At 40.0% G+C, this 72089-nt stretch overlaps 1 long non-coding RNA gene across 1 annotated transcript; it reads left to right on the forward strand.

Moving 5' to 3' along the window:
* Positions 1-7694: 7694 nt before the first annotated feature.
* On the forward strand, positions 7695-47357 carry LOC140702342 (uncharacterized). Its single transcript, XR_012081474.2, has 3 exons — positions 7695-7782; positions 45728-45804; positions 47270-47357. It is a non-coding gene; the product is annotated as an uncharacterized LOC140702342 (long non-coding RNA).
* The last annotated feature ends 24732 nt before the right edge of the window (positions 47358-72089 follow it).

The raw sequence follows: 72089 nt of genomic DNA on the forward strand, positions 1-72089 counted from the left end.
GATCATATCACCAGGATAATTTATCCCTCTCTTTTATTGAGGATCTGATTCTGGATTCGTTTCAAAGTTGTATTTGAGATCAAGGTTTTAAACTGCTCTTGTGCAACTCTAAAATGGAAATTATATTACAATGGAATCTCCTTCCACCCTCAGAAAATCCAGGACAGCCAGCTTCCTGTTGGATGATGGCCAAATACATGCTCAGTTAAGCTATAGGAATAGCTGCATTTCAGTGTGCCTTCTACTTGTTTGTGCTTCAAAATGGAATTTTATGGGTGGATGCCAAATGTAGGGTTCCTAATCTTTCTCAACCCCTGTGTCCACACAGGTGCACTGTTGCCTCCTCATAGCCACAATAAAAATTGCAAATTCAGCACACGGAGTTGTGGAAACTAAGATAATGAAGGGCCAAACTAGAGAATTCTGTTGATAAATAATTAAAAGCACATCCTCATTAAGAAACAGAAAGCCTGCTATGTCCTAAACAGGCTGAATGAGGCAGGCAAATTTTCATAATGTCCAGGTTCCATTTTTTCTTCACCTAGTGTTAAATATACTGTGAATTTGTACGTATACAGCAGTTCAATCATAGGATAAAATGGTATTCTCCCTTTTGTGTGCCAGTAGTTGAAGTAATGTTCACATGGTCATGATAAAATGTTAATAACATTTACTTACATATATATAGAATAAATGAACAGTGCTTGAAACAATGGTTGTTGTAAGTTTTTTGGTTTGTTTGTGTTCTGAAGGTTTTTCTTCCTAATGTTTCACCAGTCTCTGTGGCCAGCATCTTCAGAGGACAGAAGCTAGAATTCTGTCTGTGTCCTGGTGTAGTGTGTGGGATAGTTGAGTATTTATAGCTATGGCATCAGCTTTTTGTCCTCTTCAGGAGATTAGGTGATTATGGCGATCAGGGTGTTTTTTTTCTTATGAATATATTGTTGTGATAAGGAGGGAGATGATCTATCACTGTGATTGATGGGTGTCATTAGCTGGTCTTTTGTGTGCTGTGATCACCAGTCCTTGTAGCTGTGTTAAGTTTGTTGACCTTTTGCAGGCTGTATTTTTCAGTGCTGGGAGTCAAGCTTTGTTGAGTTTTAGACTTTATTCTTTTTTGTTTAAGCTCTGCTGGTGTTTGTGGATTTCAGTGGCTTCCCTGGTTGCTGGTGTTGTTCAGTACTTCTGTGTTTCAAAATAGAATTTCATGTGCAGTTTGTTTCAGGGCATGTTAAAACAGCCAGAAAAACCTACAACAACCATTCGATCCCGGCTGTGAAAGCCTTCAAGAATACAGTGCTTGAAACATTTGGACTTGTGTTTGATAGACTAATAATAGTTTCATATATTCTTAACAGACAAGAAGACTCCTGACATACAGCACCTAACAGACTTTCTAACAGAACAATAACTATCACTTCTGTTACCCACGGGGTTAATGTTCTTTATATCCTGGGGAAAGCAACCAGGAGAGGAGAGAGACCCTAGCCAGATTACTGACAAGAAGACCATACACCAAATTTTTACATTAAACACTATTCATGTATGTAACATTTGTTGTTTGCATTCATAAGACAACAAAAGACAAAGGTATCAAGAGGCCTTTTAAATTATAATTCACACAAAACTCTTCTCCGATAGTTGATCAGTCTTTCCATAAGAGCGATGGGAGGAATACTGTGTTGCTGTTCGAAGCCCACCATCTTTTCCTGGGTCATCCATCTTGTAGGCATCTTCCTTGTGGGCTGTGCCTATGGGCTGAACCTGGGTGGGCATAGGCAAGCTGGGGGGCAGACCGTGATTTCCTGGGCAGGTACAGTCTGTGGTTGCCATGCAGGAATGCTCTTTACCACAAATCTCAGCTGTAACCAGCCTGCTTCCCCTTTCTTGTCGGGGCGACTGGTTACATTCAGTCTTCTTGTTTTCCTTTCTAAACAACGAAGTTAACAAACCCACATTTAAAACTTCCTCCCACATCTGCGGTTTCTTTGCTGACATAGAAATTTTATTTAATGCAAAGTTATCAAGAGGCCTTTGCATTAAATATACCTTTACCTTACATTTACCTTATTTATTTATTTATTTACAGTATTTTTTTAGCCTCACCATTACCAGTGGCTTCCCTGTGTAGTCTAACATAACTTCCCTTGCAACTCTCCATCTTCTTTTCAGGCCTGGGGTGGTGGTCTGGAACCCACACACACTGTCATTCCTAACACTTTTTTTTCTATCTGGCAGTTAACCTTCTTAACACCCATTGGCTAACACCAGACAGAATCTTATTGGTTACATAAATGCTAATATGTAAATTGAACAACTTTAACATTCTTGTATACATATACATACATGCTGGGATCCAACACCTAAGATCCTCTGAGGGCCACACAGAGTGCCAATAATGGAGGAAAAAGATGCCTGCCAAAAGACAATCAGCAGTAGCTACAATAACTACTAAAATTGTCTGTTTGGGATATTGCTCAGTGCAAGGTGAGTGGCTACTCCTAGAGCCTTCCAGGAACGTACTTTTTTTTCCCTTGGGAAACATGGGGTTGGGAGTGGAAAACAAAACCATAAGAACTGTATATGACCCAAATTTTGGGTTTTTACCAACCTAGTTTAACTCTGCGTTAGAAAATAAGACAAGCCGAGTCAATTGAAAATGATTTTAGTTGACATTTTGAAAAATACAGTGCTAAAATCATTAGGAAGCTATTCACCAGGTACATATTTCTGTATGTGTTACACCACTAATTCTAGGGAGAGCAGACCATCTTGCAGTTTTAGAGTGAGGAACTTGCCCTACCTACTCCACAATCTCCCTGCAGAGTTGCACATTTAATTGATAACACAACAGTAGCTTTAGGTTCACTTGTTTCTCATTGGAAAAGACAGAAATACAGTGGTGCCTCGCATAGCGATAGCTTCGTTTAACGAAGAAATCACTTTGCGACGATGCTTTTGCGATCACAAAAGTGATCGCTTTGCGATGTTCCCTATGGAGAAAATTCATTTTGCGATGATAGCAGGGAAGCGATCATCGCAAAGCCCCCATTTTCGCACAGCTGATCAGCGGTTCCAAAATGGCCACCAGGTAAACAAAATGGCCACCCACTGTGTTGCCTCGCTTTAGAGACACTGAATATGGCCACCCCTATGGAGGATTTTCGCTTAAGGTTAATTTTTAAGCCCATAGGAACGCATTAATGGCGTTTTAATGCATTTCTATGGGATTTTAAATATCGCTTAGCGATGAAATCACTTAGCAGCGATTTTTGCTGCACGGATTAACATTGCTAAGCGAGGCACCACTGTAGTGGGAAAAGCTGAAAAAAGCAGAAAAAAAAGGAAGTCCCAGCATGAGACAGATAGATTTAGTAATGGAAGCCTGTAGGACCTGTGTAGGGCTGTTTACAACAAGACCTTTGGAGGTTGCCAATTCATAGCACTGTTGTAAGCTTGACTTGATGACATATAACAACAATAGGACCCAGTCCACTACACAGAGCATCAAGTTCAAAGGCACTCATTGCACATTTGGTCATGACCAAGCAGATGCAGGAGGCCAGCAGAGGCAAGAGCAGGAGCCAAGACAGGAACAGATGCAGGAACTTTGGAGTCCAAACACAGAGATACAGGAGGCAAGAACAGGGGTCAAGGCAGGAGCAGGAATAGGAATAGGAATAGGAATAGGAATAGGAATAGGGATAGGGATAGGAATAGGAATAGGAATAGGAATAGGAATAGGAATAGGAATAGGAATAGGAATAGGAATAGGAATAGGAATAGGAATAGGAATAGGAATACTGGAACACAGCAGTTCAGATCCAGCAAGATAGTCAGCACAGTTAATGACCTTTGTTTCTGAGGCAAGTTCTGGGAGGAGAACCACTCCTTAAATAGGCCTTCCCTCCAGGTTTGCAGGTGAACCTCATGAGTGGCCCAGCTGGTGGTACACAGGCCAGGGCCTGAGCCTGCAAACACCAGGCCATTCCTAGGTCACACTGGTCCCAATCCTGCAGCTGCCATGGCGGTGTGGGCCAGATCCTGACACATTCTTCCAAGGCTGCTAAATTGTGTACCCAGCTTGCCGGGGGGGGGGGGCAATGTGTAGCCTGCATAATTAAATTGTAAACCACCCAGCGAGTGCTTTAAGTGCTATGGGGCAGTATATAAGCAGCATGCTTTACTTTTATTTTATTTTATTTGCTTTCAAAGCAGTTTTTTTTAAAAAAGTGTTATATTGTGTATGTTACCCAAAAGGACTACAAACGTGTGTTCCATAGATACGATCTGCAAATACTGACTGCAAATACCTCACTGGCAAGAAATCTTAATCGGAATTAATGGGATGAATTCCAACAGAACTATCTAAAAATCTTAAACACTTCCTTTGTTTAATCACATAAACTGCTAACAAATGGATGCCAATCTCTAAGTTGTCTCTCATTCATACCCATTCAATCAAGCTATATTTTGTGCCAAATTTTGTCAAAATGACCACTGGTAATCAATCTAGCTGTACAAATTGCAAATATTTCCACTCCTTGGTATCTACTGATCGAGCAACAACTTGCAAAAGCATTTTGTATAGCTTTTTTGCACTTGTAACTCTAGAGCACTTGAATTTGTTCCAAGAATCTGCTTTGGCTTCATTCTGAAGCTTTTTACTGTTTAAGTGGAAAAACAATCTTGCTTTTGGTGGTTTTCAGATTACATGTTGAAAAACTGCTTATCTGAATCCCTAGCAATGAACAATATATTACTCCAGTCTATATTGCTCTTTGAAGTGAAACATAAATTGATAATTTAATTTCAAGACTGATATTTGTTTTGTGGGAATGCAGGGTAATCTGAGGCATGTTTATATGAAACTAAGACAGACTCTGTTTATTAGATTGTACTTCCAAGTGGATTGAAACAGAGAGATCATAGCCCTTTTCTATATTATACAGTACTTTGAATTTTTCATACGAACCTAATCAAAAACAGTTTTCAGGGGCATATGCATATGCTGCCTTAGTGTGTGAGTGTGCACCCCCAAGAATTGTGGTGAGGACTTTTTACTTGCCCATTAACAATGGATTGAATGTTACAGATTTTCTGACATCAAACAACAAGGTTTTTGCTCTTAGTTTCAAGCATTGGGCTATCTTAGAAATCTCGTAACATCCTGATTTAGGCATATCTATACATCTGCACACAAAACACATACGTCATGGAGGAACATTCAGTCATACTCTACCCCACCTTGATTCCAGTGAGCAATAGATTTCATAAAATGTGTTTCCAAGTACATGTTGCTAGAGCTGGATACGTAATTATCCATCAGAACATCTGGCGCCGGCACAATTTGGACTATAGTAAAGTATATCTTTGGATGCTAATCGACCAAATGATGTGGTATTTATTTAGCCACATCTATTAAAACACATTGAAGTGGTCGGAGGACTGGCCCTGCCCAGTGATACATTGAAGCCACTAACCCCAGGTGACACCACAGGAGAAAATGAAGGGATATGAAGGCTAGAATCAGGTTCTCTAAGACTGAAGCAGCAAAAGTGAAGGCCCACAGTGGCGGAGGGCACTCACACTTGGCTGAGGACATGTAGCCTGGACTGGCACTGGCAATGGTGCGGCTAAAAATTTTGTAAATAAATAAAATAAAATAAAAATAATCATTATTATTTCTTTCATGTACTTGATTTTTTGCATTAAGAATTCAACTGGTGAAGTTACGTAATGTTCTCTGTCTGCTGCAAGATCTATGCTTACGAAAGAAAACTGTTTAGCCCAAGGGAATTTGGAGTTAAGTACTTTACCATTTTCCCCTTGTGTGCAGTCTTCTATTTAAATGTTCTGTAATAATAGGTGGGTGGAGAAAATGCTCTTAAAGACTGTTTTCTCTAAATTTGGGGGTTTGCAAACATAGGCACTCAGCTAATACCAATGTACCATCATTTTGACTTTGAATATCCTTGCCCTGCTGCCATCCATCTTTGCAAAATACCTTTATTCCCAACTGCACCTCTTGCAAAATGTATGGCACTGGACGTACATCAGATGGGTTTCACTAATCATTAAAGCCAGCATGTTGTACTACAGAAGTGTTAGGAGGTAGAGGAGCCATGGCCCAAACTCTCTCCTGCCTGAGGTATGAAGAGAGATGAAATCCCCACCCCTTTCCCTTGCTGCTTCCACCTCCAATTCTTCTTTCTTTTCTTACGCTTCTTTCCCTCATCCACTTCCTTGGCACATCTTCCTCTTCTCCTTTGGGGTTCTCTGCCTCTCCTTCCTCCCGACACCCATACTCCTGTTCCTTTTCCCCCCATGACATCTCTGCTTCTTCTTCCCCACCTCTGATCTTTCCATTGATTCTTTCTTCCCCTCCTGCAGCACCTCTGCCTCTTCCTTTAGTACCTTCACATCTCCACCATGTGTCCCCCCACCTCTTTCAGCACTTCTCAACCCAAACCTTCACTACTCCCCCTACACACACTCACCCTACAACAGTGGACCCCAACCTTGGGCCTCCAGAGGTTCTTGGACTACAACTCCCAGAAGCCTTCACCAGCACCTCTGCTGGCCAGGATTTCTGGGAGTTGAAGTCCAAGAACATCTGGAGGCCCAAGGTTGGGGACCACTGCCGTACAAGGTCCTCTGCCTCTTCTTGTCCCCCAGATCATCCCAGCTAGATGCTAAAGCCACAATATATGTAGTTAAATAAAGTTTCATAATGGGAGAACTGAAAGTGAAGAATCATCTTCTGTTAGGATGATAATGGAGACTGGTCCATTAGGGCAAAGAGGGCACTGCCCAACAACAGGCTTTATTAAAGCATACAGTTCCTGTGTGGAAGGTTGCTCTATTGTAAAATAAATAGTGATCGTAAATGATATCCAGCTCTTAGGAAATAAAGAGCAAGATCTTGTCTCTTCACCATGCCTTCTCTCTCCTTGTTTTGCCCACAGTGAGCCTGGAAAACTCCCCCACCTCATAATGACATCTTCCACTTGAGATAGGATGTCTCTCTGAAATGGGAATGAAAGTGTGGCCGTGTCACTCCTTTTAAGGTGTCCTCAATTTGAAAGACTATCAGAGAAAGGTCTTCCTACTGAAGGAGTCCTCCATTTGAAGGGCTGTCCAGTTGAAATCTGATCTAAAGACAAAGAATTGTGAGGAGGGAGGTTGAAGGTGCCAATTTGCTTCAAGCTCCTGGGCAGCAGACTCAGTAACATTTCCTTGAAAGAAATTTGAAATCCCACACTAACATGTCCTCTCCCTTCCTCTTCTAACTCCCTGCTTCTCCCCCCTCCCCAATTTTCCATGCATTGGATGGGCTATGTAAGAGAGTTTTGCCTTTTATGGACAATGGGAGGGAGGAATTCCTTCAGAACTCAAAAAGAAGGAAATGAAGGTACAAAAAACAAAACCCCCAAGAAAGATGGCCTAATTATACAGTATATGAAGCAGAGGTCAAGAGGCAGCTGTGCTGGGGAGGTTTCCCATTTAACAATGTCTTGTAATTCTCTAATGAAATAGACTATCTTTTCAGGTCACAGGTGGGGGTTCTTGCCTTTCTTCTTTGCTCCTTTCTGGAGAGAACACACCCACAACTGACATCACAGCTGATCTCAAGGGAGTTCTAATTGTACATAGCTACATATGAACAGGAATAGATGAGGCTGACACAGTTAAAGCAAACTGAGATGCCACCCCTCCCTCCAATTTCTCAAGAGAGGCAAAATAATCTGGAAGCAGAAGGGAAGAATAAAAAGCAGAATGGTACAGTATCAGTAATATGAAACAATAAGGTTTTTAACTGGGGCAGTGCAAGATACTATTTCTCCACTTGCCAAGTACAGGATATACATTAGGTTCATTGTGATTAGCATTGCAGCAGCTGAAGCTGATTCATAGAAGCAAGATGTTGGTTTGGTTGAAATGAGGAGAATTTGCAGTTTTAAACAGCTGGTGACCAGCATTGGAGGACTTCTGCAGGAGTTAATCCAGATCAAGAAAGGATTATCATTCAAATTAAAAATAGGCTTCTTGCCTGTGTGGAAGACAAGGTTGGAGTGGGGGCTGCAATTCTGCATGCATTTACCTAGGAGTAAGCTCCTCTAAACTCAACAGGATATACTGTACTTACTTCCAAGTAGAAATACATAGAATTGGGTGGTAGTGAATACTTATAAACAAGGCAGATAGCTGAGTTATAATGAGAGAGGCTAATTTTACATATGCAAAGACACCTGCTGGCTGACATTCAAATCTGGATTTGTAAAACTTAATCAAGATTTTATTTCATTTATGAGTAGCTCAGTCAGCTGGTTGGTTTGTTGAAGGAATATCATCACATCTCTTTACACTGGCAGAAGATTAAGTGGCAGAACAATCAGATCTAGTAATTAGGCCACTTGCTTTTTGTTTGCAGTGCTCTGGGGCCCAAAACTGAAAAATTAGTTGCCTTTTTGTTAAAAGGTTTCATGTTATTTCTCTGTTTTTAAGCAGTTCACTAAAATTAAATTATATATTTACAGTATGTTTTTCCCCTATTGTACTGTTTTTTTAAACCATTTCATATTATTTTATTTATTTATTTATTTAATTTATTTATTCAATTTATATGCCGCCCACACTACCCAGAGGTATCTGGGCAGCTTACAGTAATTAAAATTCAATACAGTAAAAGATAAAATAATTAAAATACAATTAAAATTGCCATTAGACCCACAGCTAATATTATTTCAATTAAAAGCCTTCTGGAACAGAAGGCTTTTAATTGAAGGCTTAGACTCAATAAAGATGGTTCAGTGTGAAATTGCTTTCTTAGAAGCCAGTGCTCTAGATCTGCTCTTTGGAAATAATTTATTCCTACAAAACGTATTCATATTTATAGCCAGCGCTGGACAAAAGAAGGGTCTGATCTAGGAACATAAGGAAAACACGCTGGATCAGACCAGAACATTTTATTTACATTAGAGAATATGCACACATTGGTACAGGACAATATTGATTTGTGGATACAAGCCCTTGGAATGATTACCTGAGCACTCTTCCTCCTTTATAAAGGGATCATGTCTACCCTTCTTTCTAAGAAAATAGGAAAGAGAACGATGGGAAGCTGCATCCTTCTTGGAGGGACAAGGTCTGAGTGGGAAGGAAGTGACATCAACAACCTTAAGAATAGCAATCTAAGATGAAAGAAAGGTCAGCACAGGTAAGAGGAGGTGAAGGACAGTCTAGGAAACCTTCCTCTCCATTCATCTCCATGCAAAGACATACCTCTTCTTGAGTGTAAGCTAAGTTGCACCCAGTCACTCACAATTGTTAGCACAACAGACAGCCCGATGCCATGGAGGAGCCTAAGACAAATGGCATTTAAACTCATATGGCTTTTGAAACCGGAGGTAATATATAGCTAGCCACTGTGACTAGTAGCTTTTGATCCTCCTTCTTGGACATACAGTTTTTATAGGTTCTCTTCCAGTTGATTGGTGTGAAAGAATTCCTCCAGGTAACAGGAAAAGATTTAAATGGCTTTGCCCTTAATTAGAAGACTCTGTGCACAGGTATATCGTTTATGGCATGTTGAACCCATGTCTATCAAATGCAGACATGGGTTTAACATGCACTAAATTATATACCGGTCCACCAAGGCTTCCTACTGGACCACACAACTGCTTTCAGACCTGATGTGTATAATAGCCAGGTGAGTGAACTGTATGTCAGGACATCACCAATTCAGATCTCATCCTTTACTATCAATATATGCATCACTTGTCTTGGGAGTATTTGGCATAGACAAAAGCAGAATATTGTGGCCTGAGGGTATGGAACTGTGTACTATTGAAGAGCAGTAACCACTCTTTAGATGGGCAATAAGGCAAGAAAGGAAATTCTATTGTTAAAAGAAATGCATTTGTGATACCTCAGAACGAAAGTGTACTTAACTGTATTTACAGAAACTGCTAGAGCTTTACAACTCTATTGCTACAAACAGGAATGGGCTTGTATGCGCACAGTGCTTTGAACATGTCATCAAATTTCAGAAGGTTGCAGAAACACTTATATATTCCAAGGCTTTTGTGCAGCCTGAGGAAAATAAAGGGAAACCTATCTCAAGGGGGAAATGTAGTGGTTTGCAGGCCTTGTGTGGCATTTCCTTGTACACAGCCAAGAGCTGTTGAGGGACAATTTCAAAAACAGGAGCAGAAGCACCCTTCTGCTTGGGCCGTAGCTCATTATGTTACCAATTGTACAACCATCTCTTTGTGGGTTGATTCATGAGTAGTAATACTCTTTTATTGTTTTGTTGTCTGTGTTGGCAGGTTTATTCTTGACCGGAGTCACTATGGTAGAAAGCTGGGCAGATACACTAGTGTATAAATACCTTTGATTGAGGTAGCATAAACAAGTCTTTTACAGTAGCAGCAGGGCTAATCAGCCTGATTGACCTCATAGATTCCTGGCTATGTGGTGCTGTGCATATCATTTGTTGTGAAGTCAGGAGACATTATGTAGGTATGACCATCCTTGTAAGGTTGCAAAATGGAGGAACTGTCTTGCTGTATCAGAGCACGGTCTGTCAGTTCTACTATTACTGTAAAGCAATGGTCAGCCAAATGGTTTTGGAGACTCACAAGAAGGATGTGTAGGGGGGGGGGTATCCCTGCTGCTGATGTTAGAGAAAATAACAGTTTGCATGTAACATAACGCTGGATTTAAGTGGGAGGAGGGAGCTTCAAAAAACTATGAGGACTGTCTTCTGACACGAAGCAATTAGCAAACCTCTTTTCCCCACCTCTGCTTGCCTCTCCTCTCTTCCCGTTTGCTTACTTTACTTCCCTTGTTTTGTTTGCTCCCTCTATTCTTTTCTGACCTCTGATCAAAGAGCAGGATATTTGCTTCTGACCCCCAACCATGAAACTGTGTGGTGGATTCAGTCTCCCACATGGCTGAGATTGCAATTTCTTCTTTCCCACCTCTCTTTTATACTTCTGACTGTAACTGAAGATTGCAACTGTATGTTTTCTACTTAAAGTGCTTTAGAGTGGTTTTTATTTATTTATTTATTTATTTATTTATTTATTTATTTATTTATTTATTTATTTATTTATTCCATTTATACCCCGCCTATCTGGTCATTGCAACCACTCTAGGTGGCTAAGTGCTAGAAAGGGGTGGATGCTGGGAACTTGGGCTACTTCTCTCTCACACACACACACACACATTTTTTCTGCTGCTGTTGCTGCTTTTGCTTTGTTTTACTTTGCTAACTAAAATGGAAGGTCACCAAATTCTGGCTTTACCATCAAATAAAGGTTGAATTGCCATCTGCCATGGATGTTTTGACTGTAGATTTCCTATTGCATCATAGGGTTGCACAATCCTCAAGGTCCTTTCCAGCCCTACAATTCTAATTCTTATAATACACCATTATAAAATAATAGTATTAAATGTATTATAAATAGTATATCTAAATGTATACATATTATGAGATAATTTATTTTATGTAACAATTCTATTCAATTTTCATATGCAACATATAATGTTATATAAGTTATCAGGAAACTGGCTTTTTAATTTTCCATTCTGATCAGTGACTTAAGTTTTTAGGGGGGTTTTTCTGCTGTGATCTTATGTGTTGTAGGCTGTTGCTGATGATTTTAAACTGTGGTTTTGCTATCTGCTTTTAAATTACATTGGTTTCTCTGGTATATGTTAGCCAGAATATGGAATATTACAAAAAGAAAAGACAAAAAAATTAAGAAACAAAGAAACCACTTCTTGCAATGTTTGAATTTTCTTGTGTACACCAAAATTTAAAGGCAAAATCCAGCATTGCATGACTTAGCTTCTTACATGTCACTTCTTTTCATGCAGTGGGACTCCAGCTTCCAGATCCAGCCCTCACTGTGTACTAAAGGCCATAACTAGAACAGGGCAACTGAGGATTTGAACCAGGCCACTGAAATTTAGAAGGTGCAATTAACGTGAGCATGAACTTACATGTTGGTATCTGCTGCTGGAACAGCAAAAACCCACTGTGCATATACCACCTCCAGCCAGTGTTTCCCAAGGCAGAAGGAAACACGGGTGGGCTCAATGCAGAACCAGTATGGTTGTCACATGTTAAGATGTAGATGTTCCTCCCCATTCCTCTGTCCTCTCTCTTTGTATGATAATCTTTCATGACTGAAGCAGAACTGTTTTTTATCTATGAGTTTGAATATTACATTTGTTTAGTTCTTTTAAAAGACTGTAATAATTTATTGTTTTTAGCTTTTTTACTTATTTATTTTCTTACTTGATTAACTGATTGATCTCTTAATATGGTTTGTTTTTAACACTGTAAGCCACCTTGATTCTTCTTGAGGACGAAGGTGGAGTATCAAGCAAGCAAGCAAGCAAGCAAGCAAGCAGTGAAACCCTTAAGCACCAAAACTGTTCATGATAGCTTTGAGTGGAGAGCATTCTCCAAATGGCATCCATTTGGACTTGCCTTTGAGGGGAGCTTCTCCCATGTTTCTGAATTGGCAGTAGCAGAAATTCCAGTGCAGATGCATACTTAATGATCATCTGCTCATTAAATGATGAGTGTACTGTATTGGTAGAATAGTATTCCTTAATACCAGTAGTGAAATCACAGTTTTCAAGTTAAATGCAAGCAGATACATGGACGGGAATCATCAAGTATACCCCCTCAGAACACAGGTGGTAGGGACAAAAATACAGGTATCAAAAAGAAAATAAATAGATGTTGATTACACCTACAGTTACATTTTTTCATCGTAATTACTTTGTACTGTTTAATCTTTTAAACACTTTAAAGTGGTTTTGATTAAGAATGTAACAGTAGATTCTTTCTGGGAATGGGCACAGAAAAGATGATGACAGATGTGATCATCATTAAAATGGAAATCCTTCACCACATTAAGAAATGATCTTAGAAGACAGAGTGGTTCCTTTTCAATCTTGCAAAATGAGTGAATAAACAAATCATTCACAACTGAAGCTGAAATCCCTGACATCAGAGAACAGAGAATGATAAAGTATATTTTAGTGAAATAGGGAAAACATCAGAACTAGAAAATCATCCTAAAATAAACATTCTAACAATAAAGAGAAAACGCCCTCTGACAGAATGCAAAAGATGTTTTTATTTCTGATTTGAAAATTACAGAAGTTAGGCATTTAGAAGAAGAAGAAAAGAAGAAGAATCTGGAAGTAATCTCAGCAATATATTGAATTCAGAAAATGGCCATGGAATGTTGCAAGACTTGTTTCTCTAATAAAGATAGTCCATTCTGGAGCTTGTTCTTACAGACTCCTTTTCACGAAGATTGTAAACAGTGAATGAAACTTTTTTTAAAAGTTTGGATTTTTAAAAATAATTAAGATGGCTTACTTTCAGTTTTTTACTTGACATGTTCAAATACAAGCCGAGGAACATCTTAACAATATAACAATTTAAATAATTCTGTGTGGGTGGCCAGTAGTGAAGATCCAAGAATCCTACAAGCACAGAAAGATTGGCATTTAGCTGGAAACCATGAGAGAAAATTCAGTAGAAATTATATCATTATCGTAACTGTTGATAGAAGTTCTTTTGAGGGGGAAAAACCCCAGTATGGTTCTTTAAGCAGGCTGCAGCAGCTTAGTGACTTTTCAGTCATCTGCTGCCAGAACTTTAGCTCTGACCATATGTCTCCTCTTCTTGAATGTAAGATCAAAACACATTCATTCTTATTATTCTTGCTATTGTTATACACACACTCAACATCTATGTTAAGGTTTCAGTGGCTAGAATCTTCTTCACTTCAGAGGAATAGCATTTGCACAAGAATTCTCCACCAACAGGTTCTCCCTTGTATGAGGAGACACACACCAGTTGTGAAGGCAGGCACACAAGCAACTACACAAAGAGCAGCCTACCACAAAGGAAAATGTGCTGTGTGAATGCTCTTGGACAAATGTTCTTTTGTCAACAGCATTTTGGGCTTTGTAGTTTTGTGCCATAAAGCCCAAATCATCTACTGTCTCAATTTTGTATGTAGTCACTGTATCCCCCAACCCATCCCTGAAGTTTTCACTGGGTACTTCCTGTTTATGAATATTGCTTACTTTTTTTCGAACATCCTTCCCACTTCTTTCTTTTACCCTCCTGAACATTTATTTGTTTTATTCATTAAAACACTTGAAAACTGATCTTAAGTTTCCTCACATTACTTTTGTACTTTGGTTGTTCTTCTTCACCTATCTTTCTCTTTGTGTTTGATTTTGATACAGTGACTACATACAAAGTTGAGAAAGTAGATGATTTTGATTAGGGGTGGGAAGAATACTCACTACATTCTTTGCTCTTGTTAATTATATTGTTTTAACACAACAAGACACTTCAAAGAAGGATTATTGAATTCCATGAAATTTTTCTCCACGTGTGAGAATGTGAGGCTTTCCCCCCTCCTGTCAAAAGCCATGTATTTTGTACAAAATGCAAAACTGTTGTCCTTTTCCTTTGAGAAACAAAGCATGCACACATAGCAAACACAGAAGGACTGGATGAATGTTCTTCTAATTCTTAAGGCTATGACACCGAGAAGCAGCTGTTTCCATTTCATGCAATTTGCATTATTTGTATTATTTGCAAGTAGCTACTGACTTCAGAAGATATACCACAGTGCTAGCAACAAATCCTCTCTTTTGTATAGTTTGTTGGATTTAAATAGCCTTTGCAACTGAGTGCTATCCAGGTGGGTTGGATTAAAGCTTCCATCATCGTCAGTGGACAAGGCCAATGAGGATAACAGGAATTACAAGGAAGGCCAAGTCAAGGAAGGCAGGGTTAAAAAATATGATTATTGGTCCACTGGGCCAACACTGACGCAAACCTGTTGCCTCTTTCCAACCCCTGCCAACAACTGCTAACTAAGATGCTAAGATCAGGACCACTTGACACTCAACATGTATGCTACCTGCCTTTGTATATTATGAAGTACTTTGGGAAACTATCCCTTTTCTCTAGTGCTGTACAATACTTTAAATTGTCTTGGCTTTGCAATGGGTGATTAAAGGAGAGTGAGGGATCAGCAGAGGGAAGAGGGGTTGTGGGCTGTGAGCTGTGGCATAGATAAGACTGCATCAGGCTGGGGACCAGTGTGGACAATTACAGTGAATCAATCGACAATGTCCATACGGTCCCCTCATCTGAACAGAAGAAGTGTAAAATAGGCTGCAATTCAACCACAGCAAGTCCAGTCACAGCCAGTCTTAAAGGTGCCACAACTGTTGTTTTTTACTTGTGTTGCCTCACAGAGAAGCAGACGAATAAGACCCTACCTCTTTTAAAATTATAAATATGGATCTCAAGTAGGGGAGGAGGAGGCCATTTTGACATGTCCGTGGATTAATACCCAGGATTCCAAATTTACTGAGCAGGAAAGTTACCTTACACTCCCTTTTTAATTGACTGAACAATAAAGTACTCCACAGAACCTTGTTTTATTTGTGTTTGCCACTTTCTACTGAGGATCAAAGAAATACTTAAGAAATGGTGCTTGCTTTCCTTCCTCATTTTGAAAAACCACGAACACAGCATAGTTTCAATTGAAGGCAAGATGCCAAAGAGAGATGGAAAATCTAAGCAAACAATCCTTCAAGATGGAAGACATAGACCAGGGCCAAACCACCTCAGAAATCCTTAACCCATTTTCCAGTCTTCTGTTGGAGAGAGAGGAGATCCATTTACATGACTGTTGAAACTTGCTCCGTAACTTAGGAGCCAGAAAGACATAGTAATGACATTGAATGGGTAATTAGTATCTATTAAAATAGTATACAAACTAGGGCGTCGTCAAGGTGCTAGCATCTGGCTCAGCCACCTGGAGGGATTTGGCTTCATAACAAAGAATCCAAGATGGATGGTGTCTCTGCAAAGTATTTTTATAAATCACCAAGAGGAAGACTATCAAAGGAGAGAGAGAGAGGAGAGCAATCACTGGGTTTCATATTCTATGCCATTATATTTAAAAGTAAAAGGGCCTTCTAAGGGTGCGAATACATTGCAATATACTCCTCCAGTTACTCTGGGTTTCGCACAATGCAAATCAAGTCAAAATTTCCTAATTTCACAATGTGAATGCCTACTTCCAGCCAGATCGGTCTGTAATATCTGTTCTTCACAGGCAGGGTAGTTGAGGGCCTTGACTCCGAAGGAGACCCAGAGGGATAGAATAAGAAACCAGGCTTTCTGGGCAGTCCACCCCCCCCCCACTGCCTATGGAACAACCTGCCCATTGAGATCCGCCTGGCACCCTCACTGGATGGGTTTAAATGAGCATTGAAGAATTGGCTCTTCCACCAGGCTTTTCCTGGGCATTAAATTTTTGATATCTCCGCTTTCCTTTTATAATCCTTTTTGCCATCCTTTCATCATCCTTTTAATTATTTTCATAGCCATCTGTTTTAATTTATCCTACATATCTGTTAAATGTTTGTATTATCTTATTTTTTATCACGTTTTGATATTGTGTTGTTTGTCTTGTTGTTAGCCATCCAGAGTGGCCTGGTTGCCAGATGGTATGGGGTATAAATCCAATAAATAAATAAATGTTATTGCGTGTGTGTGGAAAACTGATATTTTTGTTTGAGGAATTGTGGGTTTGTTTTTTTTTTTGGTTTGTTTTTGTTTTGAACACCCATAGGGAGTTTGTTTATTTGAAATTGCTCTACATCGATTCAAGATTTCTCAACTACACAGTGTTATTGTAAGTGCAGAGCAAACTCACTTTTCTTCAGGGAATTATTTCTTTTTAAATACCCACATGGAATATGGTTTATTTGAAATTGCTCTGTGTCACACTCCTTTTTGACCCATTTTGGGTTGTGTGAACAAGTGTGTTTTATTTTGTGTGGGGGATGTTCCCTGTGCTGTGATGTGGTGTGGGATGCTATCCCATCAGGAAATCAGCACTTATGTCTGCTGTCCAAATTGCGCTCCCTTCTGTCTGGTGACTTTAGCTTTAGCTTCTCTGTACAAACACAATGACAGCTCCTTTCTTTTCCTTCTTTTTTCTTTTATTTTTTTCTTATATCTGCATTCCTTTTGAGCTTTTTTTTAAAAAGTTGTCTTACTTTATTGTTGCATTTCCAAGCTTCGCCAGCCTATTGTACAGGAGGGTCTATAATTAGTACATTGTCAAAGGAGATGAGAGGGAAATTTCAACTGCAAAAAAAAATACTATATGCAACATTGATGTAACGCTATGCCACTTAGAATAAAAAAGAAGAAGAAAATTACCCACAAATTTGAAGGAACAAACAAAGAAACTCCCAGTCCATATGTTTGGAAAAACAAAAACTCCAGATAAGACAGTGATGGACAAGGATGGAAAGCAGGCAGAATCAGGACATATGCATGGGTAGATCTAAGGGATCTATAATAATAATAATAATAATAATAATAATAATAATAATAATAATAATAATAATAATAATAATAATAATAATAATAATAATAATAATAATAATAATAATAATAATAATAAACAATTTTTTAAAAAAAGTAGCATTAATCCCTATCATGTAGAATTGTGGCACTCCAGGAAGATTAGCCTGGTCCACATGGCAGAAAGGTTCTTGTGTCAGGTAGAAACAACAGTGAGAAACTTGAAGAATTTGTCCATTAATGGGGAACAATTATTGGAACAACTAGCTGCTAAATTATTTGCAACAACTTTGTGCTAAATGCAATATTTTCACAAATCCTAATATCAAGTCTCCTCTAACTCATGAAACTCACATCGTTAGTGTGGAACAGTCACCAGATAAAAGGGATTGTGATATGAATGAAATAATATATGCTTGTGTATAATTGCAGTTGCAAAATTAAACATAATTTTTAAAAATCTAAGCAGAATTACAATGCATCTCATTTAGAGATGGACATGAAATTAACCATGAACTGAAACACCCATCAAACCAGGCTTGTTCGTGTTTCATTTCACAACCCTGAAGCAAAATAAAATGTTGAAATGTTTACCCCTTGGCGTTTTGTTTGCTTCAGCATACTGGGATACCTGCCCTCTTCCCACTACCTCCCGCCATTGCCTCCTCAGCCTACCTGCTGCCGCCGTCGCCAGCACCACAACCAGTGCTGCTGCCCTCACCCAGAGTGCTTTGATCCCAGGTGCTATTCTCAAATGCAGCAGCCTTGGTAGGAAGGCTGGCCCGCTGCCTCTGAGCATGTGCCCACCGCCCAGTTGATCAGGGCAATTAGCTGGGTGGCAGGCAGAGTCAGAGACAGTGACTAGGTTTCCCTGTCAGGAATCGGGGGGGGGGGGGTGCACAGAGGCAGCCACCCGGCTCCTCTGGCTGGTTTATCCACTTCTGCCATTGCCTCTCTGGGCTACCCAGGGAGGCTGAGCCGAAGGCATCAGTAGCCATGGTGATGGCAGTGGCAAGTAGTCCAGGTGGCAGCGGGGGGGGGGCAGAGATCGCCCAAACCACCATGAACCATGAACCAGTTTATTTTCCAGGTGGTTCATGGTTAGCCATGAACCATAAACCATCATAAGCTGCCATTTTTCTAGTTTGTGCCCATGTCTAATCTCATTCAATGGAGGTATATAGAGACCAGGCAACTTGTGTACTTGCTGAGTTTTCTGCCCAGCCACTAATGGCAGATGAGCAAGCTCCCAAGTTCCCTCCCCTCCCCTCCCTCCTCCACTCTCTTCTCCTCAGACCTGGTAACCGTTCAAATGGAGGACAATTTGCAAGGACCATTATCCTTTGACAATCTTTCAAATGGAAGCCTGACCTTCCTGAAAAGATAATTTTTGTGAAGATAAAAAAGGTGGAGAAAAAGGACTCAGATATACCACCTTGAGTTCTATGGCAGAAAAGCTGGATTTTACCCTTTCGCTGACAAGCTTTTAATAGTCACAACTGAGTCCCTGAATTCCATTTTTTTTACTTAAGATAGTTTTTAACATTCTATGTATTTAATTAGTTTAATGTATTTAATTAGTTTTATAGTTTAATCATTTAATGCATAATTTATTGAGTTTTAATTCTGTTTTTTTAATATTGTGATTCACCTTAAGTCCCCTTATTCAGGAGAATGGCAGCCTATAAATAAGACAAACAAACAAATTTAAAAAAAAACACTCATTAAGTGAGGCCTGCAGCAGATTAGGAACACGCTTACACCTGTTTCCTTAGCCTGAAAGGATCCTGAGGGTTGCCCTTTTAGATAACACAACAAAACAGGACACAGTTTTGCATATGCTAATAGTATTTGTAGGTCACCATGTATTGAATCAAATGAATAAAGTGGCCTATAGTTACAGTGAATGCTTTTACAGAGATACATAACCCTAAACCAAATATTACATACTGGTGCTTGTCATTGTGAGTCTGATACAGCCCTTCAAGATGAGAGGGTATAGATCCAAAAATCTGTTCCTCTGTGTGTAGACCTATATTGATTTTGGGCATTCAGTTTTACCATTTGTTTGGAGTTTTAGGCTTTATCCCTCCTCCAATTCTCCCTCTCTTTTTCCATTCTTGATTTCTTCTCACTGATTATCAGTCTGACTTTCCTCCTTGGTTTTCATGTGTATGTTTGGGAATATTTGCATGCAACATGTAGCTTGTTCTTACGTATCGTTGTATAAAGCAATTTCTCTTTCAGATGATTGTGCTCCTGGGTTAAGGATGTGTTTACCTTAAAAGGTATTTCATGGTGCCAGCTGAGTGGACCTGGGTTGGGAGACCTGTCACTCAGGTTTGTTGAAACTAACTGTGAGCCACTTCCTTTGGTTCAGGCCTGTGGTGAACAGCAAAAAAAGAATTATGGCCGGTATCCTATTCAGTATTTATGTACTGTATGTGGAACTCCAGCCGATCTGACAAGCAACTGTGTACCTAGTTGTGTGTGATTAGGTCCTTGTCAGATCACGATGGCAGGTTCTGCCATAGGAGCTCAATCCTCTTGCAAACATCATAATGGATAGTGGCCCCTGAGTTTTAAACTGTATCCATCTCTCAAAGTTTTCTGAGAACAACATTTTATGCTGAAAAGAGGGGTGGAGGTGTGTCTAAAATACCTCTGCATTGTCTTGCAGTGACTCATAAGCTGGGCAGGAGAGTGGCTTGACCTAAGGGCTGGCTGTTTTGTTATCTAGGCTGCTGCAAAGATGAGCAGCAACATTTCCCTTCAGCTTCTTGTAGTTTGCAGCCGCATAAGTAATATGGACTTGGGAAGTGTTAGTTTGGTCCTCAAAGATAAAAAAAATGCAAGAAATCCCCCCCACACACTCAGACACACAATATGTGTTTTTTTGTTAATTCCACAAAATTGTGTTATCTTTCCATTGCCCAGGGAAGAATGAATTTAGTAAATGAAACACATGATGAAGACACTATTGGCTGTTCCCAGTGGTGGGTAAAAGGACCTGGAAAGCAGCTGAATGGAAGGTAGAAAGTTACATTATATGCTTTGAATGCCTCAGACAAGGCCACTTTGGGGCAGAGCCCTGGGACCCTAAATGCCCAGACCAGCATTAGCAGACAACACAGTAGATTACAAGAGTCTATGAATGACTCCCTGGCCTGCCTGGTTTACAATCTGGAAGTAGGGAGGTTTATAGCACTTATTTTTAAAAAATCCTATCTAATGCATCTGTGGAAGTTCTCATTATCTTTAAAGATGTCTAATCTGCATTTGAACCTGCTAAACCTCTTGACCCCAATGATATCCTGTAGCAAGTTAGAGTGTTAATTACATATTAGGTTAAGCCTTTCCTCTTAGGCCTTGAAATGTCTCTCAGTTCAGTTTGTATTGATTATTTTCCATGTTTATCTGTTTCCAGGCAAACATTCCAACACACTTTTGCTTTTGCTTTTCTTTCTTTCTTTTCTTGACCTTAGTTAAGAATACCTATTCCCTATAAAGATTTTTAAAGTTAGATTTATTTAGGCAGATTATTGTCTTGCAGCGGGAGGGGAGAAATGGCAGGTGCTCTCTTACTTGTCCATCTGCTTCTTCAATGTTGTGCTTGCTGTTGCCCGAAAACACGAAGGCAAAGAAAAGAATTAACAAAATGGCAGCCAAAGAGCCCTCTTTGAAAGTTACCTGACAAAGCAAGTATAATGGCCATCTGTACCCCCCGGTATTGTTGATGGAGGCCACATACCTCTTAATTCAACTCCCTAAATCAGGTATGTATGATAGAAATGCATCTTGCCTTCACATTATGTCCTGTTTAGGGTTCCACACTCTTAATTTTAATTAGCTTACCCCAGCTTTGAGGGTTTTCTAGAATCAAAATTGCTATTTTATATCCTGTAGCCTTGCTCCAGCTGAAGTGTTTTGCATTTGGAGTCACATTCAATATACAAGAGAATTCAGCATGCTTGTGACTAAGGGCTTGATCACACTGCCTTATTTAAATCAGATTTGTCTTAAAATGGATCAAATTTGTGAAAGTTGGTTACACTATGCAGAGCCCACCTCATTTTATTTTCCCCTTAACTTGTGTTTTTCTCTCCAGAACTGAGTTTATTCAACTCCTCCACAGGGGGCCATTCAATCTACCACAAGAGATAGAGTAGGAACCATAAAAACTATTCTTATTGGCCACTGTTGTGTGAAAGCTGCACTACATTGTCTTACCTCAGATGGACTTATGATTAGATGGACCTGCTCGCAGAATTATCTTTTTATAAGTATGGATAGCTGAAACTTGTTTAATGTTACATCATTAAAAGACAATACTTAAAGCTAAAAACAATGAGAATACAAAGGCAGTTTACATAATTAAAATACAATCTTTGAAGCTATTGTTTGAGTTAGTAGTGGCTATCTTTTAAATATGGCCATATAAACACACACACACACACACACACACACACACACACACACACACACACACACACACACACACACACACACACACACACACACACACACACACACACACACACACACACACACACACACAGAGCTTCTGAAAGTTTCTCTAATTAACCTAAATGCACTTTACTGAATGTACATATGGGAAAATGACATGAGCTGTACCTGTTTATCCACTTGTCTTTTAACCCTTTAATCCAATTGAGAGGATTTCCGTTTGCATCTGCTTGTTTACATGGTGCTGGTCATGGCACAAGCCCCCAGGCTATGCTAATACTGTATAAGACAAGACTTACTTGGGAAGGTCCTGATATCATGCTTAACTCCTTGCATCCATCATGCAGTTCCATGAAGATAAGTATGCCAACTGTTATCCCATCATAATTCAGTGTAATACACAAAGAGTCAAGTAAGGATACAAAGAATGAGGAGACAATGAGAACAGAACCAATTGCTTGGTGTGGGGTCATACTCATTCCAGTACACAAAGGGGAAATAAGTTGTCTGGGTAGTTCTTCTGGAAATGGCAAGTACATTCCTATCAACAGCAAGTATGATCCCAGATGGTCATGGCCAAGATTCCTAATGCAGCAAGAGTACACATGATAGTTGGAAAAGGATAATGGACTTTGTGCAATGAATGTTCAGGGTGTATATATTATATTCAGACAAATGCTTCTAAAAACAGACATTTAATTCTTTGTGATTAATGTGAGCATAAGAATGGGGATAATAGTGTTGCTATCTGACACACCCACATTATTTTTAAACTACAAATTCTTTCCTTGCAGAATATGAAGAAATTTGCAAAAGTTGATAAGTTATTTAAAAATGATATAAACTGATACACAAGCCTCCCCCAATTGTCACTGATCAAATTTGATAGGCACAGCTATTTGCAGCACGGAGAAGACCATTTTACCTGTACACATTGCCAAATATATATGCTTGAACACATAGGAATTCAAAGTCAGACTTTTTGGAGCTAAGCCTTGAAAACTATTAGCCTGAAGGACAAAGTTCCTCTCACATCCCCTTTTAAAATGACATGTTTTGTCCATCTGAAATATATAGACGTTTGTGTATTCTGGTAAATTCTTATCAAAAATGATCTGGAAGAGATTTCTCACCCATCCCTAATGTGCAACACCTAAAAGAAACTATATGGTGATGTGGCAAACCCAAGCAATATGTGGGGATTTGTGACTACCCTCCTTGTTTTATAGCCTAGGTGGTTCCTATTTAGTATTCCAAAACTGAGACTTTGTAGTGGATCATTGTTCTTTAGTTGGCAAGGAGCTTCAGCTTCTCTTATCACCTCCTGGAGATATGATCTTGTTCTCCTACACGCAACAGAGTCTGAAGCATTTGTCATCCCCTTTATTGTTATCAACTTTGAGAAACCTGGATACATTTAAGCAGCAGAGGTATCAATTATGATAAAGCATAATTGATTATGGGTTCAAAGAGAAAGCAATTTCCAGTGTATGGTATTTTTGAGGCCATGCAATTGAAAATGTCCAGTACCAGTGATTCTTAAAAGTGATGCTTTCTGTATATGGCAACAGGAAACACCATTTTAGGCTCCTAGGTTGAAGGTCAGCTATGGGCTGGGTTTGCATGTCATGACAAGCCAGAATTCCATGAGAAACCCAGTTTGTCATAGGGGAATAGTATGTAGCTGCATGCTACCAGATTGATTCCACTTGAACAGCTGCATCCAAACAAATAATGGACGGGCCTTTGGTCTGTGGCTTGTTTAGCATTCTACCCCAACACAGCAGAAGTTGGTGCATTGTCTGTTAAAACAAGTCATGGTTAAAACAAGTATTTAATGAGTTATTGTAGGGTTAACTGTCTGGATAACTCTGTGAGTTAGGTATCTGGCTGCAGAGCCAGAGGTGGGGAGTTCAATTCTTCTCTGTGCTTCACATGAGAAAAGACAGCCTATGTACCCTTGGGCAAGCTTCACAGTCCTAGAGGGGCCCCAGAAGGAGGGAATGGCAAATCACTTCTGAGTACTCTATACCTAGGAACTCTGAAATGGGTTATCATAAATAGGAATTGACTTGACTGGATGTCATTATTATTGCTATCGTTTAGGATTAGTTCTCTGGTCATATGGGTTCTACATGTGTTTGAATATCAGTCTAAAGAGACAACAGAATAAAGGTTCACAGGAGAATTCTGGCTTGTTATGACATGTGAATGCACCCAGTTTATCCAAAATATTCATAACCTAGGACATAAGCATATTTTGTCATTCCTTAAAATCCTGGATGCCAACACTTATGCCGAAGTTTCATAAGAAGTCTGTCTGGCATTTTTATTGCATGCTGCATATAAAGTCTGTACACAGCCAGTTCCTAAGAATTATATTAAATTACTGGAAGAGAATACCTATTAAATTAGGTGCATTGCCAATTGTTAGAAAAATGTATTAAATAGTTGTTTAGAATAGATTCTGCCCGTGTGGAACAGACTAAGTTGAAGATCTTGCATATTATCTGTTGCATTATCAGCTATATGACAGCAGTAGAGAACATTACTTAGCACCTTTTGTTAATAGTATGAGAACACGGGATAATGAGAGGAAACTGGACCTTCTGTCGAGTGGATCTAGCTTATACATGACATAGAGGGCTGCCCTTTTGCTGTTAAGGCAACCTCCCGTAGGAAGAAAGAGGAAAAAAAGGAATGTGTGTTAGAGACATAATTGGATGTCTGTTTGAGAATGAGGATTTGATTGAGGTAATTTTATATATATGATTTAGTGACTTTGAAATCCTTCTTTTTCACTCACGGGCTGAGAGTCTTTGGGTTTTTGTATATTGTGTATGGTGTATCTGAAACGGCCTGAAGACTTCTTCAATAAAATTTATATTTTATTCTATTCCTAGTTCTATTCTAAAGGCTAAAGCTTTGCTTTAGCTTCACCAAATGGATCAGCCAGCTATACAGCTATTTCCTTATTACAATTGTTCAGTTTGCTTGATTAACCTTCCAGGTTTACTGCTTCCACATCTGAATACAGAGTGAAACTCAATGATGTTTTCATTCAGGGAGATTTTGTAGTATTGGCAAATAAATCATGCACATTGTTACAGATACACACACTCAAACTGATGGCTGTCAAGGAACATCTAACACTGATTTGCCATACCAGGTGAGAGCATGTAGCTCACTGTAGTTTTTGATGATTGACAGTAGCATTCTGATGCTCTTTTTGCATATCCCTAAAATTTGTGGATGCAGCCTGTTTTGTTGTTTTTTGCAAGTGTAACATGCATTTTGAACTCCTGGATTTGCTGCTGAGTTGTGCCAGCATTTTAAAATCGCTTTTATTTTGCTTCAGTCTCATTTCCACAATTATGCACACAGTTGTCATGCCATAGTCTCAGTCCATCTTTCTCCCCATTTCTTACTTCTCCTTCCTTCCCCCTTTTCAAGAAAGCTTACTTTTCATCCAATGTGTGCAATCATGCATGCAGACTGGCTTACAAATGACATGGATGCTGGACACTCCTCCCCCTGGAAGCATGCAATGGTAGATATAAGTCAATATGTTCTGCTGCTTGGCTTTTAAGAGGCAGGGTGGTGTTCATGCAAAATCACTTGCGCTTTGTTAAAGATTAGACTGATTCAAAGAAAAAAATTGTTCACATTTTCCCAAGTAAGTATGGCTTGCAACCCCCAACCTACATTAGATGATGATGATGATGATAAATAGAATTGATGCAATAATAGTATTAATTGTCCTCTAGTATGCGTGGTTTAATCATGACCATTTTCTTCTTTTTTTAAGTGGAATTTCTCCAGGTTCGATGTATCCCGAGACCAATGCCCTTAGCTTCCAATTTTAAAGACTATTCATGTTTTAGGAAAGTAACGCTTTCCTTTCAGAAACACATTGCCTGTTTATAATTTTGTTGTTTAGTCATTTAGTTGTGTCCGACTCCTCGTGACCCCATGGACCAGAGCATGCCAGACTCTCCTGTCTTCCACTGCCTCCCGGAATTTGGTCAAATTCATGTTGGTTGCTTCAATGACACTGTCCAACCATTTCATCCTCTGTTGTCCCCTTCTCCTCTTGCCTTCACACTTTCCCAACATCAGGGTTTTTCCCAAGGAGTCTTCTCTTTTCATGAGGTGGCCAAAGTATTGGAGCCACAGCTTCAGAATCTGGCCTTCCAGTGAGCACCTACCTTTAGAATAGATAGGTTTGTTCTCCTTGCAGTCCAGGGGAATCTCAAGAGTCTCCTCCAGCACCACAATTCAAAAGCATCAATTCTTTGGCGGTCAGCCTTCTTTATGGTCCAGCTCTCACTCCCCTACATCCCTACTGGAAAAATCATAGCTATGTGGACCTTTGTCGGCAAGGTGACGTCTCTGCTTTTGTCTAGGTTTGTCATCTTTTTCCTCCCAAGAAGCATGAGTCTTTTAATTTCATGGCTGTTGTCACCATCTGCAGTGATCATGGAACCCAAGAAAGTAAAATCTGTCACCGCCTCCATATCCCCTTCTATTTGCCAGAAGGTGATGGGACCAGTGGCCATGATCTTAGTTTTTTTGATGTTGAGCTTGAGACCATTTTTTACACTCTCCTCTTTCACCCTTATTAAAAGGTGCTTTAAGTCCTCCTCACTATCTGCCATCAGAGTGTTATCATCTGCATATCTGAGGTTGTTGATATTTCATCCAGCAATCTTGATTCCAGCTTGGGATTCATCCAGTCCAGCCTTTCGCATGATGTATTCTGCATATAAGTTAAATAAGCAGGGAGACAATATACAGCCTTGTCATATCCTTTCCCAATTTTCAACCAATCAGTTGTTCCATGACCAGTTCGAACTCTTGCTTCCTGTCCCACATATAGATTTCTCAGGAGATAGATAAGGTGATCAGGCACTCCCATTTCTTTAAGAGCTTGCCATAGTTTGCTGTGGTCCACACAGTCAAAGGCTTTTGCGTAGTCAATGAAGCAGAAGTAGATGTTTTTCTGGAACTCTCTGGCTTTCTCCATAACCCAGTGCATGTCAGCAATTTGGTCTCTAGTTCCTCTGCCCCTTTGAAATCCAGCTTGTATTTCTGGGAGTTCTTGGTCCATATACTGATGAAGCCTTCCTTGTAGGATTTTGAGCATAACCTTGCTAGCATGTGAAATGAGTGCAATTGTATGGTAATTGGAGCATTCTTTGGCACTGCCTTCTTTTGGAATTGGGATGTAGATTGATCTTTTCCAGTCCTCTGGTCACTGCTGAGTTTTCCAAACTTGCTGGCATATTGAGTGTAGCACCTTAATGGCATCATCTTTTAAGATTTTAAATAGATCAAATGGAATGCCATCACCTCCACTGGCCTTGTTGTTAGCCATGCTTTCTAAGGCCCACTTGACTTCACTCTCCACGATGTCTGGCTTAAGATCAATAACCACACTATCTGGGTTGTCCAGGATATCCAGATCTTTCTGGTATAATTCCTCTGTGTATTCTTGCCATCTCTTCTTGAGTTCTTCTGTTTCTGTGAGGTCCCTACTATTTTTGTCCTTTATCATGTCCATCTTTGCACAAAAGGGTCCTTTAACATCTCCAATTTTCTTGAACAGATCTCAGGTTTTTCCCTTTCTATTATTTTCCTCTATTTCCTTGCACTGTTCATTTAAGAAGGCCCTCTTGTCTCTCCTTGCTATTCTTTGGAAGTCTGCAGTCTATTTTCTGTAACTTTCCCTATCTCGCATTTTGTTTCCCTTCTCTTCTGTTTGTAAGGCTTTGTTGGACAGCCACTTTGCTTTCTTGCATTTCCTTTTCTTTGGGATGGTTTTTGTTGCTGCCTCCTGTACAGTGTTGCAAGCCTCTATCCAGAGTTCTTCAGGCACTCTGTCCACCAAATCTAGTTCCTTAAATCTGTTCTTCACTTCCACTGTCCATTCATAAGGGATTTGGTTTAGATTATACCTGACTAGCCCCATGGTTTTTCCTACTTTCTTCAGTTTAAGCTTGAATTTTGCTATAAGAAGCTGATGATCAGAGCCACAATCAGCTCCAGGTCTTGTCTTTGCTGACTGTATAGAGCTGTTTATAATTACTGCATTGCTTTATTCTCATGTCCCCCATTGCTTGCCCTTCCCATTTTTCTTTGCTTTTCATTGGCTGACCTTTGACCTTTGAATTCACTGACAACCAATGAGAGGGCCTTTCATTGTGCTCATTATGGAAATACCCAGTTGTTGGTAAACACACTCCTTGGCCTCCCCCCCCTTTCCATTCACCATTGTTGTTGCCAAAGCATGTAAGTGTGCACTTTCACAGAGGGAAAACCTCCTAAAAGAAATAATGGAAAATTTCAAAATGGTTACTTTCAAGAGGCAAGAAGTGCTGGATGGAAAAAGGCTGCAGTTGGACTATGAATCTTGTGTGAAAACGAAAGAAAATAAACTTGTGTAACCTGATGAAAAGGCAATAAAAAACCACTGCGTTAAAATTCACTAAGGTTTCAAATAGGAGTTTTCTATCTGAACAATGAGCTTCACCCCTCTTTTTCATGGTCACTTAAGGGGAAGGATAATTGATTTCCAGATGCATCCACTTTGGCTTGAGAGGATACCGTTGTACATGCCTGACACAATGTTCAGTATTGGGTTTGTAGAACTTCTGGTAACTCACGTAAGCAGCCTGATTTGGAGACACACATTTGCATGGCTGATTGTGATGGAAGGGCAGCTAGGAATTGTGGGAAATACTGTATTTTTTGCACCATAAGACTCACTTTTTTCCCACAAAACAGGGGTGTGGAAAGTCTGTGCATCTTATGGAGCGAAGAAAACAGATTATATTTTCCTGTTTTCTTCTCCTAAAAAATTGGTGCGTCTTATGGAAAGGTGCGTCTTATGGAGCGAAAAATACGGTACATTCCACATCCTCATCCTGGTTATAGCCTTACCTTTTTCCAGGCTGTAACACCTGAATAAGGCTCCTCTGGCACCTTGTCTGGAGCAAATGTGCTAGATTAAATGGCTGGCTAAAGACAGGCTGAAACATCTCAGAGCATGGTTGAGGCCTTTCTGTAACAGGATTACTAAATTCCTCCTTAGCAGCTAAGCACCAATTCAATAATCATGATCTTCCTTGTAGTTATTTCACGACACCCACCTGCAGTTCCTGAAGACTGAGACATGAAATATGCCTGAAGTGAAGTTGTTAAAAGCCATGAAGACATTTCCTGGAGGCATCATATACATTTATTATGCACATCTGCATCTAGATTAACTTTATCTCTTTAGTTCCTATGGTTAGAAATATTAAAATATTTTAGCAGTTCAATTTTTGGCGGGCCATCAGAAAAGTTCATGTTGAAGCACAGGCAGTTTTCACTTTCAGAGAATGCATGGCATGGACAAAAGGAATATATCTCAGTCTTTTAACTTTAAAGCATTCACAATTTAGGTTAATTAAAATTTTGATTTATTATTTTTGTGTATATACGCTCTTCAATCATCCCAGTGCTCAGAGAACTTTATTTCCATTCAAAGCTATCACCGTATGCCAATTTTACAAACACGTACATGTGATTTACAAACAGAAATTTTTAAGCAAACCATTATATCTTTCACTTTCTTCAGTTGCTCTAGTAAAAGTATGTTGTTTCCCATATGGAAGTTATAAAACCATCCAAAGTCTGCCGTATTTTTACATACCAGAATTACTGCTGGATAACTCAATGGTTTGACTGTTGAGAGTTCGATTCCATACTGTGCCTTCTTGGCAAGGGCTGGACTTGCCAATAATCAATTGCTTATCACATGGAGCAGTTTCTACAAATCGTTAAGAATTTTCCCCCTGACTCACTCTGTACATTGTATGAATGGAGTAATAAGTAAAAGAAACAAGCAAGTTAAGATAGATGAACAACTGTCTTTTTTAAAATTTAGACTTGCTTGTATCAATTACATTCTAGGAAAACATCTGTATTCTACCCGTAACGTATCTTTCCCTTTTGATACCTCCACACATGTTGGATTACAACCCCCAGCGGCTCTGGCAGAAATGTCAATCTGGAGAACATAGTTCTAATTCTTGATCCCATTAACAGATCTATTCTGATGATACTAAGCTTCCTTTCTGGAAGTTGGCACCTGAAGAATGTTTTCAAACAATTTACTGGCTGTCTATGAGTGCATTATGTTAACAGAGACATAAACCGATTTTGAAAGATTTTCAAGAGATGCTTCCAGAGATGACTTATTTGGTGGAGACTCAAGAGAGAGCCTTCTCTTCAGACACTCACAGTCTCTGGAACTCCTTGCCAAGAGAGACCAGGTTTGCCTTGAGCAATCACATGGGGGAGGGACAGAGAACAGCAATGCCAGTACAGGGCAAAAATTAAACCAGTCTGCTGGCCAAAAAGATTTCCCACCGAAAAGAGAGGATTCCCCACTGGACTTCCTTGCACTTAGTTTTGCATCATGAAGTCACTGTTTTTCTTTTATTTGGTTTCATCCATGACAGATCCAAAGTAAAATGTGGAGAAAATGACCAATGTAGATACTCCGGAAGAATCTTAGATTTTCAGAACCTTTCTGCCAGATTTGGTTCTTCTACCAGACAGTGGGGCTTCCTTGAACTATCTGAGAGCTCTTACAATTCAAAGATACTGGGAAGCCTTCATATTAGAAAAATATAACATGTTGCCCTAATTTGTGGTTGCACACTGTTACAGGCATATTCCCATCACAATCATGTTTCTCCTTGTAACACTAATGAAATTGAAATAATTTCTTGTAGCCTGCTTTTGGCCATTTTTTGCAATGATTTTAGGCAAGATGCTGTGACGGACAGGTCAGGAACCACTCCTGTCCATCACAATGGAACCTTGATTCAAGAGCCAATAGCTGTACAGAAAAGGCGGGACTAGGGATATATAAGAGAATGGATGACAGTTAGTGAGCCGTTAGAGAAATGAGTTAGGAGTTAGAGAGGACTTCAGTCAGGGATCATTTAGAGTTTCAGTTAGGACCAGCCTTGTGTTAGTGAAGAGTAATAGATAGGGAATGAGAAAAGAAATGAATAAATACCTTGATTGAAATGATTATAACTAAATAAATATAAATGTTACCAAAGCACAATCTACTGAATGAATAAAATGAGACCATCCATGATTTACTTTACATGATTTATTTGTGAACAGTTTAATAAACATTGTTTAATTGAATCACACTAATTGAAGAATTATATTTGATAGAGTGAGGAGAGATCCTCTGGTGGCAGCGGAAAGGGTTGAAAACAAATGTCAGTCCCAAAAATGAACCTGGGTTGTGTGGAGAAACAAACAGGGGAACTGGGTTTGTGACAGATGCCCTTTCTCAGTTTTTAAGCTCCTTTCCAAGTAAATCATCCCAAACTTGAAGACAGAGATTTCTCAGCAGTGGCAATATGCTTATTGATCTCTAATGGTGGGCATCTGATTCTGCATACATGAAGCCAAGATACAGTGGTGCCTTGCTAGACGATGAAATTGCTGTTTAGCGAAATAATTGTCTAGCGAAAAGCATTTCTCCATTGGAATGCATTGAAACCTGTTTAATGCGTTCCAATGGGGAAGAATCGTCATTGTCTAGCAAAGATTGGCCATAGGAAATCCGCTTTGCGAACCGCCGATCAGCTGTTGAAATCACTGTCTTGCGAAGCTTAGGTCCCGAAAACACCTGTTTTGCGAGCACGGGGGGAGCTGTCAAAACCGTTGTCTAGCGAAAATTGGTTTGCGAAGCAGGGACCAAACATTGTCCAGCGAAATTCCCCCCTAGGAATCACAGTTTTGCGAATCGCTATAGCGATCGCAAAAAGTCAATGTCTAGCGAAAAAACTGTCATGCGGGGTAATTTCTAGCGAGGCACCACTGTATAGGAAAGCATATGCTTTCCTAAGATTACTGGAGCCAACAAACATTCAGCCTTCTATGTGCAAAAAACAATAGATACACTAAGTGAATGACATAGGCACACATACACATCATGCATCTACTGTACAATAAATTCATTCATCTTATTTCATATGTGATGTTCCACACTTTGGAAATCATTGTGAAGAATTTATTGTGATCCACAAACCAAATAAAAAACATAACAAAAGCATAAAGATTAACATAAATAAATCAAAATGCACGAAAAATGATTAATACCTTAAAATGCACACATGTGCATACAAATTCTATATAAACACACACACACGCTCCCTCCTCCCAATACAGAATTAAACTATCTAAATTGTGTAAAATTATTGCATGGCAGACACTTGGCTCTTGGTTGTGTTGCACTATATAAGAATATTGCCGCTGCTGTAATTGTTACAGAAAGATTCTGTTCACAATCATATTTCTACTTGTAACACCTTGAAGGGAAAACAAGAGGAGCGAGAGAGAAGAGAAGCATTCTGACTGATCAAGGCTGTAGCCGGTGAAAGGGAAGAGAAAGGAAAGGATATAATGGATTTTGTAGATATTGCTATTTTGTTTTAGGCTATTATGCATCTTTCAATATACAGTACAAAGTGGTACTATTGCCCTATGGTTATAGTACAATGCTTACATGTCTACTCAGTGAAATTCCATTAGAATCAATAGCACTTATTCTCAAATAAGCATGTACAGGATTGCACTGTCTTCTAAAAATAAATTTTTTAATACCAGTAATTCCTTGTGAGACAATTCATATCTCTCTCTCTCTCTCTCTCTCTCTCTTTTCTTCTAACAAACAAGAACATTCCCTCAAAGATGACAATTTCCAAAGTGGTTCTATGTCTGGATGTGTCAGTATTTTGAAAAGAGCAGATGGATTGAAACAAAGAACTTAATCAGTTTACTTCACAATGAAGAAAACCAATTTTTTTTACCTGCCTTGTGAGTATTGGATTAGTTATGGATCTTATTGTGATGGGTGGTAGGTACTACACCTCAACCTCCATATAAATAAACAGTATTCCTTTGAGACATGATAAACTAAGGTTTAGATTTTCATCCCCGTAAAATGTAGGTTTGCTACTATAAAATTGCCATGGTACTTGAGGCTACTAGTGTTATATACAGCCAGTAGAACTAATTAAAATTATCTTCATTCATGGACTGGATATAGGGTAGCAAATTTATATATAATCTTGAAGTGCATTTCGTGAGTCATGCCACTGCTCAATTCTACAACCTATTTTCGAAGTTGCTGCGCCTGTGTTGAAAAACGAGGCTGTTCCTATGACATCAAAGCATTTACTGACCACATAATTTTGAAAAGTTAATAATGCCGTTTTGAAAATATTGTTTCCGATTTTTATCTCTCTTATTGTAACATACTATGTTTATTTTTGAGGAATAATCCATTCTGTACGCAAATAAGGAGCAAAAATTCAGACCCAGGTCTCCTAAGTCCCAGTCTATCGCTGTATCCACTGCATTGTACAGCGTTCTTGACTTTTTGAATGTTCATATTTTAGCATGTTATTATTCCATAATCTTTAATTTGTGACTTCTGCTTTATATTTCTTAATTTGTTTTCAATTTGTTGTTATGGATTCTTTTTGTTAGTTGCCATGGGGACTTCCCTAACACTACATGCTGGGAGTTTCTTGGTTTCTTCATTCCCAAATATGTGTCTCTGACCTGTGCCAATGCATATGAAGAAATATTGAAAAGAAATTCTAAGAAATGCAGTGCCTGCACTAGTCGTTATGGTCCTTGCAGTTTAGTGATTGTTTTCTTCCACTGACTTAAAATAGTGCATTATCAATAAAGGTAAGACAATTCAAGTAGGACAACATGCATGTTAATGAACTTTCTCAGAATCATCATTCCCATATCTAGTTCTCCACCCTCCACTCATAGTACAGTATTCAGTAGTTGTTGTTCTTATGTGTTGTCAAATTGCTTCCGGCTTATGTCCATCCTATGAATTACTGTAATGACATTCCATTGATTCTATCCAGTGATTCAAATACTGCTCAGTATTTGAAAATGAGACGCTATGACTTCCTTTATTGTATGTTATATCTTCCTTTTTTCCTACTGCCTTCAACTTTTCTTAGTATTATTGTCATTTCCTGAGAGTCTTAAATCCTCTTGACATGTAAAAAATGTGAAAACCTCATTTTAGTCATTTTAGCATGTAGTGACCACAGAGGCTTATTTTGTTCCATGGTATCTGTGAAGCTCTCCAACAAAACTTTGTTTAGAATTATTTTTTTTTTTATCCTGTCAGCTTTCTTAATTAACCAGTCATAGTATGGATGATCTTGGCCTTGGTCTCCAGGGACACAATTTTGGACTTCAGGATTCTTTTTAGTTCCTTCAACACTGTCTTTCCAAGTCCAATTTTCTTCTGATTTCTTGGCTGCAGTTTCCATTTAGATTGACTGAACTTTTTGACAGTTTCAATTTCCTCCTTATCAGTATTAAATTTACATTTAAAAAAATCTTTTTACTGTTGTTGCCAGTATTTTTGTGCTTTTTTCTTTCACTTTCATCAGCAGTCATTTCAAGTCATTTCTATTTTCTGCCAGTAATATGGTGCCATCTGCATTTCCTAAATGATTGCTATTTCTTTCCCCAATGTTCAGTAGTACTCTATATGTAAATCAGAACCATAATCCAAGTCGCACAGGTGCAAAATTTCCAAGCAGCTGGCCAGTGGTAACTCTAATATGTCTATTGTTTTTCAGTAATTGAGCAGTATCAAAAATGAGGTTATTGAAAAGTGGGAAATCATGTAGTGAGCATGCGTGAGAAAGATTACACATTTCTAAATCTAGTCCAAATGTTGGCAGGAGGTAGATTGGATCTAGTGATTTGCAATAGCTTTGCAAGGGTTTATGGGCAGTAGCTATACACTACTCCCCTCTTCTAGACTAGGTTGTTAGAACTCCTAAGATGTAATTAGTTTGATACTCATTTGTGCTAGTATGTGCAGACCATTCCAGTGTTTTAGACTATACCATGTGAGCCAATGTATTGCACATGATTCCACAGTATCGCGCAATATACAGTGATGCCTCGGTAGATGATGATAATCCGTTCCACTGAAATCGCTGTTTAGCGAAATCATTTTCTAGTGAAAAGCATTTCCCCATTGGAATGCATTGAAACCTGTTTAATGCGTTCCAATGGAAAGAATCGTCGTTGTCTAGCGGAGATCGGCCATAGGAAAGCTGCTTTGCGAACCGCCGATCAGCTTTTTAAATCACTGTCTTGTGAAGCTTAGGTCCCAAAAACACCTGTTTTGCGAGCGCGGGGGGAGCTGTCAAAATCGTCGTCTAGCAAAAATCGGTTTGCGAAGCAGGGACCAAACATTGTCCAGCAAAATTCCCCCCCAGGAATCACTGTTTTGCAAATCACTATAGCAATTGCAAAAAGTCAATGTCTAGCAAAAAAACCCAAACAAACTGTTATGCGGGGTAACTGTCTAGCGAGGCACCACTGTACCATTTTGCACCTGCTTCTCACTGGTAGACTCAGAGTCCTAGATGGAAAAACAAAACAGATCCCACAAATTGGAAGTCTCTCAGAGCTCTCAATCCTCAGCCTTCCAGACATTTTGGACTTCGAGCCCCATAAGCCTCAGCCACGGCCAATGTTTGCAGATCCTAGAAGAGGGTGTTCCAAAATCTGGTGGTCCAGAGACTGAGAACCATTGGATGAGTCCACTTTGATTTTAAGTGATGCTGCAGAAATGTTACTTCAATGATTGGCCAGAGTTATACTGTCCTTCCCATAAGCTCCAGAGCCAAAAGACTCTCAGGATGCAAGATACAGTAAATGGTTCATCACTTATTACTTCCCTAGTACAACCACAGGTGTAAATATGACCTTTGCAACATTTTACGGCTTGATCTTATATGCAGGTGTTTTTTTTTTAATGCAGGCTGAGATAGAAATAGCACTTCCGGTGCTTCCAGAGTGGAAGGGATCAGCCAACAGGATGCTGCCATTGCTCATGGGACAGCCAAACGTGTTCACATTCCCTTCTATGTCATGGTAGCAGTTTGACCATTGTGTAGGAGTTATAAGTTTTAAAAAGCTGATTGGCAGTTCAGCACAACATTGGATGCAATTATATCAAATGTTTGTCTGGCCCAGAGGCCTATGTTCATAAAAGCAGAGAAAAGGTCACTTCAGTTGTTCATATTCTAAGGATACAGAATCAACTACTTCAGGGCCTAACACTGGAAACAGTTGCCCAAATGAATATTTTACAATTGGAACAAAATCTTTTGAGTGAAGAAACCATTTTGGCTGGGCAGCAATTAATTTCTTTGGTCCTGGAAACCAAAAGACATAATTGGCTAAAACTCATGTCCAGAATGTCCTCTGATATATGTCTTGCTGTACACTACATGCAGTTTTTCTTGGATGAAGTAATTACCATTAGATGTTCTTCACAGATGGTAAATCTTTAGCTTTTTATTGCCTTAATTGGATTTTTATTTTGTCACCACCAAAGCTTTTAATGCAGGCATAGTTTATTAATTCACCAGGAAAGGCTGTTGAGTTGAACACACCAGAACAGTGAGTGATGTTTACAAATATTTGGGGATACACTGACTTCTAATAACATTATTTAATATTTCTGCCCCTTTTCTGGTTCTTGCACTTTGATCAGCCAAGAATTCTCTTTCACACATGGTGCTCTGTGTGTGCATATGTGTGTATGGGCTTCCTCCTTCTATTTCATGAAAAAGATGCTGTTCCTTAAGTACAGCAAGGGAAAAAAAACATTGAGGCTTGTAACATTCTCCATCACTGAAGAGAATGGGAAGTCATCATACAGTATTTTTCTGCTCAGAATAAAGGTATGGGATTAGCACCTTTATTGTACTACTGAACGATCAAAACCTATTTTATATTCTGCTGATCAGTTCTTTAGACTGGCATTGCAAAGCTAGGGATAGGGGAAAATAGAAGTCCACATATCATCCTGATTAGATGTTGAAGCTGTAAGATCTGTAGTGAAAGTTCCAAGATGCAACTTTAAGATTTTTTTAAAAATGTAAAATACGCTTCTGATATTTTGATATCAGCTTTCACCTTCACGCATTGTTATTCTCCACCTGTTTCTTTATTTAGACTGTTACATTTTCAGCCCATCCCATAGTCTCAAGATGATTAACCAGTAAATATGAAAAATCTAAATATGAAAGGACGTGGTGGCGCTGCGGGCTAAACCACAGAAGCTTGTGCTGCAGGGTCAGAAGACTAGCAGTCGTAAGATCGAATCCATGTGACGGAGTGAGCTCCCGTCGCTTGTCCCAGCTCCCGCCAACCTAGCAGTTCGAAAGCATGCAAATGCAAGTAGATAAATAGGGACCACCTCGGTGTGAAGGTAACAGCGTTCTGTGTCTAAGTCGCACTGGCCATGTGACCATGAAAAGATTGTCTTCGGACAAAACGCTGGCTCTATGGCTTGGAAACAGGGATGAGCACCGCCCCCTAGAGTCAAACACGACTGGACAAAAATTGTCAAGGCGAACCTTTACCTTTACCTTTTATGAAAAATCTATGCCATTTAGTCCCTGACCATGAAACACCAACTGAAAATTCAAACTTGTGGCACTATAGAAAATACTCAGGCACTGCTTTTAGAGATAATATTCCACTGTTAAGGGTCAACTTTGATTGCCTCCCAATTCTGACATGCTGCATAGATGGTTCTCATAAAATAACTGAGCAAAAAGCAGCCTTGCAGATGTTGTTGAAATGCAACTTCCCGCATTTTGCACCATAAGCTACAGTAGCTAAGGCTGATGGGATTTGTACTCTGACAACAACTGGACTCCTCATGTTACTCACCTCATCATAAAAGTATCAGTGCAGGTGAAGGTTTTCCATTCTGAATATATTGTGCCTGCATAGAATTGAAAGCATGGTTTCAGATACAGAAATTATTGCCACCTTCAGACAATTTTGTCTGCAATATGCTGTAGGAATATGAACCAGGAGACAAGTCTTAACACAAGGGTTCTTTGCACTTAACTTTAAAAACAAATCCACACAAATTCTAAGTGTTGAATAGGTTAAAAATATTTTCTCCTGATGTGCTTCTAAAGGCAGCATCTCTCCAGTTAATCCCACCAATTTAAAGCTTCAAAAGAATGTGATAAATCTCAAAGTAACTGCATCCCAATGCTAAAGAAGTAGCTCATTCTACCAATTTGGCTAATGACCAAAGGGGTCTCCATTCTTTCCAACACAGTGATCCTTAACAATTAACTCAGCTGCACTCCTGTATGTCAATAAAGTCACAAATGAGGGATCGAGCCAAAGACATCCATTTTGCCAGCCAGGCAGAAAAACACCTCCAGTATCAAAATTATCATTTTTATACCAGCTACTCTTTTCCCCGGTGCTTAAATATATACATAAAAGACATCATCCTACACATGGGCTGAAATCCAGTAGTAAGTCACAACTAGAATAGCGCTATTGAATCAGGAATTTTATGAGCCAATTCCTCTATAAGTTCCACTGATTCGATGGGTCTATTCTAGTTGTGACTTGCCACTGGATTTCAGCCACAGGTATCTCTACTTTGAATGCACAGTTTCTTGTAACAATATGTATTGTCCTGTTCATAACAGCCTAAATATATTCAGGAAAAATGGACTAAACATCCAGTCTTATGCACATATCGCTGGGGAGCAGGCCCAATAAAACTCAGCGGGGCATGCTTTTTGACCACCCGTGTACAGAATTGCATAGTAAACAAAATATTAAGTATTCAGTCATATATTTAATACTATGATCCAAATCAAAAGAGATCCCTTTGCTGGCAGAACTCCTCGTCCTGCTTCAGCTTCCCATACATGCCCCCACCAGATGGCTATGACACCCTCTAGAAGTAGAGTTTCGGTAGCATCAGGGCTGGAAAGGGAAAAGGTAAGGGACAGGAAGTTGCATCACACTTATGGTTAAGCACCAGGAGAATATTGGTTGTAGGCTGATGTTTTGTGTAAAAAGTTTTTAAATTAATAGCTTTATGGCCAAGGAAGAATGGCCTGCAGTATTACCAAATTATTGCATAACACTTTTTAGTTTGTGGTACATTAGAATTTTTGCTTCTACATTAATAACAAAATCAAATCAATGTTACTATTTTCAAAACAGGTTGATGCACTGATTGATTCAAAATTGAATAAAATTGTTAATGCTGCAGAAGCAGAACTAAATTGGCTACTTAGATCACTAATTTGAAAGGATGATGTCTTGTAAACTTAGCTTTCTTTTCTTTTCTTTTGTGATAGAGGTCATTGCATCAACCTGTTCCTAAAATACTAAAGTTGATCGTGTTATTAATATGGAACCCAAAATGCTAATGTCCTGCAAGCTAAAAAGTAGTCCCTTCTCATCTGCAAATTTGGTTTAGAAGATGTTAATGAATTCTGCTTGAAAAAAATGAATCTGCCAGTCTTTAAGGTTTAGCTGGTGATAATCACTGAGGAAAGATGTAAACAATTATTCCTGAATGTTTATCAAGTGAGCTTTTATTTCAAACAAATTTAGTAAAAATGCACCTTGATTTGGTGCATGGTTTGCAATGCAGCTGTACACAACATTGAATTTGTGCAGTAATAATCCGAAGCTGGCTTTAGTACCCAGTGAAAAGCATGAGACGCCACCTCTCTTAAATCTTGCTCAGAAAGTCTTTGGCACTGACAAATGTGTAGCAAATGAGAAGAGACAAGGAGGCAATTAGAGCTATGTGCCCCAATCCACTCAGAAATATTGTACAGAGCAGTCATTTAATTTAATCTTCAAACAATTATTGGTAAATCCCCATTGTGTTCTCTGCTTAATTCCTCCACTAAGAAGTCACGGAATTGTGCTCAGTGGAGCAAAAAGGTGAATGAGGGCTTGACAAGTGAAAGCCAAGAGGCCACTTCTCATAATGGCTTTATAACCTGGATAAGACACAGTCCTGTACCTACAAGGATGAGGATCCTTTCTATGGTGACATTCTGACCTACTAACTGAAATCACAAGCTTATAAAATTGGCTCTAGGCAAACAATAGTTGAATCCTCTGAGCTGTGACCCTGAGCAGTAGGATTCAGCCTTGGATGAAGCAGAGACTGATCAGCGCTTACCTCTGTATATAGGCATCGTTTTCCTCTCTCCATTGCCTCTGTAATTTCATATAAATAGAGTTAGCAATGGTTAGAGTGATGGACTAAAAAGGCCTAGGTTCAAATGCTTGCTCTGCCATGAAACTCACTGGATGACCTTGGGCCAGTCACAGTTTCTCAATCACATCCACCTCACACAGTTGTTGTAAGGATAAAGTGGGGAAAAGGAGAACACATGGAGTGCCTTAAGCTTGCTGGACAAATGGTACAATATAAATACAAATAGAAGAAACTGTATTGTACTGAGTTGGGCCTTCGGTCCTTAGGCGGAGACATTTCTCTGCAATGTTTCCTAGAAACCTGTAAGTGGAGATGACAGTTGGAACTGGATAAACAAAAAGTCCAGGATGTTTGGTTCAGTGTGTGACAAACAACAGGTATTGTGCTGCTTTTCCATGGAACTAGAGTAATAACTCAGGTCAGAGGATTCAACATGTTCCTCAGTAACATGTTGGAAGAAGGCATCCAACATGTTACTGAGGAAGAGCAGAGGACACGTACAATTAGCTCCAGAGCTAATGAAGTGGTTGGACCAAAGCCAAGGAGCTTGAGAAATTCAGAGAAGCTATGGGCTATGTTGTGCACAGACACCCAAGATGGACAGGTCATAGTGGAGAGTTCTGACTAAACGCAATCCACCTGGAGCAGGAACTGGCAAGTCACTCCAGTACCTTTGCCAAGAAAACTCCATGGACAGAAACAAAAGGCTAAAAGATATGACGCTGGAAGATGAGCCTCTCAGGTCGGAAGGCATCCAACATGCTACTGAGGAAGAGTGGAGGACAAGTACAAGTAGCTCCAGAGCTAATGAAGTGGTTGGGCCAAAGCTGAAAGGACACTCAGATGTGGACATGCCTGGAAGTGAAAGGAAAGTCCGATGCTGTAAAGAAAAATACTGCATAGGAACCTGGAATGTAAGATCTATGAACCTTGTAAGCTGGATGTGGTCAAACAGGAGATGGCAAGAATAAACATTGACATCCTGGGCATCAGTGAACTAAAATGGATGGGAATAGGCAAATTCAATTCAGATGATTATCATATCTACTATTGTGGGCAAGAATCCCATAGAAGAAATGCAGTAGCCCTCATAGTCAACAAAAGAGTGGGAAAAGCTGTACTGGGATACAATCTCAAAAATGAGAGAATGATTTCAATAGGAATCCAAGGCAGAGCTTTCAACATCACAATAATTCAAGTTTATGCACCAACCACCCATGCTGAAGAGGCTGAAATTGACCAATTCTATGAAGATATACTACATCTTCTAGAACTGACACCAAAGAAAGACGTACTTCTCATTATACGTCTCCTGTAACATTGTACAGAAGGCAGCAACAAAAACCATCCCAAAGAAAAGGAAATGCAAGGAAGCAAAGTGGCTGTCCAACAAAGCCTTACAAACAGCAGAGAAGAGAAGGAAAACAAAATGCAAGGGAGATAGGGAAAGTTACAGAAAATTGAATGCTGACTTCCAAAGAATAGCAAGGAGAAACAAGAGGGCCTTCTTAAATGAACAGTGCAAGGAAATAGAAGAAAATAATAGAAAAGGAAAAACCAGAGATCTGTTCAAGAAAATTGGAGATGTTAAAGGAACCTTTTGTGCAAAGATGAACATGATAAAGGACAAAAATAGTAGGGACCTCACAGAAACAGTAGACATCAAGAAGAGGTGGCAGGAATACACAGAAGAATTATACCACAAAGATCTGGATGTCCTGGACCACTAATATAGTGTGGCTGCTGACCTTGAGCCAGACATCCTGGAGAGTGAAGTCAAGTGGGCCTTAGAAAGCCTGGCTAACAACAAGGCCAGTGGAGGTGATGGCATTCCAGTTGAATGATTTAAAATCTTAAAAGATGATGCGATTAAGGTGCTACACTCAATATGCCAGCAAGTTTGGAAAACTCAGCAGTGGCCAGAGTACTGGATCAGTCTACATCCCAATCCCAAAGAAAGGCAGTGCCAAAGAATGCTCCAACTACCGTACAATTGCACTCATTTCACACCCTAGTAAGGTTATGCTCAAAATCCTACAAGGCAGGTGTAGCGGATTCCAAAAGATGATGTCATTCCTGCCTGTCAATCAGAAGATAGAGGAGGGGCGGAGTCAGAATGACAGTTAGACAGCTGGAAGAGACAGATAGGGAGAGTTGGAAAGAGATAGGGTTAGAGAGAGTCAGGGACCAGAAGTTATTGAGAGAGTGTTAGGGTTTAGGAATAGATTAGAGGGGTTAGGAAAGAGAATTGAGCAGTTTACATCATATTGAACAAACAAGAATGAACGCATAAGCATGATATGAATAATACCAGTGATTGAATACATGATTTAATATAATTGAACACCTGAAACAGTTATATTTGATTTTTCCTTATAATTTTTGTTCTTTAATAAAAGAAAGTTTGATCAAAACCCCTGATTCCTAAGTTCTTTGAGTAGCTTCTAAGTTTGTGGGGATTGTATTGGTATTAAGAGAATACCTGGTGGCAGCGAAAAGGGTGTGTTCACCTTTGTGGAGCCCAGAGAAACAAGGGACCACAAGGGGGATCACCACAAGTGATGGCAGCAGGTTTCAGCAGTATGTGGACCGAGAACTCCCAGAAGTACAAGCTGGATTTTGAAGGGGCAGAGGAACTAGAGACCAAATTGCAAACATGCGCTGGATTAAGGAGAAAGCCAGAGAGTTCCAAAAAAACATCTACTTCTGCTTCGTTGACTACCCAAATGATTTTGACTGTGTGGACCACAGCAAACTGTGGCAAGTTCTTAAAGAAATGGATGTGCCTGATCACCTTATCTATCTCCTGAGAAATCTATGTGTGGGACAGGAAGCAAGAGTTAGAACTGGATATGGGACAACTGATTGGTTCAAAATTGGGAAAGGAGTACGACAAGGCTATATATTGTCCCCCGGCTTATTTAACTTATATGCAGAATACATCATGCAGAAAGCTGGACTGGAGGAAACCCAAACCGAAATTAAGATTGCCGGAAGAAATATCAACAACCTCCGATATGCAGATGAAACCACTCTGATGGCAGAAATTGAGGAGGAATTAAAGAATGTCATAATGAGGATGAAAGAGGAGAGTGCAAAAAAAATGGTCTGAAGCTCAACATCAAAAAAACTAAGATCATGGCTACTGGTCCCATTCCTTCCTGGCAAATAGAAGGGGAAGATATGGAAGTGGTGACAGATTTTACTTTCTTGGGCTCCATGATCACTGCAGATGTTGACAGCAGCCACAAAATTAAAAGACACCTGCTTTTTGGGGGGAAAGTGATGACAAACCTAGACAGCATCTTAAAAAGCAGAGACATCACCTTGCTGATAAAGGTCTGCATAGTCAAAGCTATAGTTTTTCCAGTAGCAATGTATGGAAGTGAGAGCTGGACCATAAAGAAGGCTGACTGCCGAAGAATTGATGCTTTTGAATTGTGGTATTGGAGGAGACTCTTGAGAGTCCCCGTGGACTGCAAGGAGATCAAACCTATCCATTCAGAAGGAAATCAATCCTGAGTGCTCACTGGAAGGACAGATCCTGAAGCTGAGGCTCCAGTACTTTGGCCATCTCATGAGAGTAGAAGACACCCTGGAAAAGACCTTGATATTGGGAAGATGTGAGGGCAAGAGGAGAAAGGGACGATAGAGGATGAGATGGCTGGACAGTGTCATCGAAGCTACCAGCATGAATTTGATGAAACTCCGTGAGGCAGTGGAAGACAGGAGGGCCTGGGGTGCTCTGGTCCATGGGGTCACGAAGAGTTGGACATGACTTAACGACTAAACAACAACAGAGTAATAACAGAGCTTCAGGATTTCTTAGATGGTGGCTGTACAAACCTGAAATTAAAGTTGTTTTCCTTAAGTCATGACAAAAATAGAGTGCATTTTCAGCAAGAACAGCCTCTTTTTGGTACAAAGTTTTGACCAAATGCTTGAGAAAGAAGACTTTATTTCCTTATGTCAGGAAATTTGAACTTTCTATTTCAGATGAGAAAACCCGAGAATATCAATTAAATCTGAAACTCCTTACTGGTTCCTTTTATTAATGCCATTGCACATTTTTTTTCCAGAATTTTTGAAAGTGCAACCTAAAGAATCTTGAAATAAAGCCACAACAGTTTACACATATGGTTATTTGTAACTTGATTGTTCATCTGTGTCATTTAACAAGAGCCAGATTAGAATAACTACATGAGTTGCAATAGATATGTTGACAATGGTTTGTATTCAACAGTGTTCTCTAATGGAATTAGAGATCTCTGGAAAAATAAATTTAATCTTTCTCCAAAGCACACTGCATATCCCCCAAATCTGGCCTGCCGGTGTATGAAGCCACTGGGAACAGTTTGTGGGAGGAGGAATCAACCCGCTGGAGGGGAAGGGGAATTTCCATTGCATGAGTAGAAGTCACAAATGTGATGTTCAGTTTATCCTGCCAGCTTTGTTTTCACTGTGCTAGTTTAATAAAGATGACAGGAAGCTCTCTTTTTTTTCATGGCCTCCTGAAAGACTGTAAAATGACTACAATATTTTCAGATAGCCTTAGGGAGTTACATTCACATCAGGTCCTGTGCTTACCTCATGTCTCACTTGCTGTCTGTTTCATTAGGGTGACCTAATGAAAGGGCGGTGGGACTTCTTTCAATATATTACCTTTGCTTTTAATAGTGACGTGAGGCAGTGTCTTTCGTAATAATAGTCACACAAATTGGCTGGTCTTCTGAGGGTCCTATTGCATTCTGGCTTGGGCATCTATAGATAAGATATCTTTCCTGAATCCTTTGATCACAGATGAAAGAGCTGGCCTGTTGAGTAGTGCTGAGACATGTGTGGAAAAATCTGGTGAAGCAGACTATCTTAGCCTTCTTCTTCAGGGTATGTAATATAACACGAATATACTGTAGATGGGAGGAGATGGATGGTGTTGCTGTCATCTATAAGGAATTCACCTCTCTCTCTGGGAGTCATCTCCACTCTTACGTTTCTATCCACAGAGATTTTGCTGCCCTTCTAGCCATTCCACTGCCTGTCAACGCTGCCTCAGCTGGGCATTGGAACGCTATAGGGAAACCACAGGAAAATTGTCCTTGGAGGTCTCCAGTGTTCACTCCACAGCTGCTCAAGAGTTTGTGGCTGCCACAGCAACCATAGGGCTGTCTCAATATTATTACAACCAGAACACAACACATTTCGCACCGTAGATAGCTATCAATTGTACTGGATGTGAAATTAGCCATTTGGGATGAGGAAGGGGAGGCCACTGTAACTACGCTGTCATGGTTGAATCATATCCTTGTTGATTTTATATTAGAGCTTTTCCTACTCTTCATGGGCCATGGATACATTACAGTCGTCTACCTGTAAAGACTTACAGAAACCTGGATGCATTGGGAGATTTACTAGCTGACGTGGCGAGCTCTCTGGTTGGAACCCTGGTCTCACAATGGAATTGTGAAATGGAAAAGGTTGTTGACAAACTGTTTGCAACTATTATCTCCTGCGGTGTAGAGCCTGGTCAGCTTCTTAGTCTACCAGAAAGTTGGGAGTTGTTAATGAAGAAAGTAGAACTTTGTCTTTGTAATGTACACCAACAGTATGGGACAAAGACTTGCACTCCTTAACTCGCATATTCACTTCCTATTTGCCAGGTGAGCTGAGGCTGATGAGAGACCCAGCAAGGGCTACATTTTCCATACTCCTGATAAGTCACGATCTTCAAACATTTGTATGTACAGATTTCTATTATATTTGTGCTGAACCTGATGGAACAACTTGGAGTTCATATGAAGTACAGTATATGAGACAAGGTTAACAAGGGGGTGGGGAAGGATAGTATGATCCCTTAAGGGAGGAAAATGCACTATATTCAGATTTTTAAATGTTGGTGTATTCTGAAAGTGTATAAATATGAATTTCATTCCAGGTTATGATTATCTACAGTTCACCCTGAGTGCAGGCTTACATACTAATCATCAAGCTCCCATCCCACCCTTTTTATGTTTAAAAATGTGCTCTCTTTTTTTGTGCCACAGATCTGGGCAAAGTTCCCAGGAAGTCATTCCTCCTGGTACACACTAGTCAACAGGTCATTCATTTAATGTTAACCTACCAGGATATAAAGCAGAACTATTCATACTTTACATAGTTCTAGTTTTCTTTAAAAAAAAAAACCCTTAGCTTATCCTGTGATACATTTCCAAAGAAAATCTGTCTGTCTCGCTACAGTTGCTATTCTTACTTGACAATTCTGGGCAACTCCTATCAGAGATCACTGTGTCTCACTACTTGCCTCAGGAAATGGAATGTGATAAATTTCCATTTCCTTAATCCTGTTTCTAAAAATGCACACCCAGGTTCAGCCCATTGTTAAAGCTAGAAATGTCTTTGCCTGTTCATCAGAATTCTGGAGGCTGTACATGTCCACCCCTAGACCTCGGAGGGCAGTACCTACTCCAAAATCCCATTCCAGTTGGTTTTTTTTTTTCTTACCATTTTTTAAATTGAAAAAGCCCACCTGCACCCTCTACTGGCCAGAAAATGATTTTCAGTTTTTTAAAAAGCAGTATGGTTAGGTATCTACCTGTGGAATCAGAGGTTGAGAGTTTTATTCCCCATTATGCCTCCCAGGAATAGATCCAGGTTATGTAGCCTTGAGCAAGTTGTGCAGTCCCACAATGTCCCCAGAAGAAGGGAATAATATTATTTTTTTTATATTTAATTTATTATATTTTTTTTTACTTTGATGAATTATTGTTAGCCGCCCAGAGTAGACTTCGGTCTAGATGGGCTGGGTATAAATTAAATAAAATAAATAAATAAATAAATAGTAAACCATACCTGAGCACTATATACCAATAAAACTCTTGAAACAGTTGCCATAGGCTAGAATTAATTTGGTGGCATGCAATTACATGGGAGAGCTAGGAGTGGAGGGCCCTTCAAAACATAGCAAAAATGCTGCCTCCTCTTACGCAAATATTTTGAACCCAAATATTTTGACTTTTTAAAAAGATTAGTTTGTGTGCAGACACCAAGGGAAGCAGACGGGCTGGATGCCCATGGAGTCCACCCCAATATACATGCTTGACTTTATTACATCCAGGTCTGCGTAGATGCAATGCTTGACATTAAATGCTCCAGGTAACAAGAGTTTTACATTTCTCCTTTGGCATGACTTTTTTCCCTGCCAGTTGCTGCTTTTCTTCCTCCTTCTGCATTACAACATGATAAACAGACCATGCCAAAATCAACAGCCACTACAGAAGTCTTCTCTCAGATCAGCCTGACTGCGTGGAGCATCTATATTTTGGGAGCACTGAATGCAGGCTTGGATGAGAAGGCTTCTTCCTATTGGGAGCCCAAAGGCACAACAGCACCACCTTTCAAAGGCAGAGTCAAAATGTTCTGGACAGCAAGGGACCTATTGCTGGCTCTGCTGCTCTACATGTTCCTCGCTTGCCTTCAGAGTCTAAACCAGAGCATGAGTGAGACTGAGACTAAGACACTTGATGGTCTTTTTTAATTCCTTCATTGCTGGTTTTCCAAGTCTCAATCTTCTCTTCTGATTTCTTGACTGCAAGTCTCCATTTAGACTGATGACTGAACCAAGATATACAATAATTGCCCCAAATTAACCTTGTATTTCGATTAATTTTTTCTTTAATTTATGAACTTCTCTCCACCAACCACCTATTACTCTTGCAATTTTATTGTATTTTCAAAATTTATTTCATTTTTAGGGATCATGTGGTCTATGATGCCTTATTTATACTTCTATTGGCATTTTTATTATTCTATGTTTTTCTGATCTCCTTCTGCCTAGATTAGTGGCTCTGCCACTAGGATGAAATTTTCAATCAATCAACCAATCAGTCTCTCGGTTTCTTCGTAATCAACAATAAAGTTGCATAGTTCTTCCATAGTCATTTTTGTTTTCTTCATGTTCAGCTGCAGTCCTGCTTTGGCATTTTCTTTTCCTGTTATGTGCCTGAGCTGTATTAACACTGTAAAATGAAAAATCTGAAAACATAAAGCATGCTTTAAAATAAAATAAAATAAAACTTCTTCATGCACACATATTTAGGCTGTGAGCACACTTTCCTGGAGATAAGCCAGGAAGATCATAACAAAACCTATTTCTGAACAAAGATGCATAGGATTGTTGTGCAAAACTGACCAAAATTCATGTAAGTTTATGCAGCTCTGCCCTCTTCTGTTTCATGTAAGAAATGCATAAAATATCTTAAATAGGAGGAAGGTTTTTTATTTTTGGTATTTTCTATTAAACGTTATACAGTATGTACAACATGGGTTGCTCGACTCCAGTCCCCAGGTTATTACTTGAAAGTGGTCGTATAGATCAGATGGGCGGGATATAAATCAAATAAATAAATAAATAAAGGTGGATGTGTTGAATGTAATCACCAGTCTGACATAGCATCTAATTCTGTCTCATCTAGCTTTATTTATTATAAACTTCTGTAGAAGCCTAAGTAGGGCTAATTAAGTTCACCCCCATCTAATCATTTTGTTCTAACCCATCCCTACTTTTAAAGGTCCTCTACTAACAATACAAGCCTCACAGTTCACAAGCTCACAGCCCTTCCCACTCCTAAAAAGTTATAAGAAAAAGTGGTGACATCATGTTTTTCTTGCTGTGAACAAGAATGCTTATTTAATGTAACTTTTATTTCTGATCTTCTGCAAAGAGTGGATACTTCTTCATATTCTCCTCACAACCACACTGGAGGCAGGTGAGGCTATGAGAGAGAAGACAGCTGAAGAGCCCATGGTGAGACTCATGGCTGCATGGGGATTATTTGAACACGGGTCTGTCTCCTTGATCAAAGACTGACACTAACCACTAGAGAGGTGCATCCATTTCTGTGCTCCTGAAATAGCTGTTTCCTCCTATAAACCCATCTGTCTTTTGTCCTCCGGACAAAAGAAGAAACAGAGGTCTCAGCAGTGTGAATTTATTGAGCATGTATAGTCTCCGATTGGCAGAATGCCTTTGGACTCAAACAGGCCTGTGTGGAGGGGAAAGGCAACACATACTGTTATTTTTCAGGTGAATTTTGGCAATATGGACATTTTAAATAGCAACCATCCAAAGCCTCTAGGAAGAGAAATTCTACACTATTCTACCCCCTGGGCACTGTGGTATAATTAGAATTTTTGGGAAACAAAGAAGGTTTTCTCCTCTACTTCTGTTATGACCTACTGTCAAACATGGGAGATCCTGAGGTCAAGAGGCAGGATTTAGCCCCAGAGTTGCAAAGGTTGCTTGTCCCTCCTGGATCATTTTTTCATGCCTCTGCACACAACACACACCATCCCCTCCACTGAATTTGCTTTATTAGGCTCACATGCCAGAGGATAACCCAGCAGTAGGCTGAAGCTCTCCCATCACCTGAGGCACTGCCACTGCCCCAAATGCGCAGCTGGCTGTCCAGCACCTCCCTGCTCTTTCTAGACACCCCACTGCTGCTCTGCAGCCCCTGGAACAGCCATTGCAGTGTAAATAAGTGAGGGACTGGGAAGGGTGAAGGGTGAGATCAGGATCAGCTGCCTTCGCTGTGTGTGCTCGCTCGCATGCCAGCAAGCAACCCAAGGAGGGGCAAGAGATGGTAGGTAGAGCAGCAAGTGGGGAGCGACAGCTGTGAGGAGGAGAAGCCACTGCAGCAGACATTCAGGGCAGCAAGCAAGAGCCACACTCCTGCTGGCAACAACACAAGTGAGCAAGAGGTGAAGGGGGTGGCGCGCATGAGAGGCAACAAGGTGTTGGAGTGGACTGTGAATGGAGTTGAAGCAGCAGAAGGTGCATGATTTGGGAGGGGGGAGGTAGCAGCGATTTGTTGCTATTAACATCTTGCCCCCACAGGCAGTTCCCTCACTTTGGCTCATGATAGAGCCAGTCTTGGTGTAAAATTGTAGAGGATGTTGAAGGATGTTACCTGTGTTGAGCACCAGATGGAGTCAATTAGCTAATCTGAAAGGGTGAGCCAGGAAACTATTCCTGACGCCAGTTTGCCTTGTCTTAATCTCAGCGTTGCTGTTCTCACCTTGACCACGCACATCTGCCCCCTCTTGCAGAGCCAAAAGGCCAGGTTGTCATGATCCCACCACTGCAGTTTGGGGACATGAGGACAACATGCTTGAAACTCCTGATATCCTAACAGCCCCAACACGTAGCTAGTCCAGATTCTTTATCTCGTAGGAGACAAACAGTTGGCAAATTGCACTGGTTCCTTGCTAGGGGAGAATTAGTGATGTAAACACAATAAGGGGTTGAGCCATCACATGGAGTTCTCACTTCTTCATTTCATTTTCACAACAGCCTTCTCTTCTTATTTTTTCATTATTTTATTTTTCTTTTATTGAAATTTTATGTATATCCTAGTGTTTTATTGTCTTTTGCATTGGAAGCCGCCTAGAGTGGGTCCAGATAGGCAGGGTATGTATAAATAAATAAATAAATAAATAAATAAATAAATAAATAAATAAATAAATAAATAAAGAAAGAAAGAAAGAAAGAAAGAAAGAAAGAAAGAAAGAAAGAAAGAAAGAAAGAAAGAAAGAAAGAAAGAAAGAAAGAAAGAAAGAAAGTGGTAAGTTAGTGAGTCTGATTGGCCGAAGGCCATTGAGTAAACCTCATGACTGAGTGGAGATTTGAATCTTGGCCTCCCAAATATGAGTGTAACTCCAATGCCACATTCTTTTGATTCTTCTTTAAGGGTGAGGTCCACAGTTTCCCTGCTCCATTGCCCACAGCAAACAAAACTCTGGTCTTCTTTAAAGACCAGTACCTTTTATAAAACAATGAGGGCGATGAGAGCTGTAATCCAAGGTATCTGGAGGGCACCAGTTTGGAGAGGGGTTAACAAATAACAAATAGAGCTAAAAATCTACATCCATAATATCCGCTATGTATGTATGTTGTTTTTTTTACTTACGTCACAAGGTCTGGAATCCAATAGAGACTCACAACTAGAGTAGGCCCACTGAATTAGTGGGCATTTGGTGAGTCAATGTTTATGTAAGTTCGATGAATTCCACCGAACTACTCTAATTGCAACTTACTATTAGACTTCAGCCAAGGAATTCTCTTCTCTTTTAGCACAACTGTGATGACCAAACTTACATTTATGTCCTCTCAGTTTTGAATCTTATTCACCAAAGTGAAGTAATGCAATGTTTGTGAAAGCAAGAATCAGAAGATGGGGAAGTGGCTCAGGTACTTCAGTAGGATAAATGTAATATCATTTAACAAATGTTAGTTGGTGTGATGTAAATAATAATAAACAACTAATCAATATCTCTGCTTACAGCAATGGAAGTCAAACTGACCTTTCCATGCAAGCTATTCGGTTAGCTCTCTGAACTACATTCACATAAAGAGAAATAATCCACGTGCCATTTGAAGGGAGTTAACATGATGGTGATGACTAACAGTAACCATGGAAATTAAAAGATAGTGGATAGAGCCCAGTGTGAAGACCTCACTGGTATTCTCAAAGAGCAGGAAATAGACACTTGATTAATTTTTGCACAGATCAAAGCACAACCTGCCAGTGGCAATTATGCACAGAACAAAGCAAGCAAAATCCATATACTTTTTAGTGTCCTGAGGTATTGAAGATATATTGTCATTTCCCATTGCAAACATTGAAAACTCTTTTGATGTCAGAAATAACTACACTGGGTAGATTGGCTGGATTTATAGCATGCAGAAGTCAGGTAGAAGCCGCCAATTAGCTTTGAAATAGGATCAGTGAGAATGCGCATGAAAAAAGGATTAAAAAGCATCAGTGGAGGAGAGCTCATTTGAAAGGAGAAGTTGCTGGTGACCCAAATGATAACCCACAGCACTCTGGAAAACTGAACAGGAACAACAAACAAATGCAGAAAGTTGTCACTGAATTGGTGATGTTATCAATTGGTTATCCCTTTATTAGTGAGAGTGTGGCTTGTTGCCAAAGAGCACCAGTTTGGTGTACTTCTGTGTCTCTTTAGATCACCTTTTCCCTGGAAACAGGAGCTGGAAACACCTAGTGTGTTTGTTTAATGTGTTTAATTTATGATGTGGGTCACATGATAATTAAAAACACATTAAGCTTTACAATATTAAACTACAAAAGATTATCACATTAAAATGACAAATCAATGAAAACCAAGTTAAGTCACATCGGTACTTCGTAAACCCTTTCTCGAACATCTAATGTGTGTTAGAGAAGCCAAGAGCAGTCAGGAGGCTGGATTTGATTATGAGCCTGGACTCCTAGCAGGGTCACTGAAGGAGCAATGGTCACAGCTAAGAAACCTAAGAAATCCTCTTCAGGAGCAATGGCCCCACCAGCAGAAAAACACAATGTTGATTGGAACTGAGAAACTTTGGGAGGGCAGCAGTAATAGCTGAAGGTGATGAATTATCTTTCGCAGACAATGGCAGCAACACTCGAGCTAGCTTTTGTTAGTACTGCGCAGAAGACGGCAGTGGTAAACCACTGCTGAACCTTTCTTATCTTGCAAACCATATGATGTGACATTGCAAAGTGAAGCAAGAAATAGTGCTGAAAGATGAGACTCCCAGAAAGCATTCAATAAGCTACCAGGGAAGAGGAAAGGATAAGTATGAACAGCAGTGTTGCTAATGACACAGCTAGAGTAAAGCCAAAATGACATACAGTGGCTGACACACACAAAGGTGAAATGAAAGCCTAATACTGCATAACACACACAACTGGAACACAGAACATGAGAAGTATGAATCATTGTAAAGTATACACCAAGAAATGGGACATCTAAATATCACAGTGCTTGGTGTCAGTGAACTAAAGTAGATTAGAATGGGAAATTTTCAGTCTGACAACTACAAAGTGATATACTCTGGAAATGGCAAACTCAGAAATGGAGTGGCTCTAATACAGAAGCAAGATGTAGCACAGGCAATTAGAGATTATACTGACAGTTCTGACTGAATAATATCAATCAGACTGTGGAAAACCTATTAACATAAACATTATCACATACCAAAACAAGGCATGTTTATAATCATACGTGACTGGAATGCAAAAGCAGGAAACAAAGCAGAAACAAACATCATTGATAAATTTGGTCTAGAGGTTAGAAATGAAGCAGGAGAACACTTCATAGAGTTCTGTGAAACAACCTGTTTATCAAAAAATACATGCTTCAAGCAACCAGATGACTGTACACATGAACATCACTGGATGGCCAATATAATAATAAAACAAACTACGTAACTGGATTACTTCATGGATTGCTGCCTTGTTGTGGCGAAGGGGTTTGAGTAATTCAGAGAAGCTATGGGCAATGCTGTGAAGGGACACCCAAGACAGACAGGTCATAGTGGAGAGTTCTGACTAAACGCGATCCACCTGGAGCAGGAACTGGCAATGCCACTTGAGGATCTTTGCCAAAAAAACCTCCATGGACAGAAACAAAAGGCTAAAAGATATGACGCTGGAAGATGGGACCCTCAGGTCAGAAGGCATCCAACATGTTACTGAGGAAGAGCGGAGGACAAGGACTAGTAGCTCCAGAGCTAACGAAGTGGATGGGCCAAAGCCGAAAGGACGCTCAGCTGTGGACGTGCCTGGAAGTGAAAGGAAAATCCAATGCTGCAAAGAAAAATACTGCATAGGAACCTGGAATAGAAGATCTATGAACCTTGGTAAGCTGGAGGTGGTCAAGCAGGAGATGGCAAGAATAAACATTGACATCCTGGGTGTCAGTGAAATAAAATGGACAGGAATGGGCGAATTCAGTTCAGATGACTATCAGATCTACTACTGTGGGCATGAAGCCTGTAGAAGGAATGTAGCCCTCATAATCAACAAAAGTGGGAAAAGCTGTACTGGGATATAATCTCAAAAATGATAGAATGATTTCAATACGAATCCAAGGCACACCTTTCAACATCACAGTAATCCGAATTTATGTGCCAACCACCAATGCTGAGGAGACTGAAATTGACCAATTCTATGAAAACCTACAACACCTTCTAGAACTGACACCAAAGAAAGATGTTCTTCTCATTCTAGGGGACTGGAATGCTAAAGTAGGGATTCAACAGATAAAAGGAACAGCAGGAAAGTTTGGCCTTGGAGTTCAAAACGAAGCAGGGCAAAGGCTAATAGAGTTTTGTCAAGAGAACAAGCTGGTCATCACAAACACTCTTTTCCAGCAACACAAGAGGTGACTCTACACACGGACATCACCAGATGGGCAATACCGAAATCACATTGATTATATTCTCTGCAGCTAAAGATGGAGACGCTCTATACAGTCAGCAAAAACAAGACATGGAGTGGATTCTGGCTCTGATCATCAGCTTCTTATAGCAAAATTCAAGCTTGAATTGAAGAAAGTAGGAAAAACCACTGGGCTAGTCAGGTAGAATCTAAACCAAATCCCTTATGAATACACAGTGGAAGTGAAGAACAGATTTAAGGAACTTGATTTGGTGGACCGAGTACGTGAAGTACTCTGGATGGAGGCTCATAACATTGTACAGGAGGCAGCAACAAAAACCATCCCAAAGAAAAGGAAATGCAAGAAAACAAAGTGGCTGTCCAACAGGGCCTTACGAATAGTAGAGAAGAGAAGTGAAACAAAATGCAAGGGAGATAGGGAAAGTTACAGAAAATGGAATGCTGACTTCCAAAGAATAGCAAGGAGAATCAAGAGGGCCTTCTTAAATGAACAATGCAAAGAAATAGAGGAAAATAATAGAAAGGGAAAAAATACAGATCTGTTCAAGAAAACTGGAGATATTAAAGGAACATTTTGTGGAAAGATGGACATGATAAAGGACAAAAATGGTAGGGACCTCACAGAAACAGTAGACATCAAGAAGAGGTGGCAAGAATACACAGAGGAATTATACCAGAAAGATCTGGATGTCCTGGACCACTGAGATAGTGTGGTTGCTGACCTTGAGCCAGACATCCTGGAGAGTGAAGTCAAGAGGGCAACAGTTAGAAATGAATATGGAACAACTGATTGGTTCAAAACTGGGAAAGGAGTACGACAAGGCTGTATATTGTCTCCCTGCTTATTTCACTTATATGCAGAATACATCATGCGAAAGGCAGGACTGGTTGAATCCTAAACCGGAGTTAAGATTGCCGGAAGAAATATCAACAACCTCTGATATGCAGATGATACCACTCTGATGGCAGAAATTGAGGAGGAATTAAGGAACCTTGGAACGAGGATGAAACAGGAGAGTGCAAAAAATGGTCTGAAGCTCAACAAAAAAAACTAAGATCATGGCCACTGGTCCCATCACTTCCTGGCAAATAGATAGGGAAGATATGGAGGCAATGACAGATTTCACTTTATTGGGCTCCATGATCACTGCAAATGGTGACAGCAGCCACAAAATTAAAAGACTCCTGCTTCTTGGGAGGAAAGTGATGACAAACCTCGGCAGCATCTTAAAAAGCAGAAACATCACCTTGCCAACAAAAGTCCAAATTCAAAGCTATGTTTTTTTCCTGTAGTGATGTACGGAAGTGAGAGCTGGACCATAAAGAAGGCTGACCATCGAATAATTGATGCTTTTGAATTGTGGTGCTGGATGAGACTCTTGAGAGTCCCCTAGACTGTACGGAGATCAAACCTATCAGTTGTGAAGGAAATCAACCACGAGTTCTCCCTGAAAGGACAGATCCTGAAGCGAGGCTCCAATACAGTACTTTGGTCATCTGATGAGAAGAGAAGACTCCCTGGAAAAGACCCTGATATTGGGAAAGTGTGAAGGCAAGAGGAGAAGGAGACGATAGAGGATGCGATGGTTGGACAGTGTCATCGAAGCTACAAACATGAATTTGACACAACTCCGGGAGGCAGTGGAAGACAGGAGGGTCTGGCGTGCTCTGGTTCATGGGGTCACAAACAGTCGGACATGACTGAATGACTAAACAACAACAACAACATGTAGCTGGAAGCAGGAGGTAAAGCTGTATTCTTGCTGCCAAAGCAAGACCAGGAGCAGATTGTGGCACTGATCATGAACTGTTAATATCAAACATCAGAGTAAAGCTGAAAAAGAAAACAAAAAGAATCCTAGTGCCAAAATATAATTTAAATGACATGTCTGATGAATATAAAGTCCACATAAAGAACAGATTTGCATTGCTAAACCGGAAGAACTGTGGATTGAAACCAGAGATGCTATTAGGGAAGAATGCAAAAAGACACTTTCTGTATTAAAAAAGAAAAAAACCCTAGATGGATGATGGAATAAACACTTAAAATTATTAAGGACAGACAAGAAGCAAAAATAAAACATGACAGAAATAGGGTCAGAACCCTAAATGCAGCTTTTCAGCAATTGTCACATATTGCAATAATAAATGCAAAGAAATACCAGAGAACAAGACAGAAGCGAAAATAAAAGAACTCTTCCAGAAGATCCAAGAAATCAAAGAGAAATTTAAGCACAGACTAAGAATGCTGAAAGACCAACAGGGAACACACTATCTGACCAGGAGAAAATAGAGAATGTAGAAACAGCTATATAGAAGAGATAAAAGGATGACAGGCACCTTTTTAAAAAATCCTATGAAGAAGAATCTACAGTTCTAGAAAGTGAAGAACTAAATCATCAGGACTGCATAGGATACCAATAGAACTTTTTCAAGTCAAAGAGACTGAATCTATCAAAATCCTAACAATAATATGCCAACAAATATGGAAAACAGAACAATGGCCCACAGACTGGCAACATTCAATTTACATTCCAATTTGCAAGAAAGAAGATGCTGAGGAGTGCATAGGAACATTGCTCTAATTTCCCATGCAAGCAAAGTGATGCTCAAGGAGTTGCAACAAAAGGTTTTTTTATGTTATATGGTCTTGTTCCATATAACATTAAAGAAGAAACTGGATTTCAAAACAGAAGAGGCCCTTGAGATCATATTGCAAATATCCACTGCCTAGTGGAGTACACCAAATAATTTCAGAAGATCAATCTATGCTTTATACACTACAGCAAAGCCTTTGACTGCAAATCATGAGAAGCTATGGACTGCCCTGAAAGAAATGGGTATGCCTCAGCAGTTGATTGTCCTGATTGTGAACAAGAAGACACCATTCAGACAGAATATGGAGAGACAGAATGGTTTCCTATAGGCAAAGGAGTCAGGCAAGGATGCATTTTGTCTCTCTTTCTGTTCAGTCTGTACACAGAACATATGGAAAACTGAATTAGATTCAGATGAAGGAGAAATGAAAATCCATGGAAGAAACATCAGTAATTTAAGATTTGCAGATGACAACATCTTACTGGCAGAAATTAGCAACGACCTTAAATGACTTCTGATGTAAGTGAAAGAAGAAAGTACCAAGGTGGGACTGCAGTAGAACATGACAAAAATCAAGATGACAAAAATCATGACTACAGAAGAACTATACAACTTTAATATTGACAAAGAAAAAAATGAAATGGTTAAAGGTTTTTGTGTACCTTGGTTCAATCATCAATGCAGATGGAGACTATAGCCAAGAAATCAGAAGACGACTGAGACTTGGAAGGGCCGTGATGAAGGAATTTGAAAAGATCAAGTGTAAGGATGTGTCACTGGAGAACAAGATCATCCACACTATTGTATTTCCAATTATTATGTACAGACTGCAAATGGGAGACAGTGAAGAAAGCTGACAGGAAAAAAATTATTTGCTTGAAATATGATGCTGGAGAAGACCTTTCTGGATATCTTGGACTGCCTGAAAGGAAAATAAGTGGTTCCTAGAACACATCAAGCCTGCACTGTCTCTAGAGGCAAAAATTACGAAACGGAGGCTGCCATACTTTGGGCATATCACAAGAAGCCAATATTCACTGGGAAAGAAATAGTGCTGGGAAAAGTCAAAGGCATCAGGAAAAGACATTGATTCCCTAAAGAAAGCCACAGCCTTGAGTTTGTAGGAACTGGAAAGGGTTGTGAAAAGCCTACCTGAAAAAAAAAAGATATTTACCAGCTGGTGGGATGATAAAAAGGAGAGAACCAACCTAGCCTTAGCTCCTCTTTTGCCTTATCAATATATGCCTATGAGGAGAATTGTGACTGTGAGAAAAGTCTCCCTGACAAATGTAAAATTTAAGGAAGATCACATGGAGAGATAGTGTCTTTCAGAGAGACCAGACCCAAGTTTTTTTGCTTATCCTTTTTGTGTCCACAACCAGCTGGCCCAGAAGCAATTCCTCCTCCTTATGACCAATGCCTGCCCTGCCTCTCTGACATCACAGCAATCCATTGACTTTGGACTGTTTGGTTCTCTCTGTTCGACAGCTGCCACCTTGGAAACAGGACCCTTTTAATGAGAGTAACTAAAGAAAGAAGAAGCTGAAACAACCTACTATAGTGTTTTATGTCCTGGGTTTGTTAGTCCCTCTGTTAAATACGAGAGATTATATAAGAGATTAAGCATAGCCTTTTGGGATCCATAACAGATGTGTCTGAAGTGTTTTGATGCTATAAAAACCATCTGTTTATAGGTATACGTGTGCTATGTGCTGTCATGTCACTTTCCACTCATTATGAGGTATCTGAGGTGATCAAGGAATGGTTTATTATTGCGGCTCCCCAGTGAGTTTCCATGACCAAATATGGATTTGAAGCCAGGTCTCCTGAGTCCTCATTCAGCACTTGATCCACTACATCTCATGTACATGTATGCAGTTTTCTTATAGCAGTCATAATTCTAAACATGTTTACAGTGGGGTCTTGACTTAAGAACAGCTCGAGTTAAGAACATTTTGACTTAAGAATCGCTCTCATAGGAAAATATTGACTTGACTTACATACTTAGATTTGAGTTAAGAACTGAAAAAAAACCACGTGGGAGGCAGGGAAAGTGCAAATTTTGAACTTTCAAGTTAACTGTTGGCCAGTGAAAAGGGTGCCTGTCTGCTTCCTCACTCCTCCCAGCATTTAGAGAGTGGATTGGGAGTCTTCAGACTGCCTGGTACTGCCTGGACTGTATTTTCCTTGCCTTCCCTGAACCTTTCTTGACCTAAGAAAAAAAGAAACAAAATATCCCCCTCTAGTGGTCGAAGGCGGAATAGCAGCTTCCCATTAGTTTCTATGGACGGAAAAGAGCAGATACGGATCAAATGGTTCTCAATGCATTCCTATGGGAAATGCAGATCTGACCTGAGAACTTTTTGACTTGAGAACCGCCTTCCAATACGGATTAAGTTCTCAAGTCAAGACCCCACTGTACTTCAAAATTATTTCCATTGATCTAATACAGTGGTTCTTAACGTGGGCGATAATGCCCCCAAGGGGGCGATTTCATTTTTCAGGGGGGTGGTAGAACGAAAAGGGGCGGTGTGGGGGCGCTGGAGCAGAAGGGGGCAGTAGGGGGGCGCTGGAGCAAGCCAAACCTGTGAAGTTGGCTGCAGCCTTTTTACAGTGTGCATGAATATATATTTTCCTCCAATCTTAATTTAGTTTCAGAGTTTTCGTCTTGAAATGTTTAGTTCCTGCATTGTGGTTTGTTTTTATGCCCTTTTTATATTTCTTTTTGCGTCTTAAAATTCGCTTGAAACTAAATCATTAAATGTTACTTTTGGGGGGCATTTCATTTTCTTGGAATTTAATTTTTGTTTTCAGGGGTCATTGGATTTAAGTGTCTTAAATCAATCAATCAATCAATCAATCAATCAATCAATCAATCAATCAATCAATCAATCAATCAATCAATCATCACCGTGGGGAGGGGGCGATGATAACTTCCTCAATGGCTCAAGGGGGCGTTTCTTTCAAAAAGGTTAAGAACCACTGATCTAATAGACTTATGTACCAGGAAGTCTGTTCTGTACTGCCTTGTGTTCAAGCAACTTTACCATCTTCTCTTCTTGTTCCAGTCATTTCCTATTCCTGCTATACCTATCCAGACCAACCTCACCTTCTTGTGAACTGCATGCCTGCCCACCACTCCCATCCCAGGGCTAGCCATTTACAGTATATCACAGAAGTGAGTACACCCCCTCACATTTCATAAATGTTTTAGTATATCTTTTCATGTGACAAGACTGAAGAAATGACTCTTGGCTACAATGTAAAGCAGTGAGTATATAGCTTGTATAACAGTGTAAATGTGCTGTCCCCTCAAAATAATGCAACACACAGCCATTCATGTCTAAACTGCTGGCAACAAAAGTGAGTGCACCCCTAAGTGACAATGTCTAAATTGAGCCCAAATAGCCGTTTTCCCTCCCTGGTGTCATGAGACCTGTTAGTGTCACAAATCTCAGGTGTGAAGGGGGGAGCAGGCTCTCTCAGACTGGTCACTGGATGTTCCACATGGCACCTCATGGTAATAAACTATCTGAGGATCTGAAAACATGAATTGTTGTTCTACATAAAGATAGCCTGGCTATAAGAAGATTGCCAAAACCCTGAAACTGAGCTGCAGCACAGTGGCCAAGACCACACAGCAGCTTAACAGGACCTCAGAACAGGTTCCACTCAGAACAGGCCTTGCCATGGTCGACCAAAGAAGTTAAGTGCGCATGCTCAGTGTCATACCCAGAGGTTGGCTTTGGGAAATAGATGTATGAGTGCTGCCAGCATTGCTGCAGAGGTTGAAGGGGTGGGAGTTCAGCCTGTCAGTGCTCAGACCATACGCCTCTCACTGCATCAAACTGGTCTCCAGGGCTGTCGTTCCAGAAGGAAGCCTCTTCTAAAGATGATGCACAAGAAAGCCCGCATATGGTTTGCTGCAGACAAGCAGACTGAGGACATGGATTTTTGGAACCATGTTCTGTGGTCCAGTGAGACCAAGATAAATGAATTTGGTTCAGATGGTGTCAAGCATGTGTGGCGGCAACCAGGTGACGAGTACAAAGACAAGTGTGTCATGCCTACAGTCAAACATGGTGGTGGGAGTGTCATGGTCTGGGACTGCACGAGTCCTGCCGGCACTGGGGAACTACAGTTCATTGAAGGAACCATGAATGCCAACATGTACTATGATATACTGAAGCAGAGCATGATCCCCTCCCTTCGGAGACTGGGGCGCAGGGCAGTATTCCAACATGATTAACATCCCCAAACACACCTCCAAAATGACCACTGCCTTGCTAAAGAAGCTGAGGGTAAAGGTGATGGCCTGGCCAAGCATGTCTCCAGACCTAAACCCTATTGAGCATCTGTGGGGCATCCTGAAATGGAAGGTGGAGATGTGCAAGGTTTCTAACATCCACCAGCTCTGTGGTGTCATCATGGAGGAGTGGAAGAGGACTCCAGTGGCAACCTGTGAAGCTCTGGTGAACTCTATGCCCAAGAGGGTTAAGGCACTGCTGGAGAATAATGGAGGTCACACAAAATATTGACACTTTATGCCCAATTTGGACATTGTCACTTAGAGGTGCACTCACTTTTGTTGCCAGCGGTTTAGACATGAATGGCTGTGTGTTGCGTTATTTTGAGGGGACAGCACATTTACACTGTTATACAAGCTCTATACTCACTGCTTTACATTGTAGCCAAGTGTCATTTCTTCAGTCTTGTCACATGAAAAGATATACTAAAATATTTAAGAAATTTGAGGGGGTGTGATATACTGTAGATAACTCTAAATTCTTTATCTTCATCTATTTTCTATCCACCTTACAGTGTTTCAGAAACCAATCATTTCACTTTTAAGAACATGAGAAAATACAGTACATGTTGGATCAGATCAAAGGCTGCTCTGATCTAGTGCACTGTTACCTCCTAGGGTAATCACATTCCTCTGCAACAGCATCCACCCACTCCTGCTAACCAGCAACTGAGCCATAGCTTATCTGATGCTGGAGGGAAAATAGCCCTATACTGTACTCTGTGATTTTGCCCAACCCCTTTAAAAGGCACCCAAGCTGGCAGCCATTACTACTCCTGTGATGGCGAGTTTCATAGTTTAACTATGTATTATATGAAGAAGTACTTCCTTTATCCATCCTTCAACTTCCGACCAATCAGCTGCATGGCAAACACTGTGCTAAAGTGGAGTTATTAGATTGGTTGTTTGAGTTCCCGATACCTTCGTTGTGAACTAGCAACTCAAATTTAGTCATCTTCAGCTTGCTGAAATTTCAAGCAGCCTGGTTGAGCTGTTTTTCAAAGCTTTTGCATAGATCAAGCAAGCTAAGTGAAGCTGACCAAGACAGACACAAAGTCTGGAGACTAGCTTTCCAACAGAAAGACTGGGATTGTCTTCCAAAGTGAGTGAGCTGATTTCTACTTGATCCTTGCCATAATTTCTATTTGTTACAATGCCATCCGCTGTTGGCAGATGGCGGAACTTAGAGTAATAGCTACCAAAATAAGGATTCAAAGAGGGAAAATACAACATGATTAATGAAGGTTTCAGGAAACTAGATGTCCGATTAAATTTCACACTAGAACAACTCTGCCTTTTTCAATAGAAAAGCAGAACTAATTAGCTGATGAATATGTTATATAGCACTTTGAGCATGTGAATGACAAGGAAGGGGCACTGGAGGAAAATAGATAGATTGAATATAACATTGCATTTTAATACAGCTTGTATTGACATCTGTTTTTTTTAACACATTATGTAATATGACTACCTACAAGTGTTGAAGCTGGATTTCCAACCCGTTGAGCTATAGAAGCACAGCATAATCAGAAATCAACAAATAAAATACAGTCAGGAACTTCTGTTCCCTCTATTTATGAATTACAATAATGACCACCAACACAAAGGTTTGTTTGCTTATTTCTGTTGGCAGCCGATTTAGAAACAACCAAATACTTGAAAACCCTGGTTGATGTTAATATTTTTATCCTGGATGGGACAGGGTTTGAGCCATAGTTTTAACTGAAAAACTGACAGGCAAGAGGCATATAATGAACAAACCTGGGAGAAAAGAAAATTTCATAGAGATTTGGCCCCCATTTATTTCAGAGTGCATCTTATCAGCTGAAATTCCGGAAAGATAAATTTTAAGTATAGCACTTCCCCTGTTTCCTCATACAGTGTTGATGTTAAATGTGCAGTTTCTCTTATTATTCTTTGTTGGTTTGTTTTTTCTTTTGTTGAAATTTATAATTACTTTTAAAAAATGGATGGGTTTTCCCCACAATAAAAACAACACAGAAGCAGGTTGGTCTCTGATTTTGTTATACCACAAGAAAATCTGATCATTTAACAGTTGTTACCATTTTTACATCAATAGTCTCATATTCTGTTGACTAAAGACTCAGCTGTCCATATGCCAGTTCTACTACATTTATACCCCTTCTTTCCTCCAATCAGCTCAGGTGGCACACACAGCTTCTCACTTTACCCTCCCCCTCAGTCTGTGAGCTCAGGTTGAGGGAATGTAACTGGCCTAAGACCATTCAGTGGCTTCCCCATGGTTGGTCTATAGACCCCTAGTACAATCTTCTAACAAAAATACCACACTGGCTTTATCACTAGCAAGTCAAGCTTTATCTTACTGACTGCTTGTCAGAATGGTATCATAGTTTTCCTCATTTCATTGTTACCAGAGATGATGAACACAACTGTGTTAAATAGGAGACATTTTTTAGACAATGCTGAATACAATTGATAGAGAAGGAATGCTTTCTCCCAATATTTGAGGCTACCCATATATTATAGCATCCATGTGAAAATATTCATCGCTGTCGTCTACACAAACATTACATTTTAATGAATGAAATCCTTATTTGTGACTGAGGGTTCGGACATTTCAGCTGAGAAAGCAGAGATTAATTATTAGGTTTGATTTATGTATGCCAAATGTACATTTTTGTGATCTTCAGGGAGATAGTTGTGGTGGTCTGTTTACCAAGAATATATGTATATATATGTTTGTGTGATGTGCCATCAAGCGAGAAGCAGTTTATAGTGACTCTAAGAGGGCTTTCAAGGTAAGTGACATATTTAAGGAGAGGTTTTACCAGATCCTCTCCCCCAGTGGCCGTAAGTTCCATGGCCAAATGGGGATTTGAACTCTGTTGTCCATAGTCCTGGTCCATCCACTACACACTCTCTCTCTCACACACACACAGAGACACAGATACACAGAGAGAAATGCACACACAGAAAAGAGTTGTATCACCTTAAAAGCAAACTGATTTTTAGTATACATTTACATGACTCACAATCTAATTCAGAAGTGGACTATAATCAACAAAACTCTCACTGAAATAAATCCACGAATCTTAAAGGTGCCATAGTATTTTGTTTTCATTTTTGTTATAAGAGGTTTGATATGTTGTCTCATTAGAAGAAAAATGCAATTCATTAATTTTTTTTCAGTTCTCCCTATGAAGTGGAAATGGAGTGGAATAGATTGGATCCTTCAGGTACAACTTGAGTTCACCCTGATAAGAACAGGGTGTAGGAGGTAAGGTAAAGGTAAAGGTTCCCCTTGACATTTTTAGTCCAGTCGTGTCCAACTCTAGGGGGCGGTGCTCATCCTGTTTTCAAGCCGTAGAGCCAGCATTTGTCTGAAGACAGTTTCCGTTGTCACATGGCCAGCGTGATTAGGGAACGCCATTTTACCTTCCCACTGAGGTGGTACCTATTTACTTGCATTTGCATGCTTTCGAACTGCTAGGTTGGCGAGGAGCTGGGACAAAGCGATGGGAGCTCACTCCGTCGCGTGGATTCGACCTTACGGCTGCTTGGTCTTCTGACCCTGCAGCACACAGGCTTCTATGGTTTAGCCCGCCGTGTCACCACATCCCAGAGATGGGAAAATTACTTTTTAGGACTGTACCTCCAAGAATACCCAAGCTGTTATGGCTGTGGGCCATGCAGGTCTGAATATTCTGTGAGTTGTAATCCAGGAAAATAATCTTTCTCATCTCTGCCCTTGGGACAAGAAAAGCAGCAAGAACACACTTCTCAGGGTGTGCTCCCTAGCACCATTAAATTAAACATGCACTTAAAATGTGCTTAAATGAGCATTAAATGGAAAATAGGTTGTTCCCTTTAGCCAGGCTCTTGCCATGGTAACTAAAAACTAGGCCCCTCAGCAAAAATTATTGAGGGCTTCAAATTCTAATTAGCAGACTGACTAACACTGAAGTAGTATTACTAAGTCTATTACTGTGGCTGTCTCATGTGCTCATATAGCACATTCTAGACTTCTATTAATTTGGATTAACGTTCCTGTTATGTACAAAGATCTTTTTCTGGGTCAGTTTTGTTCTGCACATGTAAGCAAAGTATCCCAAAACCTCCATGTTTCTTACAGTTTTGTTTCCTAGTGGAAGGCCATAATAATGAAACTCAAGGCAGAATATAAGGGTTCCAGGGTGGGCTCCCAGAGACAACCAAATGAGTTTACCTTTAGAAAAATGTAAATACTGTATCACGTAACAGATCTTGGAAACATTTCTTTAAAATGTGTGTGCTGCCTGGGGACTTGTAGAAATTATTGTCCAAAAAAAGCAACTTTCCCTCAACACAGGGACTTGAACATGGTGTGAGATGTAAAATAGATATCTGCTACAATCCAGGATATCGAATCTTGGTAGAACTTGTCATCCTCCTAAGCTAGCCTTCCTCAACTTGCTGCCCATTTAAGTGCATGTCTAGTTTAATGGAGGGACATGGTGGTGCTGCAGGTTAAACCGCAGAAGCCTCTGTGCTGTGAGGTCAGAAGACCAGTACTCATAAGATCGAATCGACGCGACGGAGTGAGCTCCCGTCACTTGTCCCAGCTCCTGCCAACCTAGCAGTTCGAAAGCATGTAAATGCAAATAGATAAATAGGTACCACCTCGGTGGGAAGGTAAAATGGCATTCCCTAGTCACGCTGGCCACGTGACCACGGAAACTGTCTATGGACAAACGCTGGCTCTATGGCTTGGAGATGATGAGCACCGCGCCCTAGAGTCGGACACGACTGGACTAAATGTCAAGGGGAATCTTTACCTTTACCTCCCTAATGGTGCTAGGGAGCACACCCTGAGAAGTGTGTTCTTGTTGCTTTTCTCATCTCAAGGGCAGAGATGAGAAAGATCATTTTCCTGGATTACAACTTGTAGTATTTGACTACAATACCAATCATCTCCACCACCAGGGAGAGTCCAAAGCATCTAGAGGACCTTGGGATGGGAAAGGCTGTGCCAAGCTAATCTTTTTTATGGGCTAAATCTGTCATGGGCTAAATCTATTTTTGAGAAAAAAGAAACTGAGGTAGTTTGAGCATTAAAATAACTTCCACATGCAAACCATACAGTTTGTGTATTCCAATCATTGCTGCCGCCTGGAGATTGGAAAATGATTGAAAGAAGATACCATCACCCTGCTGCAGTCATTTTTGTGCACAGTCAATTATTTCATCATATGTATACATACTAGTAGCAACCTCAGCCCTCTGAATGGCAATCCTTATGTAGCCAAAATGGCATCATCCAGATACAAGATGGGATTGAGTGGATTAACTGGTATTTGTGTAACCTGTGATGAAACTGGAAAACAGCATGGAAGAAGGTGAGGAATGGAGCAGCTAGAATCCTGAACAGGGAACATTCCACATGGCACATCTGTTGCCGAGCTTGTTTGTTGCTAATTTTTTTTTAAAAAAAGAATAAAATAGTTTGTTTCTTAAGCACATCTACAATTCCTAAACAGGCTTTCCAGGTTCTCCAGGATAAATGACTGCTATGCTTACATAGCTGAGGTCAAGTTGAAAAGGACTGTTGACACTTTTTGGGAACTCCCTTCTTAACTGCAGCCTGATTCACAAATACAGATGAATAATCTTCCTGGAATGCTTCCCTAAGTACTTCCTGTCTGTCTCCATAAAAAAGGAGATAACTATAGGGTGCTCCTAGATTGTTTGCCAGTTACTGGACATACACCCTGTGGTGGAATGATGCACATTCAGATGTGCACAGTTTACAACAAGAGAAAGATCTGGACATTTTGAGTCCCAATGATTTAAATAGAAGAACTGCATTCCATCTCCCAGAACTAACATAAGCAATGTACAATGTTTGCAATGCTTATTGTAGAGATATGCATTGCATCCACAATGTGGTTTATGCCAGGTAAAGATAAAGGTTCCCCTAGTCCAGTCATGTCCGACTCTAGAGGACGGTGCTCATCCCGTTTTTCAAGCCATAGAGCCAGCGAAGACAGTTTCCGTTATCACATGGCCAACGTGACTAGGGAACGCTGTTTTACCTTCCCACCGAGGTGATACCTATTTATCTACTCGCATTTGCATGCTTTCGAACTGCTAGGTTGGTGAGGAGCTGGGACAAAGCGATGGGAGCTCACTCCATTGCATAGATTCAATCTTACAACTGCTTGTCTTCTGACCCTGCAGCACAGGCTTCTGCAGTTTATCCCGCAGCACCACCCGTCCCTTATGCCAGATAGGGGAACATAGATTAATGTCTTTTGGAGACACTCCAACTCAATCCCTGCTCGTGTACATGATAATATTTGTGCATTTCTGATTTTCTGTATTAGCAGTTTAAAATCACAGCAGAAGATTTTCTTCTTACAAAGATTTGGACCAGAAGCTCCAGCATAGAAAGGCACACAGGAAGACACCAGGAATAAGTGCAGAGAATATTTACTTGCTGTACCTATTTACATAGTACTCACAGGAACATAAACATAGGCATTCAGGACTCAAATGGACAGAACATAAGCATGACACTCAAAATAGAACTAAGCACTAATTTCACAGATGATGGGGAATGAATTAACCCTCTTTTTGCCAGTTCCTTGACACATGTCAATATAGTCACACCCTAAGAGAACAAAAGGGAAGGAGACTTTACAAAGGCAGTGGGTGTACGCCTCTTTGACTCCTTGTAAACAAATAATGCTGAAGCTTACTCTTCTCTACATTTCACATCCTTTCTCTCTCATACCAGCCTTGATATTCCCTGGATATGAAATAGGTGGCGCTGAACCCATAGTGTGTAGAGTATTAGGAAAAATGTAACTGGATTCAATATAAAATTGCACTGGGGAATCCAGGCTTTCCTGGGTTAATTCTCATTAGTCAAGAATACAGGAGCCAGCAAAGAGACACAATGAAATCAGCCTTGTTTGTAGCTAGTTAACCATTTATATGCTGTCTTCCCCAAACTTCCCTTACTGCTCCATTCTGCTTTCTTTTTCTTTCTTTTCTCTTTTAAAGGCTTGCTATTCTAGTGCTAGGACAGCTAGGTGACCAAAGGGGGGGGGGGATAGTGAAGAATTGGCAATGAGAGAGGAGGAAGTTTTAAGGTAGCTTTGTTTTGGCTGTCCAGATTTGCAGAAGCCAGTTAAAGTAGAGCAATCATAAAACTTCCTCCTATCTGCTGATTCCTCACTCTTTCCCTCCCCTCCTTTGGGTCACCCAGGTGCCCTAGCATTAGATTAGCAAAACTTTAAAAAGGGGTGGGGGGCAGAACAAGAAAAGCACAACCATGCACAAGGGTGGGGAGGAAAGGGTACAAAATGGTTCCAGTTTACCCACTGCCCTGCCTCTCTCACTGCTAGTGTAGCTGGGCAGAATTACTTTAAATACAATAGCTTCAAAACCATCTGTATCAGCTCAAACAAACACACTACATTATCTGAAACAATACAAAAAGCAGAAGCACCAGTGATGGAGGAAACGAGTAGAGTTTGGGTGGGTAGATGAAAACTCTGGGCTGATTCTCATTGACTTTTACATTATATTGTCAACAGAAAATAATGCACATCAGAATATCCCTATCCTCAAACATTTCTCATGTTATATGTTAATGTAGTCGTACTCTTAATCATTGCAGCACAGAAGCTGAAGAAGGTTCATTATTAATATAAAAGGCATACTCTCCTTTTCTGTTGCCATCTTCTCAGCTTTAGTTTTTCCTTCTCTTTACAAACTTCTAATGCAACTTGTAAATATCTAATTTAACTTGAAGAATCTGTGGTGGTGGTGGGTGCCACTCTGCCCTGTTAACATCTTCTTTGCTTTGCCCTGTGGATGCCCCAGAAATAAATAAGTACCTCTGGTTGGGTTAGTGTTTACACAATTTGTTGGAAGACTGCACATTCCTAGTCTAATGTCTGTTGGATTTGTACCACTAGTTCTTTATTCTTTTGTATCCACATTATCTGGGAAGGAAGGTATTAATTTTGCTCAGAATATGAGCTCAACAAAAGTTTATTTCCCAACCTTGGATAACCTAAATGTTTTTGGACTACAACTCTCAAAAACCCTGGCCAGCACAGCTAGTGGTGAAGGCTTCTGAGAGTTGCAGTCCAAAAATACCTCTGTTACCAAGGTTGAGACCCACTGCTCTAGGGTATATACCTAGAGCATCTCCCCACACTCAGGTTCATGGGGCAATTGTGTATGTGCAAAAGAGGTGAAATTTTGGATAGCCTCTTCACATTTCTGGCTGCAGTGTTTGTTCATCTACCTATAATTTTGGTAATCTCATTACAATACTTATTGCTTCTAAAGATTTTGAGATAAATGTGTTGTTGTTGAGTGCTGTTAAATGGGAACTGACTTATAGTGACCTTAATAGGGCTTCCAAATAGGACCTCCAAAGTGAGATATTTAAGGAGTGGTTCCCCAGTGAGTTTCTGTGGCTGAGTGGGGATTTGAACCCAGGTGTCCTGCATCCTGGTGTCTTTCCACTATACCACACAGAAGTCAGTAAAAGACTTGAGTCTGGGGCCATCTGCATCAAGTCCTTGCTTGGTTATGAGTGGCACTGGATGAACTTTCGCCAGTTATTATTTTCCAGCCAAAGCTACTTGGCTGAAGAGACAGCATAAACCTATATACAGTACCTTTAGATTCTTGTAGGAAAGTAGGAACCAATCCGAAACACCACAAAATTAAAGCGTATATGTGGAGGGTTTTTTTTTTTTTGAGAGAGAGAGAGAAAAGAGATTGAGATAGCCAGAGAAAGTGTATTGGTGCAAAAAGGGTGGGGCCTTGGCTGATTAAGCAAAGAAATACAGTAATGAGATTCAGAAGAGAGGTTGAAGGAAAGCAAGGGTCCGTAAGTAGAAGCATATAGATAGAAGGATAATGTTAGGGAGCTGACAGTACAAAATAAAAGGATTACAGGCAGGAAAAGTTCCTAAGTTTTTGTATGTTTGTGAAAGAACATGTCAGAGAGAACAAGACAGTGATGTCAGACATGGGATCAATGTCTCATGTTAATTTGAAACAGCCTGCTTTGTTACTGATGCAAGTCTGCCGTGAACTATTGTAATTAGACCATAAGATTGAATTGGGTTATCCTAACAACCCCATTTCTACTTGAGCATGTTTTGAAATAATTTTCAGATAAAACTGGAAATAGAACTTCTTTATTGTAACAATATGAAACAATGTAGCAGCAGTATCTAGGAATGTCAGGCAACATATTGAAATACTGTACTGTATAGGTGCTATGGAGAACAGTTCCATACAGTTTGGAACACTGCAGTTCCAAAAGTTTTATTGGGGGGGGCAACATAACAAAACATATACCTGAACTAAAAGATAATAAGCAGAAATGCAACAGGAGCACTCTTAATGTGCTGTCATGCCACAATACCACCCGGATAGTTTCTTCAGCCATATCTTGCTACCCCTTCACTGAGTCATTATGTGATTGTGAGATTGGCTAGGGGCAGCATCCCTGGCAGCATGATTTCATTACCATGGCACTGCAGCAATGATTCTATGGCACTTTGTGTGGGTTGATGTTGCTGTGGCAACTAGAGTTGAAGCTTTGGCAGTGTGAGGGGGTGGTTGCAGTAGTGATGAAAGAAGTTACTAGTGTATCAGCACACAATGACTTTGTGGAAATCTTGCAGTATTTTATGATGCAAAGCCTGGGACATACTACAAAAGAATGGTATGCCAAGGCGACAAAATATACTAAGGACATTAAGACACTAGCAGTACCATGGGGATGTCTTTGGAGCTGGAATGTGGCAACCCATTAATGTGAAAGATTATCATTAGAGCAGAATCTTATATATTGCCAGCAAACTAATATTTGTGTGCAGAGCCTTGTGCAGCCAAATGCAACAGTTTCTATGAAGATCAAGAGAACTTTAAGCAATGCTGATCCTCCTCTGCAAACGAAAACAAAGAAAAACACATATTTAGGAAAGCCAATCCAAAATAGCCCAGTCAGGATTGGACAAGTTCTGTGAACCACAGAATACTAATCAGCTGTTAAGGGAAGGAAGCAGACAGAAAACTCAAAGAAGGGCAGAGATGGCTGCAACACTTAACAGGAACACCGCAAATGGATGTTGTTGGAAGTGCCTGTTGTGCTAATGTAATCTGCATATCCGATTTACTGCTCTTTAGCTGTCCTAGGTTCTATTTATTTTGAACTACTTACAAACTTTGAAAGGTGAGAAAGGAGGAGCTCAGCAGAACAATGCAAGAAACATATGGTGAGAAAATAAAGAGACTTATTCTAGATTTTTGGAAGTGAAATGGAGGGAGACAATAGCAGCCATAAAAGAATCAAGTGCAAATGTACATATATACTCCTGAGGGAGTAGCAAAATGATCTGATAAGACTGAAGTTAGTTGGGGGAAATGTTTAGAAAAGGCTGATTTGTTTTGGGGTTTGGGAATAAAAGGCAACAGGTAGGAAACACAAACATTTTGTGTAATATACAGAGTTGACCACTTTAGGGAGGTGATGAGCACTTTTCTATATTGTCCAATGGCTCTCAGTAATGAGGAATAGTAACTCATTGTGTGTTTAGTCGTTTAGTCGTGTCCGACTCTTCGTGACCCCATGGACCAGAGCACGCCAGGCCCTCCTGTCTTCTACTGCCTCCCGGAGTTGTGTCAGGTTCATGTTGGTTGCTTCGCAGACACTGTCCAGCCATCTCATCCTTGGTCGTCCCCTTCTCCTCTTGCCATCACACTTTCCCAACATCAGGGTCTTTTCCAGGGAGTCTTTTCTTCTCATTAGATGGCCAAAGTACTGGAGCCTCAGCTTCAGGATCTGTCCTTCCAGTGAGCACTCAGGGTTGA

The sequence above is a fragment of the Pogona vitticeps genome, chromosome 1 (assembly GCF_051106095.1).
Source record: "Pogona vitticeps strain Pit_001003342236 chromosome 1, PviZW2.1, whole genome shotgun sequence".
Classification (NCBI taxonomy): Eukaryota; Metazoa; Chordata; class Lepidosauria; order Squamata; family Agamidae; genus Pogona; species Pogona vitticeps.